The sequence below is a fragment of the Tachysurus fulvidraco genome, chromosome 9 (genome assembly GCF_022655615.1).
Source record: "Tachysurus fulvidraco isolate hzauxx_2018 chromosome 9, HZAU_PFXX_2.0, whole genome shotgun sequence".
NCBI lineage: Eukaryota > Metazoa > Chordata > Actinopteri > Siluriformes > Bagridae > Tachysurus > Tachysurus fulvidraco.
The window spans coordinates 1,310,875-1,382,963 of record NC_062526.1 but is presented as its reverse complement, the minus strand read 5'-3'; the positions used below and the strand labels follow the sequence as shown (position 1 = coordinate 1,382,963).

Sequence of the window (72,089 nt, the reverse complement as noted above, 5' to 3'; positions counted from 1 at the left end):
TATAGGAGATTTGTGCATGTATTATTATTATTATTATTATCTACACAACAGATTTGTGGTGATGATCAGGTTTATCAGGCGTTTAACTTTTGCCTCAGTGTAAAAGTGGAAAGAATAATACGCCGTCTAGAGATGGCTTCCTCAGTCACCATAGTTACGCTTCATGGTCATGTCCGGTGTGTTTGATTTAACTTTTTCAACTCTTGCGCAATGGAGGAAAAACACTACCGCTATGACCCCCAGTGTAATTGTTGTGAAATAACTTTACCCCTGAGCTCACCATGAGAGCCCACTGCAAACAGTCAGCACACTTAATAAGGATGTGGCTGATGACAGAGTCTGATTACTGTCAAAGTCGAGCGTTCAAATTAAACAGATTGTGATGTTTACTTGAGACAGATGTTCGTAGATCGAATGGAATTTTTTTCTTTGTTTCAAGATCTGTAAGAAATATCATTCAAAACAGATGTGCATCTGTTCAATGAATCCTGTATCACAGTTAGACATGTTCTTAAACCTTTATGTGGTTTTCAGGGTGAATGAATGAAAACAGACCCGAACCTCCTGAGAAGGTCCATCAAAGCCACTTGGCCTGAACAGAACAGCAAGGAGCTCATATAAACACCTCGGGTCCTAAAGCAAGGAATAAATTTCCACTGAAATAAAAGCAACATGTGCGCCATGTTTATAAGTACTTGGATGTGTCACGGTTACAACTTTCTACAAAACCTCACAAACCTTGAGGAGAAAGTTCCTGCTCGACAGGAAGACCATCACTGCACATCTACACATTTTTGAGATCAGATAGACAAGCAAGAAGGTTGCTGACAGCCAGAAGGTTGCTGGAAAAATGTTTTGCGGACGTACTGTAGGACGAAACAGAACTTTTTGGTTGAAAGGAGAAGTGTTATGTTTGGAGATTTGGAAAACACTAGAGAATAAGAAATGTATTGTATCTGTGAACATGGTGGTGGTAGTATCAAGGTTTGGCTTGCTGCATCTGGGCCATTGATGGAACATTCATTCATTTCACTCATTCATCTTCTACCGCTTATCCGAACTTCTCGGGTCACGGGGAGCCTGTGTCTATCTCAGGCGTCATCGGGCATCGAGGCAGGATACACCCTGGACGGAGTGCCAACCCATCACAGGGCACAAACACACACTGATTCACTCACACACTCACACACTACGGAAAATTTCCCAGAGATGCCAATGTCTTTGGACCGGGGGAGGAAACCGGAGTAATTTGTCTAATTTGTTTAACTGGGTCCTTGTTGTCTGCTTGACAACTTATTTATGCACATCTATTAAATATAACTTCCCTCAGATCCCCTGTAATTACATCACACACCACTAGGGGTCTACGGATGAGCAACACAGGTCTAGATGCTATTGAAGATCCGCGACTCAGGGGATTCCACTAAAGAACAATCTGGCAACCTCATAAGCTCAAAGTACATGCAGGTGGTTTTAATACCCTAAAGTGGCACTGATGTAAAAATGTAAGACAAGCTGTTATTTATCCAGTCAGAGCATCCAAAGTGCACACACACAGCAGTGAACACACACACACACACACAGCAGTGAACACACACACACCATGAACACACACCCGGAGCATTGGTCAGCCATTTATGCAGCGGCGCCCGGGGAGCAGTTGGGGAGGTTCGGTGCCTTGCTCAAGGGCACCTCAGTCGCAGTATTGCCGGCCCGAGACTCGAACCCACAACCTTAGGGTTAGGAGACAGACTCTCTAACCATTAGGCCACGTCTTCCACCAATATGCAAATATACAAATAAGAAGAAAGTTAAACCATGGTTTAGGAATGTAGAGAGTGAAAGGTAAGATAACGAAGATCAAGTGTTCAGTGTCCCGTGTAAGATAGGAGCAGTGTGAAACCTCACACCACAAAAACCCAGGATTCTGTTCACCCGGAAACCCACAAAGGCAGAAAGATACTCAGAGACACAGCAAACGAACAACAACACAATCCCTCCTACATGTCCTCAGAGTGAATCCTGTAGGAGAACTTACCCTAGGAAGATCAGCCCACATAAACAGTGTTCTCTCTCTCAACCGAGCAGCTCGTGTGGATCAGGGTTTAGACACGGCTCATATGGCCTTGACCGTCGTCTCTCTCTCTCTCTCTCTCTCTCTCTCTCTCTCTCTCTCTCTCTCTCTCTCTCTCTCTGTATCATAAACTATCGGCCTAAATGTCACCCAGGCGTGAATGTTTCTTCTCACTGACACACCATTTCAAGTTAAGCGATGTAATCAGAGCTTAGATCTCTCTTCTGTGCATGAAACTCAAGTCTCACACAAGACAGGTTTCTGTTTCAGGAGATTTGTATTTAAGGAATGTCTGAATACAAAGAGAATGTCACTGCAGGGTAACAGTGTCGTTGTTCACAGATGGCAGTGTGGATAATAAATAAAATCGAAATCAAACTGTGTGTGTGTGTGTGTGTGTGTGTGTGTGTGTGTGTGTGTGTGTGTGTGTGTGGATGATCATGAGTATCTGAAAGATGTTAAAGGTCTCCGCCTCAACACAGATGACCTCGCTGGAGAATTCGGCTTTATATAAGGAGTCAAGCTTCGTGTTTCCTTTAGAGTTTTATTATTATTTTTACCGTTTATTTAACAGTTCGCCAAAGTTTTTATGTTTAGTTTATAGTTACAGTCACTGCTCAATGGAGCGTCAGTGAAGTTTGTTACTGTCCATTTTTAACTTTAATAAGTTATTTTCATTTTCTTCTCTTTTTCTTAATTTCCATTAAGAACATTCATTCATTCATCTTCTACCGCTTATCCGAACTTCTCGGGTCACGGGGAGCCTGTGCCTATCTCAGGCGTCATCGGGCATCGAGGCAGGATACACCCTGGACGGAGTGCCAACCCATCACAGGGCACACACACTCTCATTCACTCACACACACACACACACACTACGGACAATTTTCCAGAGATGCCAATCAACCTACCATGCATGTCTTTGGACCGGGGGAGGAAACCGGAGTACCCGGAGGAAACCCCCGAGGCACGGGGAGAACATGCAAACTCCACACACACAAGGCGGAGGCGGGAATCGAACCCGCAACCCTGGAGGTGTGAGTCGAACGTGCTAACCACTAAGACACCGTGTCCCCCTAATAAAAACAGATCAAACTAATTGTAGGCATCAATGTGACTGAAAAAATGGTCCATAACAGACGATGAGATGAAGTGTTCAGTTCAGTATCAGTCCCTGATAGATATTTAAAATAATCTTCAGCCAGGTCGTTTTATAAAGTGTAATAAACACCGATGATGTCGCTAAAGGATATGGAAGCTCATTGGTTAAGATCAGAAGGTTGTGAGTTTGAAGCCCAGGTCCATCAATTACAAAACGTTTGTCACTCTGGATAATGGTGTCCGCCTAAACCTAAACCTAAACATGGACCTGACCTGAGACTCAGTACCTACTGATGTGTAGAACTGAACAACATAACACAGAGCTGCTGGAAGATGGATTCAGATGATGATTCTCCTGGATCTGACTCCACAATGAAAACTCCAGAACCGATAATGAAACAGAAAACATCTGCTGTGCTTTAACCTCAGCTCAAAAGTCACTTATAATGTGTAAAGCTCTTCATCGTGAAGGGAATAAATCAGACTTGTGATTAACAATGACCTCATCGTGTGATGGATTATTTCATGGTTTAACACATCGACCTAATTTCAGTAGAAAGATAAACATCTTCTACTCCTACAGGATTGATGGGTTCTGGTCCAGGAAGAACATATTTGTTACGAGGGTCTCCCCCAGAGAGAGGCTAAAAAAAAAATTTGGTTTTATATTTAGGAAATTTGTTTTCTTTGGCAAGGAACCATCTTGTCAATTTTTTCAGAGAACATTTAAACTACAAACTAGACAAACTAGTCTCATTAGCTTCAGTCGTTCCAACTCAAACACCTGGTTCCTCTGGGCTTCTGATGATAAATGAGAAGTTCTACTGAGATAACATTCATTTTTTTCTATAACGAGGTTCTACTCTGAATTCTTTTTCCAATGAATTGCTTCACAGTGTTTGTCAGCCCACATGTTTGAGCATTTCCTGCTCTGAAAGTGCATTAATACACTATAAAGACACGATGAGTGTTACAGTGAGTGAAAACATTCTCCAGCGTTTACTCATCCTGCTGACAAACTTCTGATTCAGCCATAATCTAGAAATACACTTCACTACACCAAGGAACTCCTTAACCATGAGTCTAAACAGAGCCTGCCCTATCTATCTATCTATCTATCTATCTATCTATCTATCTATCTATCTATCTATCTATCTATCTATCTATCTATCTATCTATCTAAAGCTACATTTGGCTAACTATTTTGATCGGCAGCCAATATTTTCATACTAACCCAGTGTGTAATGCCTCTTTTCCACCAGAAAGAACCGGGTGCTGGTTCAGAGCTAGCGCTGGTGCTGGTTCAGAGCTAGCGCTGGTGCTGGTTCAGAGTCGGTTCCACTGGCGAACCTTCTAAGAACCGGTTTGCCTTTCCACCGGCTAGAGAGCATCACAGCGCCGAGTGTGACGTCACTTTATACGTGTCACGTGTCCCAGCGACGTTAGCGCAGCAGCGACAAACACAAACACAACAACAATGGCGGATGTTACTTTACTGTTAATGCTCATGGCTTTGTGAACCTACATCGGCATCCAAACGCGGCGAATAAAACGTGTACGTGCGGCTCCGTGTAATCTGTATAAACGGAGGTTGTGATCGATAAAGTACATAACGTTATTTTATCGTTAACACAGAAAAAACTTTAGCCTTAGCATGTAGCTACCTACTATCATGTGTGCTGATAATGTATCATATTGCAGTAAAGTAAAAGTGTATTAAACATTAGTATACTTAAGGTACATTATCAAATGCGCTAACAGTAGCCCCGCCCACAGCCCCACCCCCAGCTCCTGATGCAAGCGGTTCTTAAGTCTAGACCAGCGACGTTTTGGTGCTACTTAAGAACCACTTTTCCTGGTTCGGAGCCGGTGCTTTGGCAGTCGAAACAGAAAGAACTGGTTCTAAATTAGGCTCCAAAACTGCACTCAAACTGCCTCGGTGGTAAAGGGGCATAAGTGTACCTCATTAACGGCCATGTTGTGATTTGTCCATCATACTGCTTCCACATTTCAATCAATGCTAAGTAGGTGAAGCTAGTTTACTCAAACCCTTAGAATTCATCAACCTAAAACTCTGTTCGTGTTTTTTTTTAATATATACATAAAACAAACAGGTAAAATAAAATGCTACTTCGAGTATTTCAGGAAGATGAAGGTCTTCAGCCATAATGTGACTCAGCTGTTCGGACATCTAAGGGAAGTTCATTCAACCACCTCGGTACAGAAGAGAGAAGAGTCTTGATGTGTACCTCCTTCTTACCCTGAGAGATGGTGGGACCAGTGGAGCAGTGCTGTAGATCTGATGGAGCGAGGTGCAGTGTGAGGGCTTTGAGGTAACAGGGAGCTGCTGGGAGCCTGCGGAGGAGAGCAGCAATAGGGACTGAACAAGTAACTGAGTAATCTGTGTGGATAAAAATGGTCCAATTCTTCTGATGTTGTGGAGAAGAAACTAACATAAGCGTGACACATTAGCAACATGCGAAGAAAAGGGCGGTTGATTGTCCAGGGTTAGTCCAAGGTTTGCGAGCTGTGACTGGATGTGAGACCAGATCCAGAGATAGATCTAGCACTGAACCTGTGAGCCCAATTCTTAATAATTATGTTCATGTGTGGTGTTTATTGTTCTTTACATGAACAAGCCACTAGGGGCAATAGTCCTGACGAGTGCTTGGACCCCACAGCTTGCTGCTTGTAGCGTGTCTCTGAAATTTTTTTTTTTTAAAAACCTTCGAAATCAGCTATATCTTAGTGCAGCGCTAAACTACAGAAAGAATAAAAAAAAATGACCTTTTTTTGTTCATCAAATTTACTTTATTTAGAGAAGATTTTTTCAGATCAAATGACTTTATTTTATTTCATACACACAGGTGATCCATCTACTGTTTAAAATAAGCAAATTATACAAAAATGTACGTTTTATTTCATAGTAAGTAATAAACAACATCTGAACAAACTTTTCATCTGAATAAATTTTCATATCGACGCGGCCGGCCGATCTCAGCCTTTCATTCACATCGGGATCGTTATCATTTTCTTTAATCACACTTCATGTCCTAAGATTTTAAATTTAACTCTCAAAAAAGTAAATGATGCATTATATTAGAAAACTACGTGTAAAAAGCTAAATAAAAAGCCTTCATCGATCTGACGTTTATGAAAAGCAGAACGCAGAGACGAACTAAAACGAAGTCACTGTCTCTAACAGGACGATGTTCACAGGATGTATCAGTAGTTTCAGGTAAACCTTTTAGGGAGGTTTTATAAGAAACCCAGCTGCCGAGAGATCTGGAGACTCCACATGTTTCCGATTGGTCAAATTTTGTGCATTTCCTGGCTCGGGTACGACAGGTTTCTATTAAGGTTCTCGTTCGGATATATTTTCATTCTCATTGCTGATACTTGTTACTGTTTATGGAATAAGTCTCCAGTTTCAGTATTTTGTAACTTCAGATTTTTATTTTGCGGTTTCTCTGTAACATGATGCGACGAGCTGCGATTATTTTTGTATTATTAAGATGTTCTAATGTCTGAGTGCACAAAGACTAACTCATCTCTGAGACGTTCCGACAATCAAGTGCTGTGCTGTTCGTTGATAGATAAACGATCTTTTAGCGAAAGATGTGATGTAATCAGAATAACATACTCCAGATAAAAAAATAAATAACCTCCATTGTGGTGCTACGGGCTTGTGTTCTTCGTTATATATGATACTTTCATATATTTAAATCTTTAAATTGCTCAGTATATATAACGCAATAGTGCATTAGGAAAGGGGGGCTAAGACTTTTGCACATTACTGTAATAAAATAAATTACTTCTGTAATTTACTCTTTATAAATCTGACCTTTAAAGCCCATTCATATTAAGAGCAAAACAATTTCCTTTTATGTGAAAACAGCACAATTGACTGCAATGAGCATGCCAGGCCAGCAGGTGGCAGTAGCACGTCATTAAATGTTACATAAATTGCAATAATATTAAGCTCTAGCGGGGTCATTTCCATTCAATCCACCGATTCAAATCATATTATACTGTTCACCATATAGATTCGTTTACTGATCGGATCATCAAACAATTAGGTGGCGCTCATGAGAGACACACTGACATGATCTCAGTGCAAGTCTTCAGCTCTTTCTAAAGCAAACATCCGCTCACGTGTTTATCTTTGTCCCAAATATGAGATCCCAGTGTGTGAAGTATGGTGCGTAATTCCCTGTAACACGCTGATGATGCGCCTGGTGGAACGGAGCCCCTCCGAAGCAGGGCAGAATCCTGTGTAGAGCCCAGGGGAAGTCGTAGCCACAGTGGTCCTCCACCGACAGCCAGATGTTGAGGAGGTGGAAGAGGATTTCACTGACTGGGTGGCAGCCCACCACCACGGTGCTCCACACGGCCAACACCTGCTGAGAGACGAGCTCCACGACGCTGGAGTCCAGAGCCATCAGGGCGAAAGGGTGCGTGTTCACATGGTGAGACTGATGGAAGATCCTGAAGAGCCAGGGGTTTCTGAGGAACAGAGCAGACGTGGGTTTCACAACAATCACAACAATGGAAGATTCTCAAATCTGATTGGTCAGAAATGGGTTTATTGACTCTCTCTGACTGCAGCAGTAGTTTACAGCCGTCTGAAGTTTATAACTTTATAACAGTCGAGAGTTTTCTAGAGCAGTTTAAAACCCTCTATAACAATTTAAAGTAGTCTGTAAAACTAGAGCAACAAAGGGAAATGAACCCCAGACACTTCACATAGACACTCACTCATTTCCTACCGCTTATCCGAACTTCTCGGGTCACGGGGAGCCTGTGCCTATCTCAGTCCCTTCATGGACGGAGTGCCAACCCATCACAGGGCACACACACACTCAATTTTCCAGAGATGCCAATCAACCTACCATGCATGTCTTTGGACCGGGGGAGGAAACCGGAGTACCCGGAGGAAACCCCTGAGTCACGGGGAGAACATGCAAACTCCACAACCACAAGGTGGAGGCGGGAATCGAACCCCCGACCCTGGAGGTGTGAGGCGAACGTGTTAACCACTAAACCACCGTGCCCCTTCACACAGAAGGATTTTTTTAAATGTTTAACGCAGATGTTTATTTAATTACCAGTGTCACAACTTTTAGTTTCCAATTTTCAGGATAAGAGTTTACACTTTTTCAAATTTCTGTGAATTTCTGTAAATTTCTACGAGAAGTTCTGTTTTTGTCTTAGAGGAAAAAAAAAGAAAGGCTGAGACACAGAGACACAGAAAAGACTGTTTATAGCTGCTATATTGTACATAAGAACCTCACTGTTTCTAGGACTTTGTACCTTAAATGTTACTAAAACTGGATAAAATATAAGCTGTGATGATTTTTAACACATAAATTAAAAGGAAAACACAAGTGTTGGTAAATGAGTGTCCTAGAAGAGGAATAAAGCATACAGTGATCCTGGAGTCCACTTTATCCACTTTATCACTGTTACTGATACCTATTAAGAGGATTATCTAATGTTGTGTAACAGCTGAAATGTGTTGACTTCCCCCACGCTTGCGTGTCAGGACTCGTGTCTGTATTCTGGTGAATAAAATGACTTTCTGGAACATAAATATCTGCTGTTGTAGTCACAGACTAATGAACATTACAAGTGAAAAGAATTCAAGGTTAAATATTTAGTCTGGAAGATCATACAGAGCAAAAGGCAAAGGGAGCTTTAAAATGTCCAGTTCTTATGTAATATTTATGATGTTTTCGTACACGCACGAGCTTGGATGTGAAATGTTATTATAATATATTAAGTATATTGTGAAATACTACTATTTTTAATCTTTTTTTTATTTATCATTTTTGTTTTTTCAGGGCCAGAAACTAAGAAGCCTAAAGAAAGTATTTTACTTTAGTTTCAAACACAAATTAAATCTTAATAAATTAAAAACATAATATTTTAAAAGGAGCCTAAATGTAACCTTTAAAAAGTTAATATATTTTGTACATTATAACTTTTTCCAGATAAAGTACAGCATGTACAGTCCTGAGCGTGGAGCTTTAAACTCACAGAAATAAAAGAATCTTCCCAGACGTGAACGTCTCACCTGTGCACCGTGTAATGCACCACGAAGAAGAAGGTGTCGAACACGAGCAGGCATGAAAAACACTCTGTGCACGCGACAAACAGCGACGGTGCAGCAGTCGCCGTCACCAGGCGCTCGTGCTGCGCGAACCCGAAGCGCGTCTCCGCGTACCCCATGCAGGCGCTCAGAGGCAGGACGCACAGCGCGTATTTCCACGAGATCCGCGCGAGGCAGCAAAACCAGACGCGCAGGCTGACCGGCTTTCCGTGGATCCTGTATCTAGTGATCCATGGCACGCGCGGTCCGAGCACATCGATCCCGAGGAAAAGTGCTGATAACAGCACGTGAAAGGAGAAAGCCACGCACGCGCCCAACAACGGCGCCGTGCGCACACAGGAGCGCTCGCGTATCCCGTCCCAGATGTTCTGCAGCAGAGGAGCGTCGCGCGCTGTCACCGAAACCGCACCGTCCAACATGTTCTTTTACTTAAGCGCTCATATGAACCGCATGCAGTCCGCAGGTGTAAGAGCTGAATCCTCTCCAGTACGGAGCGTCTGTGCCTTTATATGTCACGTGTGTTTCCGTTTCCCCCTACAATATCACGCAGCGGTTTACAGCACGAGCGCACACGACCGCAGCCACTATACTACAGCACCCCAGTCTGTTCGTGCTGCAAGAAAGTTACTGGAAGCCCACGAGTGACGTCAGCGTTGCATATTCACTCATCACATGCATACTAACATGTATTAGGCAAAGAAAGATGATCTTCTGAAGACGTCTTGAAGATGTCGGGGATGTGGTAGCCTAGTGGTTAAGGTGTTTTGCGTTTGATTCCTACGTCCACCAAGCTGCCACTGCTGGGCCCCTGAGCAAGGCCCTTAACCCTCAATTGTTCAGTTGTATAAAAATGAGATTAAATGTACGTCGCTCTGGATATAAGGGCGTCTAAATGATGTAAATGTCTTTATCTTCAGTCACGGCACCACTGTATATCACCGTATATCCTGCACTAAACTGTATTTCGTTGCCTTGTACTTGTACTAATCTAATCTAATCTAATCTAATCAAAGTAACAACTGACAGATTTAAAGAACTGTGTCATTTCTATCATGACTATCATGACAGTCACAGATGATGATCTGTGATTGGATGTCGGAAACAGTGATTAGTTTTCAGGAAAAACGGTGCTCGGTGATCGGCCACATGGTTGTATTACAGACTGAGCATTCATCATAGCTTCTACTGGACCATCGCGTATACCACCGCGTAGTGAAGAGTCAGCGGCAGCCATCCGATCGCTCATTCAACAGAAACGGAAACCGTATCGTGAATGTCCGACTGACAGGTGTGTATTGTTGCTCGGGTGTTGACTGATGGTTTGATTCATTCATTCATTCATCTTCTACCGCTTATCCGGACTTCTCGGGTCACGGGGAGCCTGTGCCTATCTCAGGCGTCATCATGCATCGAGGCAGGATACACCCTGGACAGAGTGCCAAACCATCACAGGGCACACACACACTCTCATTCACTCACACACTCACACACTACGGACAATTTTTCAGAGATGCCAATCAACCTTGTTTAAGGCATTATTAGGTGGGAACTGGGAGAGAACTCAGAAGGCCAGACTGGAACTCTACACAAGCTCTGGAACCAAGATGAATCTTTACCGAAGTGACGGAAAGACCAGAATGTAGAGAAAGAAAGGATCTGATACAAATGATCCCCAACATACGAGCTAATCCGTGAAGCACGGTGGTGGTAGTGTCATGGCTTGAGCTCGCGTAGCTGCTTCTGGAACGTTCTCACTAGTCTTTACTGATGACGGAGCTCATGACGGATCAGCAGAATGAATTCAGACGTCTACGGAAACGTTCTGTCCGAGCGTTCGTGGAGAAACGAGTCCAAATGAATCAGGAGGAACTTCATCACGTAGCAAAACGACAATCCGAAACACACTGACACTCGACACAGGAGTTCATCGAGGGAAAAGCGGAAGGTTTTAGACTGGACGAGTCAATCAGCAGAACTGAAGCTGACTGAGCAGCTGTTCAGCTCCTGAAGAAAAGAAACCCCTCGACTTTAAGCAATAAGACTCCCACTTTCAGATCAACTCGAGGCAGTCAGGACTGTAGAAGATCATTTGATTTAGAATTTCTTAGTGTGTTTCATTACTTTTTGGTCAGTTAAAAAGTGCTGAAATTCCTTCACTGTATACTGAGTATAGAGTCTGTAGTGTCTTCAGCCAGAAAGCAATCACACACATGATCGTTGGTGACAATGAACAAGGTCTCAACAAACAAAGCTGCATTCATTTTGTGTTCACGTTTGCGATGGCGAATGTGTGTTGTACAGATAAGACGACCGCGGAAGAAGTTTTTACGTCTGTTCGATTCGGCTGCGATGCTACGGTCAGAGATTTTCTGCTGCACTAAGAAAAAAAAAAATTAGCGGAAGTCTGGGCTCCGGACTCCAGTCTCTCAGTTAAGTCGCTTTAACGGAAAACTGTCATGTGCTTCTGGGAAATGAAAGTAACGCAACAGATTTTACACACAGACTCTAATGTTTAATGTTTTTTCCCATTCCACAGACTGCAGGATTTGTTTGCTGTTATTCAATGATCTCGTCCGTCTGGAAAGCCGGGGACTTTTTTGCCCGTCGTCGGTGCTTCCCACAAGAGCGTCTAATAAAGGATGAGTGTCCTTCATATCGGGGATCTAACGTATTTATTTAGCGCTTTTAACAATCGACAGCTTTAAAGAACATAAACATAGAACAAAAGGTTAATATAAAGAATAATATAAAGATTAATAGAATACAAAATTCAAAATTAATGTTAGATAGATTTAAATGTGTATGTATTTATCCCCAGTGATCGAGTCTGAGGTGACTCAGGTGACTGTGGGGAGGAAAAACTCCCTTAGATGGTAAAGGAAGGAACCTTGAGAGGAACCAGACACAAACGGGAACCTCATCCTCATCTGGGTGACACTGGGGGTGTGATTATATATATACAGTCTGATAAATGTTGTATTGAGGTAAAAGACCACATGGAGTTGGTGTCTTCTCTTTAGTATCGCAGAGTCTGACTGGAGCTGGAACATCTCTAGATGCCTCAGGAACCTCACAGAGTCGGCCTCGTCTCAGTTGGAGGTCCACAATCTTCTAGGCACGGAACACAACTAGAGCCGGTACAATTTCTTGATGCTTCGGGATGGTAGAAAGAGAGAAGCGGTGGAGAGGAATTAATGTAGCTGCTGTTCATAATATCAACAAGCACTAGATGATAACGTGCATTCGGTCTGATGTAATAGTGCACAATTTTATGGGATGTATTATGTGTACGCCTGACTAAAGAGATGAGTTTTTAATCTACATTTAAACTGGGAAAGTGTGTCTGAGCCCCGAACACTATCAGGAAGACTGTTATAAAGTTTAGGAGCTAAATAAGAAAATGCTCTACCACCTTTAGTAGACTTAGATATTCTGGGAACTAGCAGAAGTCCTGAGTTTTGTGATCTCAGAGAGCGTGAAGGATTGTAACGTGTTAGAAGACTAGTTAGATACATGGGAGCTAAACCATTAAGAGCCTTGTACGTAAGTAGCAGCAGTTTGTAGTCAGTTCTAAACTTAACAGGTAGCCAGTGTAGAGATGATAACATTGGGGTTATATGGTCATACTTTCTTGTCCTAGTGAGAACTCTCCCATAATATCATGCACCAGTACATCAGACCAGCACATTTCTATGAACAGCAGATATGTTAATCCCTTTCCACTGCTTCTCTCTTTGTACCCATCCCGAGGCATCCAGACACTTTACCATCTCCCAACGTCCTCTGTGGGACGAAGCCTTTGGACGTCCACTGAGCCGAGGCCGACTCTAAGAATCCTGAGACATCTCCAGTTAGACTCTGTGGTACTCAGGAGATCAGAAGTCCTTGAACCTCACACCAATACAACATTTAACTGACTGTATATTACAATCACACCCCCAGTGTCACCCATATGAGGATGGGTTCCCCCTTGAGTCCGGTTCCTCTCAAGGTTTCTTCCTTTACCAATTTAAGGGAGTTTTTCCTTGCCACTGCTGCCTGAGTCACCTCAGACTCGCTCATAGGGGAATAAATACATACACACTGTGAACTATATACATCTAATAATAATCTAGAATTTTTATTCTGTTAATTCTTATTTCTTTTATTATTCGTTATTTCCTTTATCATTAATTATGTTTACCTTCTGCTCTGTGTTTATGTTCTGTAAAGCTGCTTTGAGACAATGTCTATTGTAAAAAGCGCTATACAAATAAACTTGAATTGAATTGAATTGAACTCTGGCAGCTGCATTTTGGACTAACTGTAAGCTATTTATTAAAGATGCAGGACAACCACCTAGTAATGCATTACAATAGTCCAGTCTAGAGGTCATGAAGGCATGAACTAGCTTCTCAGCATCAGATACAGACAGGATGTTTCTCAGCTTGGTGATATTTCTAAGGTGGAAGAAGGCTGTGTTTGTAATATGGAGATATGATTTTAAAGACAAGTTACTGTCTAATAAACACCAGGTCTATCACTGTCAAGCTACTAGATACAGGACATCCCTCTAAAATAGAAGCATTTCTGTCTTATCAGAGTTTAACAATAGAAAGTTGCAGCTCATCCAGTTTTTTATCTCTCTAAGGCATTGAGTTAATTTGACACTGTGGCTATTTCATCTGGTTTTGATGAGATATATAACTGTGTCATCAGCATAACAATGGAAACTAATCCCATGTCTTCTAATAATGTTCCCTAATGGAAGCATGTAAATAGAGAAAAGCAGAGGTCCTAGAACTGATCCTTGAGGGACCCCATAATTAACTAGCAATAAACAAGAGGATTCACCATTTAAATCTACAAAATGGTATCGATCAGAGAGGTAGGATCTAAAACCAACTTAAAGCCTGACCATGAATACCTGTGTAATTTTGTCAGCGATCTAGGAGAATGTCATGATCTATAGTGTCGACCGCAGCACCAAGGTCAAGTAGATCTAGAACTTTAGCTGTAGGAATAAGCTTATCTAACTGTAACTCTTCCTGTCCTGTACTTGTAGTAGTGTGTCAGATCTCTATTTTTTTTTTGTTTTGTTTTGTTAATCTAGCCACTATGCTAAACAAAATCCTGGGATCTACACTGTTTGATAAGACATCATCAACATCACCATGGAGCTGTATATGAGCTCCAGGCCTGCAGGTGGTGCTGTTTATCAGTCCCTTCAGGATTACACTATTTTATGATTACAGAAATCGATACAAAATCGAGTAAACACAGAGGAACGTGTGTGAACATGAGCCTCGGAGGACGTCGTTAGAGAAGCTTGGGTTCGGGGGAACCTGACTGCCCTGCCGGAACGTTCGCAGCTGGCTATACGATGGACGCGTGGGAGAGGTGGCGGGTCGTGTGTCTGGCGAATCTTTCCGTGGAGGACATTGAAGATATTTACCTATTCGGAACCATGATAACAGGAGTTCTGCTGATTGGATTAGGCATTGCCCTGGAGTATCGACGAAATCAGAAAACGGTAACAGCTTTTCAAAATCTCCCAAGGCTGCCCGTCATGATCGATGCAGTGGGCAGAGCGGTCAGCACTGAGGCTGGGACTAATAACCGCAATATGGAGAACATCACGGTAAAGCTCACTGCTTTGGATACTGCTTTGGTTGACATCAGAGAGAAACTCACTGCTTTGGAAAGAAAAATGGAGACCAGAATGGACTAAGACAGTGTTTGTGTAAATTGGAATGCGTCTACTCGCCCCAAGACCAAACAATCCTAATCTTATCTGCTTTCAGGTCCCCTTAACCAGCACTGGCCTTGGCCAGGCACTGCAGCGGGACTCTCTTGCGTTCCTTCCCCCACTTCCACAGACACCTGCTGATTGTTGACTCTCTCTAGGACCTAATCAAGGTTGTCTCCATGGCAATTTGCTGTGTATCGCTATGACAACCTTGTGGACTGAGGCACCAAGATTGGATGCTGGAAGCGACGACTCTCCAGGTCTACACTTTTACTTACACACACACACACACACACACACACACACACGGGGCAAGGCCTAATGGTTAGAGAGTCTGACTCGTAATCCTAAGGTTGTGGGTTCGGGTCTCGGGCCGACCGTGACTGAGGTGCCCTTGAGCAAGGCACCGACCCCCCCAACTGCTCCCCGGGCGCCGCAGCATAAATGGCTGCCCACTGCTCCGGGTGTGTGTTCACGGTGTGTGTGTGTTCAATGCTGTGTGTGTGCACTTTGGATGGGTCAAATGCAGAGAACGAATTCTGGGTATGGGTCACCGTACTTAGCCATATGTCACGTCACACACACACACACATATAAAGATATGCACTCACCCCCCCCCACCCCCACCCCCACCCCATGCCTTCGCCGCTTCGTACCGCCAGCGCCGTAGATAAAGGCTGCAGGCCCTGATGGCTGCTTGCTTGTGCTGGATGACCTCCACCCCCCACTCCCCTCCCCTGTTGCAAGTCGTGTGTTTATGGCGTACTGTTTATGTGCTTATGTGTGCTTATGTGCTGAGGTGTTTTTCCTGTTCCCACACTGTACTTCCTCTGGAGTATAGTCTGGGGGTTGTTTTTTTTTCCTCCTCCCTTCCCTCATGTTATGCTGTATTTCTTTTCAAATTCCCTGTCTTCCTGTCCTGTCCCCCCCTTGTCATATTGTATGTTGGACAGGTTGATGGCTAATTTCACGGTACTTGTGACCAGTGACAATAAAGGCTACGACTACTACAAACCCTGGAGGTGTGAGGCGAACGTGCTAACCACTAAGCCACCGCACCCCTATTTCCCAGAGGATTAAATAATAATAATAAAAAAAAATCATCATCATCATCTCAGTAACAGATGACTTCCTGTTCCGCTCGTGTTTCTGAAGCTCACACACCAGTGCAATCTCCATCTTAACACCTCCTCAGGTTTATCTGCCAATATTTCATCGTCTAAACTCCAAACCAGGTCATTTTGACTCCTACAGGTAAAAAAAAAAAACACAGATTAAAGGTTATATGGGGTCGAGTCGTCTGTCTGAGAATGAGAACAAAGACAGCGTTTGATTACGATCAATGTTCAGGTTTCAGTGTTGGTGTGAAGTTCTGCTGTGAACAGGGAGTCTGTGTTGGAAACCTGACCCGCTGCAGGAAGCTGGTGTTCCTCTGTGTGTGTGTGTGTGTGTGTGTTTTTTTCCTTTAATAGAACATTTGGAACTCTGATACACCCTGAAGACTGAGGAAAAGAATCAGATCTTTTTTATTCTTCACTGAAAAACACGACAGAACCAAAAGTTTGTGCACCCTGACCATCACACCTGTGTGTGTTCTTCATCCCCAAACCGTACACTACAGAGGTAATCCACAACCACCATCATCATCATCATCATCCAATCAGATTAGCCTGTACTTCATTTAGTCAAATAAATAATAAATGCTATTAAGTAGTAAATAATACACTAAGATCACTCTCATATATTTAGCAGCCGGTCACCCGTGTGTATCGATGAATACAGTATACAGCCAAAAGTTTGTGCACCCCTGCACATCATCCACATCACCCAGATGTCCTTGTTGCTGAACATCATCTTCGTCCCCCTTTACCATTTCAACCATCTCCACTCTTCTCTTCTCCTCTGGATGTTAGATGACGGATGTGTGGATTAACGTTATCGCTAATGACCACTAAAAAAGACAGTTGTGGCTCTGTGTTGTTGATCAGAGGCTCAGGATTCACTGTTGGGCCCCTGATCAAGGCCCTTTACCCTCTCTGCGCCAGTGGTGCTGTATCGTGGCTGACCCTGTGCTCTGAGCACGAGTGAGATCAGAGACTGATGTTCATCCTAAAGGTGTTCAGCGAGGTCGAGTCAGAGTTGAGATCTTTGTGCACAGGTTTGTGTGTGTGTGTGTGTTAGATCTAGTGGAGTGAAACACAGAGACACACAAACATGGATGTGTATTAGTGATGGTATGAAGGTGTCGTGCAGGTGAACAGAAAGTTTCACTCAGAACGAAGCTAAACAAACAGATTAGTGTGACTGACCTCTGGGGTGTTAGATACAGAACAGTTTGGGATTTTCCTGATGCTCTCCACAGGATGAGATGAGTTCAGCCATCGCGTGTTAAAAGAGTCAATACAAAAAGCCCCACCCACTGCACACCCTCCACCTTTATTCATAAAATAATCACAGGAACATGAGATAAAGTTTTATTTAGTAGTTCAAGCACCTCATTAAAGCAGGACGAGTTTGTTCCTCTTCTCTCGAAAACCTAAACTCCTCTGTTTCAGAAAAAAAATCAACCGATTTTAATCGGCACGGCAGCCGAAGGCATGTTATATCGTTACGGTAGAAAGGGTAACGTACTAGAACGAGGGGATTAATAGATGAAAACAAAACTGTACTGGAGTCCAGAATTCAGCAGGACAACCCGGTTAGAAAAGACTGAATACAAACAGAGAGACAAAACATGATGAGAACCGAGACGCGTGTATCGATGGTCGGCCGAGCCGAGAACCACACGTCTGTACTAACGATTACACTAACGACTCGGAATCAATGACATCGTTTAACAGTGAGACTGGATGCGGATTCGTTTCTCTACACAGACGGAGCCGATTTCAATTTCTGTGTCTTAGACACTTTCTCAGGTTTGTTGTGTTCGAATGTCAATCGAGAACTAAGCGCTTTGTAAATATTCAAACATCTTTAGTCAGAGTGAGGAACAAAACAGGGTCTGATTTCAGGAACATGTCCGACTTACTGAGAAATAAGGTGTGTGTGTGTGTGTGTGTGTGTGTGTGTGGGTAATGGAACACTGAGCTCATGGCCAGATGTTGACTTGAAGGGTGGAAGAGGAGGAAGACTATTCTTAAAAATACAGCAAAAATGGAGAGGGATAATAACCTACTAACATTAAAGGCAAAACCTCTGTGTGAGAGTGCGCGTGATAGAGAGAGAGTGAGTGAGAGAGTGAGAGAGAGAGGAAGATAGAGGAAGTGAGCACAAGAACAAGAGCAAGAGAGAGAGAGCGTGCAAGAACAAGAGAGAGAGAAAAAGAGAGAGAGCGTGAGAGGAAGATAGAAGAAGTGAGCACAAGAGCATGAGAGAGAGAGAAAGCGCGAGAAAGAGAGAGAGAGAGAGAATGAGTGAGAGAAAGAGAGAGAGAGAGAGAGAATGAGCGAGATAAAGAGAGAGAGAGAGAGATTACCACTAAGAGAAAACCAACACTGGTTTATTTCCCTGTACCTTCCAGAAGAAACTAAAGATCCTGTTTACTTCATATAGACTTTATTCCTCCCTGTTGCCATGACAACCTGAGCAGGACTGTTCACAGGTAACCAGTTCACATGATGTGATGTGCTTTTGTTCCCTTTACGGTTTCTTTCTGATTTCTGTGTAAAAGTGACGAACAGATCAGACGCGGCTAAAACAAACACGTTAGTGAATTAGCGGAACCTCGTCGTGCTCTGACGGAATTCCTCCTGGGTCATGTGACACGATGAACACACTTAGCACCGGACACTTTAACGTATCAGTGTGTGTTACTGGAGTCTTGTGAACAAACCAGTACACCGTGATACCCCTAGTATAAGAGTGGTGATGATGTCATCCTCATCACTCAGGCCTGGTGTGTAACAGAACCGGATCACGTGGTTCTGACCCAGACCCGGCGTACACACACACGCCACGGGACTAATTTTATTCTTGCGCCCCAGTGTTGGAAAAGTAAATCTTTAAAGACTCGCTCAGGCTTTCTCGCACGTCCGTCTCATCCACAGAGGAGTTACGTGAGATTTTAGACTGTTGTATGTTTGGAGAATAAACAGGTTTCTCCACCTTGGGTGAAGGAACATGTGATGTCTTGTGAAATTCGTGTCTGTTCTTCAGAAAACCAACCGACAAACCAACAATCAAAACCTTTCTGTTTGGTCTGAAGTATTTACAGAAATCAGTGCATGTCTTTCTCGGAGTCTTCTGTCCGCTTTGAGGTTGTTTAGACGTCTGGAGAATATCTCTGAGCTCGTATCTAAACACGGTGTGTGTTCTGGGAGAAAAACGACCACGGAGACGCAGGACAACGGAGAGGCGCACGGTGAGAGCAGAAACTCTACAGCTGCCTCTTCTGCAGTTCTGCTCTGATTCCCAGCAAGAGAGTGGGTGAGGGAAGGGGAGGGATGGAGAGACGGACGTCTGTTCCTCTCTCTCTGCGCCGTCAGTCTGTGTTCAGGACGTCCTCGATCAGAAGCTCGGTGGGGTTGGACGGGCTTCTGGAGTCGAGGAACATGCGTGGGATCTCACTGCCAAAGTAGATCTTACTGTTAGCTGCTATGGCTTTGTACTTCATCACCTGCAGATACTCAGGAGTCAGCTTCATCTGAGAAAGAGAGAGAGAGAGAGAGAGAGAGAGAGAGAGAGAGAGAGAGGGAGGGACAGAGAGAGAGAGAGAGAGAGGGAGAGTGAGTAAGAGAGAGAGAGAGAGAGAGAGAGCGAGATATAGAGATATAGGGAGAGAGAGAGGAAGAGAAAGAGAGGGAGAGTGAGTAAGAGAGAGAGAGAGAAAGCGAGAAAGAGATATAGAGAGAGAAAGAGGGAGAGAGGGGAGAAAGAAAGAGAGAGAGAGAGAAAGAGAGAGAGTGAGTAAGAGAGATAGAGAGAGAGAGAAAGAGATATAGAGAGAGAAAGAGGGAGAGAGAGAGGAAGAGAAAGAGAGGGAGAGAGAGAGATAGGGAGAGAGGGAGAGACCACGAAAGGGTAAAATAATTTTCTAACACAGATTACAGACAGTAATATTTCAGTGAAATCTCCTCTGACTAAAGGAGGTTAGAAAGAGAGAGAGAGAGAGAGAGAGAACATGATAGAGGTTGTAAAGTAAAGAAACGTGAGAACGGAACCTGGAGTGAGAGACAGATGTGAAATGAAGACGTAACATGAGAAGGAGAGATTTAGGGTGATGTAGTGGATGTTCTTTAGGGAACATAAACTTTCTCTCACCTTATTCGCTTCAGCTACTCTCTGAGCCGTGTAGAACTGAGCGTCTGCTTTAGCTCTCTGACGGGCGACGAATGCACCATCTATAGGAGGAGGGGGGGGGCGGAGAGGGAGACAGAGAGAGAGACAAAGGGAGAGAGATGGAGGGAGAGAGAGAGAGAGAGAGAGGGAGAGAGAGAGACAGAGAGAGAGCACAATGCACGGGAGTGAGAAATTTTCTCAGAAGTTATAGAGGAAGCCATGCCATAGGCCCCGCCTCCTTCAGTTAGGCTCCGCCTCCAGCAACTCAGGATTGTTAATGAGCTCTTTATAGTAATACGGATATTGACATTTAAACATGCAGTAAATCACCATAATTAAAGTGACAGAGCAATAATACAATAATAATGTATTTTAAAAGCTAAATTTAAACTGATATATAAATGACATCAACTGATTAAATAACTTCTGTTCACAAAACAGCTCCACAATATGAACCCCAACAAATAAACAAACAAACAAATAAATAAATAAATCTGCGTTCATATCCAGCAAGATAAGGTGTAGCTCTTGTTTTTGCCTTCAGCGTCATACAAACACGAGTGGGAATATAAAACCCCAGAGGTTTGTAAAGTGACAAAAACTGAAGAAGAAAACTATAAGAAAAATATTTTTACATAATTATAAACAAGTTTTTTTTATTTTCCTTTTTCAAGTTATTTATAAAAAATTTCTCATACTGAAACTGGAAAAAATATGGCCTGATCTACTGGGGGCGTGGCCTGATCTACCGGGGCGTGGCCTGATCTACTGGGGGGCATGGCCCGAGTGTGAACCTCGCTGTGCCTGACTGGACCCCGGCCCAGACGTGCTCTCCTGCCAGACGCTGATGTGAGAATATTCCAGGAAGTGGATTTGGACGGCAGCGATGGAGCCAACCTCAGTCTCTTTTTTATTTTTCCTCGCAGCTTTTTATTTATCTATTTTATATGTTGGTTTCGTTTTGGAAAATTCCCCAGAGTCCAGCTATAACAGAGCTACAGCAATGAATCGTGCAGAGTCCGTGTCACACAGCTCCCACACACCGCTCCGAGTCAAACATCAGTGTGTGTGTGCAGAACTACAGCACATCCACAAACACAACTCATTATTTAGAACACACTTGTTTATTAATATCCCAGAGGCATGTGTGTGTTTATTTATGTAACACTGTATAACATATCCAGCTTCTGCCTTTTCCCGGATTCGCTATTTTTAGTAACTTTGGGAATGAAATGTTATGGGGTGTTTGGGTATTTAGGGTAAGTCACATGAGCACAGCCTGTAATTATGGAGCGCTACATACCCTCGATTTCAGAGATCTTCTTCTCCGTCTGCTTCTCCATCACCTTCTGTCCGAATTTGATCTCGGACACTTGAGCGATCTTCTCTGCCTCTATGCACACACACACACACACACACACACACACACACACACACACACACACACACACACACACACACACACCAATATGGGTGACCAACCACCCCTGCATATTATGTCAATAGCACCTGTATATGTGTCGATATAATATATAACAGTGTATATATTTCATGCCTGTAGCAGGTAACCTGTATAAATCTTGTATGTCCATACCTGTATGTCCACAGCATATTCATCTGTATGTTATAATGTTCACACTGTTGTGGGTTCGAGTCTCGGGCCAGCCACGACTGAGGTGCCGAACCCCCCAACTGCTCTCCGGGTGCCGCAGCATAAAAAATATGGCTGCCCACTGCTCCGGGTGTGTGTTCACTGCTGTGTGTGTGCACTTTGGATGGGTCAAATGCAGAGAACGAATTCTGAGTATGGGTCACCGTATGTGTATGGGTCACCGTATGTGTATGGGTCACCGTATGTGTATGGGTCACTGTAGTATGGGTCACCGTATGTGTATGGGTCACTCTAGTATGGGTCACTGTATGTGTATGGGTCACCGTATGTGTATGGGTCACCATATGTGTATGGGTCACTGTATGTGTATGGGTCACTGTATGTGTATGGGTCACTCTAGTATGGGTCACTGTATGTGTATGGGTCACTCTAGTATGGGTCACTGTATGTGTATGGGTCACTCTAGTATGGGTCACTGTATGTGTATGGGTCACCATATGTGTATGGGTCACCATATGTGTATGGGTCACCATATGTGTATGGGTCACCATATGTGTATGGGTCACCATATGTGTATGGGTCACTCTAGTATGGGTCACTGTATGTGTATGGGTCACCATATGTGTATGGGTCACTGTATGTGTATGGGTCACTGTATGTGTATGGGTCACTCTAGTATGGGTCACTGTATGTGTATGGGTCACTGTATGTGTATGGGTCACTGTAGTATGGGTCACTGTATGTGTATGGGTCACCATATGTGTATGGGTCACTCTAGTATGGGTCACTGTATGTGTATGGGTCACTCTAGTATGGGTCACTGTATGTGTATAGGTCACCATATGTGTATGGGTCACTCTAGTATGGGTCACTGTATGTGTATGGGTCACTCTAGTATGGGTCACTGTATGTGTATGGGTCACTCTAGTATGGGTCACTGTATGTGTATGGGTCACTGTATGTGTATGGGTCACTCTAGTATGGGTCACTGTATGTGTATGGGTCACCATATGTGTATGGGTCACTCTAGTATGGGTCACTGTATGTGTATGGGTCACTCTAGTATGGGTCACTGTATGTGTATGGGTCACCGTATGTGTATGGGTCACTCTAGTACGGGTCACTGTATGTGTATGGGTCACCATATGTGTATGGGTCACTCTAGTATGGGTCACTGTATGTGTATGGGTCACTGTATGTGTATGGGTCACCATATGTGTATGGGTCACTCTAGTATGGGTCACTGTATGTGTATGGGTCACTCTAGTATGGGTCACTGTATGTGTATGGGTCACCGTATGTGTATGGGTCACTCTAGTACGGGTCACTGTATGTGTATGGGTCACCATATGTGTATGGGTCACTCTAGTATGGGTCACTGTATGTGTATGGGTCACTCTAGTATGGGTCACTGTATGTGTATGGGTCACTCTAGTATGGGTCACTGTATGTGTATGGGTCACTGTATGTGTATGGGTCACTCTAGTATGGGTCACTGTATGTGTATGGGTCACCATATGTGTATGGGTCACTCTAGTATGGGTCACTGTATGTGTATGGGTCACTCTAGTATGGGTCACTGTATGTGTATGGGTCACTGTATGTGTATGGGTCACTCTAGTATGGGTCACTGTATGTGTATGGGTCACCATATGTGTATGGGTCACTCTAGTATGGGTCACTGTATGTGTATGGGTCACTCTAGTATGGGTCACTGTATGTGTATGGGTCACCGTATGTGTATGGGTCACTCTAGTACGGGTCACTGTATGTGTATGGGTCACCATATGTGTATGGGTCACTCTAGTATGGGTCACTGTATGTGTATGGGTCACTGTATGTGTATGGGTCACCATATGTGTATGGGTCACTCTAGTATGGGTCACTGTATGTGTATGGGTCACTCTAGTATGGGTCACTGTATGTGTATGGGTCACCGTATGTGTATGGGTCACTCTAGTACGGGTCACTGTATGTGTATGGGTCACCATATGTGTATGGGTCACTCTAGTATGGGTCACTGTATGTGTATGGGTCACTCTAGTATGGGTCACTGTATGTGTATGGGTCACCGTATGTGTATGGGTCACTCTAGTATGGGTCACCGTATGTGTATGGGTCACTCTAGTATGGGTCACCGTATGTGTATGGGTCACCGTATGTGTATGGGTCACTGTATGTGTATGGGTCACTCTAGTATGGGTCACCGTATGTGTATGGGTCACTCTAGTATGGGTCACCGTATGTGTATGGGTCACTGTATGTGTATGGGTCACTCTAGTATGGGTCACCGTATGTGTATGGGTCACTCTAGTATGGGTCACCGTATGTGTATGGGTCACTGTATGTGTATGGGTCACTCTAGTATGGGTCACCGTATGTCACTTCACTTCAAAGTGCACACACACAGCAGTGAACACACACCCAGAGCAGTCATTTATGCTGTGGCACCCGGTGAGCAGTTGGGGGAGTTTGGTGCCTTGCTCAAGGCCCGAGACTCGAACCCACAACCTTAGGGTTTTAGGAGTCAGACTCTCTAACCACTAGGCTACGACTTCCCCCCATCTTACACTTGCTGCAATGACAGTTAAATCTAATCTAATCTCTGAGTGACAACGCTGCTCACCAATCAAAGCACGTTTCCTCTCAGTCTCCGCCTCCTTCTCCACCACCTTCTGCGTCTGAGCAGCGACCAGCAGTTTGGTTCGCTCAGTTTCCCTGACAGACAGACAGACAGACACACACACACAGACGCTTTAAGTATCGACACACGTTCTTGAAAATCCCAAAAGGCAAAACCTGGCACAAAAATAACACACATTCTCACTCCAGGGCCAAAGTGTAAACAAATTCTCTGAGAACAAATCTGTTAAATCATACGGATGCTTAAAACACACACGCGTGCACACACACACACACACACACACACACACACACACACACACACACACACACACACAAAATAAATAAACTTTGTGTTTCTTTGGGGAACAGAACAATAGAATAGAACATACAACAGAACAGAACACGACCCCGTCGCCGCTCCACAGTGGTACATTCCGATTTGCCTTACATTGATTTAGCTGATGTGCGATAAATAAAACACTAAGATGTTTGGTTTTGGTGAAGCTGACTGACCTCTGTGTAGGTGATTACTTTTATAACTGTGCACCCTAAAGTGTTTTATTCCTCTGTTACCCCACAGCAACTGTCTGATGATTTACTGCTGTGGATCATCTCAGACAGCACCGGGTTACTGTTCTCACACATGTCCTCTCTTTTACTGTACAAGACAAAAGTGTGTTTCCAAGTAGCAGTGAACCAGCTGTTTTCCAACCGAGCAGAATCCAGAAGTGTGGTCAACATTAGACCAGCAGGTAGCAGAAAAAGAGTTAACTGGTTAATGTGCTTACATGAGCTCATAGTTCCTGCGGATGGTCTCAGGGATGTTGGGTTTAGTCAGACGCACAGCCTGTGAAACGCAAAAAAAATGGGGGGGTGGGGGAGGGGGAGAGAGAGAGAGAGAGAGAGAGAGAGAGAGAGAGAATGGTGAAGTACCATTCAGGACTCAGTACACAGACACACAGACTACTGAGAAGTGAGTGCATGAAGGAGCATCAGACAGAAAGCATGGCGATGTAAATCTGTAGGAAGACGACGGTCTCTGACTGAGTTCCTTCTAGTAAGAAAAGTAAAAAGTAAAAAAAAAATCCTAACAGATTATGTAACCATATAATAAAAGGCTGGCACAGTGGCCTCCATTTATAGGAAGACAACAAGGAACAGAGCAGAAGAGAGAAAGAACAGAGCTGTGAGGGGGGGGAGCAGCCTGGAGTACTGACAAAGAGCTTTATTATATAAAGCAACACACACACACACGCACACACACACGCCTGCACACACACACACACACACACACACACACACACACACACACACGCACACACACACGCCTGCACACACACACACACACACACACACACACACACACACACACGTGCAGGCACACGCACACACGTGCAGGCACACGCACACACGTGCAGGCACACGCACACACGTGCAGGCACACGCACACACGTGCAGGCACACGCACACACGTGCAGGCACACGCACACACTTTATCCAGATATAATAAAGACTGTCACTGACTCCATGCTGAGAAAATCCCAAATCATCATAAAAGTGTAGACAAACCCTACAGTAAAGTGTCGTGTCCACAGTTGGACTGGGGCTCGATGAGAAACTGTATAAAGACATCACACAGGTCTGAGTCTACATTAGTGTTGACCACCAACATGGAAACATGTAGGTCCATTTCCACTAGGGTAAATAAATAAATAATTAAATAAACAAACCACAAACTGCTCACTCCTGAAAAGTTCCTGCTTTCCCTCTAACTGTTACAAAGTGCTGACAATGGAGACTCCTTCCTTACACATTACGTAGTGTTGCCGTGGTAACAATGCCATAGTACATTATATCTAATAATCTGCAGAATCTTTCAGAACTGATCCTGTGTAAACGGCAGCATTGACGTGTTATAAATCGGATATTAAACGTGGAGCAGAAATCCGTTAAGTCTTTAAGTCCTGTTCAGACTGGAGAGTGAGATGGATTTCAGTTTGTTACTAATCCAAAAGACATGAAAGCACACGAAACACTGGTGTAGTTCTACAACCTGCACCGACAGCAGACACACACACACACACACGCTCACACAACAGACGTCTCTTACACACACGACACACACACGCGCGTCTACAACAGACATGTCTCTTAAACACACATCACACACATGTCTCACAGACACGTATGCGCGCCTCACGCCTCACACACGCGCGCCTCACGCCTCACACACGCGCGCCTCACGCCTCACACACGCGCGCCTCACGCCTCACACACGCGCGCCTCACGCCTCACACACGCGCGCCTCACGCCTCACACACGCGCGTCTCACGCCTCACACACGCGCGTCTCACGCCTCACACACGCGCGTCTCACGCCTCACACACGCGCGTCTCACGCCTCACTGCTCTCCCACTGATATTAGACTGCTATCAGTGACTTAAAGGAAACAATCTGCCAATAATCAGGAACTTACTGATATTACATCAAAATAACTCATGAATTTATTCTAACTTAAATATCTCATGATTTATTAACTCGCTAATCAATTTTTTCCAGATAACTTAAGATCAGTGGCCTGTAGTTACTAACTCATTATATCTAACTCCTGAGGATCATCTGACCAAGTTACACATATGAATGTGGTCATCATGGAGCAGCTCTTTGGGCACAGCTTGAGTTACTGAGCATGAAACCGAATGAGAGAAACACGTGGGCGTTCTATTAGAGTGACAAACCTATCTGCTCAAAGTAGAATTTTCGACCGCACAAAGATCTGAGATCATTTGCTTTCCTACTCCTTGGAACGTTATTAAAGGAACATCATCTTACCGACTGTAAATGAATAGTTTCACTTCATCGCATGTAAGCAGTAACTCTCACCAGCTTCAGCTTCCAAATGAATAGATTTTAATATTTGTTAGTAATTTAAATCCTGAAGCTGGCTAATGAACAGAAGAAGCAGGTCTGGTCCAGCCTCTGGCTTGTAGCCCTCGATATCCTGAGCCATTTGGACTGAAGGCTGTGAGAAAGTGTACAGAAGAACAAGTTTGTTCTGTCTGTGTTGCATTAAAAACTCATTAAACTCCGCAAACAGCAGCCAAGTTTGGTCCTGCATGTGTTTGTCTAGAACAGCCACGGCGGTCAGAGCTTAACAACTGAGACATTTCCTGAAACCACAGCTCAAATTTTATGAGAAGAAACGCACACACATTTATAATTAACATACCAAGAGGTTAAAAATAACTGTTTCGTTCTGACCAAGTGCTGAAGCAAGCGTTTCTGTAGTAGCGTCGGATTCTGTGACTACGGATTCTTATCTAAACTACGTGTTTACACGGCCGCGTTACTCGGGCTGTCGTCGAATCTAAAAAAGCCGGAGACTGACGGGTCTGAGAAGACACGAGGTCAGAAAGCACAGTGAACTGAACGGAACTAAGTGAAGTAAATCAGTAGGAATCCTAGTAGATCAAACAAGGAGCTGGATTGTTCAACCTTCAGAGAACCCTCGGGACTAATCATGGAGCTGCCCTGAAGAACATCTGTTTGTCATTATTCCGTCCCAGACTGAACAGGAAAGAAGATCTGTGTTGGAGTATCTGCATTCTGAGATCTTATATAAGCAAGAACGTCTCCCTCCTCAAGGGCCTGTTCCTTCCAGAGAGTCCTGAGCGAAGCTGAGCTCATTACTGCCGATAAACCTCCCGTATTAAGTTCTGTTACCTTCTACACAAGACGTCTGAGGAAGAAACGGGATCACGGCACAGAAACTTCATAATATTCCTTCCACACTAACAATCTCTGTCCAGGTCTTTCCTCTTTCCTCCTGATGTACATCAGGGTGTGTGTTACACAGCTGTATGCACCAGAGCTTCACGACACGCGTTCCGACGACCTGACGTTTCCTACACGTGACAAGTGAACCTGAAAGTGTAGAACTGAGTGAGGAGTTGGTGAGAATATCATGTAGAGAAGAACTAAATAGAATAGAGATCCGAGTCAATGTGGTGTAGAACTTGAAGGACCTGCTACTAAGAAACTGTTTATTCTAATGTTACTGCACACAATGTTGTTTGAACATTCAGTATTTATACACAGTATTTATACACAGTATGTGCACCGGTCGGTCGGCACGGTTTCTGTTTACTGTTTATTGTCTTGTGTATTGCATTTTTTGTACCTTTTGTATTGCCTTGTAACTTTGTGTCTACACTGTCTCTTGTCCCGCACTGTCACCAGGTTACACAGATACATTTTATGTGGCTAAGACTAACTTACTAAGTCCTTATAGCTCTGTCTTTGTTTTATGGAGCACCCTGATCCTGGACAAACGTGTCTCGTGTCACTGAGTACTGTAACAGCTATATATGTTTATAATGACAATAAAAGCTTCTTGACTCTTGGGGTGCTTTCACACCTATAGTTCGGTTCTTTTGGTCCGGACCAAAAGCAAAAAATGACCCATTGTAGCTTTTTATCAGTTTTGGTTCCTTTTCACACCACACCGATCGTTCTGTTCCGCACCAGTTGAAACGAACCAAAATGCGGTAATGTGATAACATCTACATCACTCATTGGCCACACGCCTTTGAGCGTATTTCCTAAACTGCTTCTCGATTGGTCAGAATAAACGTGCGGGAAATTTCAACAAAACTCCGGAAGTAAACAAATACAGGAGAATACAGCATACACACACCATGGAGAGACGACCGCGCCGCGATTACGTTCGTGGTTGTAATCTACTACATCGCTCGTATACAGCATTCTATGCAAAGTCTTCATTTTCAGAATGAAGCGCGCTTGAAAATATCATTTTAATGCACTGCAAACGGCGAAGACGCATCGCAAGACACTTCAGGAGGCGGCGAACGTTACTTTTGCGAAACCGTGACATGCTCATCTTCCGAAAATATTGCCAACGTCCCACTACGGCAGCTGGTTTAGTCCAAAATGCGCAATACTTTTTGCAGTCAGGTCTATTCGATCTCGGACCGTGTTCTCACCACAAACGAACTCTGGTACCTCTTCAAGGAGGTCTCGGTACGCTTGTTTGGTCTGCTTTTGGTGCGCACCAGAGTTCGATTGCTGCGTTCTCACCTGCCCAAACAAACCGCCCCAAACGAGCGTTCGAACTCAACGAGGCAGGTGTGAAAGCAGCCTTGATAAGATAATAGGACACAGATTCCTGACAATCTTATGTGAACGTGGAAAAGATTAGATGTTTGTGGAAATATAATGTGGAAAGACAATAGAAGAGAATTTATGGTGTGATGTGAACAGGAAACAGAACAGAGATTTATGATCATATATAAAAAAAAAAGAGAGAGAAAATGACAAAGGAAAGAAGAATAGACCGACCCTCTCGTGTCTTATTCTACTTTCCTCTTGTTCCTTTTTGGTCAAACGTATAAAACGAAGAATAATAATGTTAATATAACGTGCAAAGAAAAAAAAAATGGCGTCAAATAGTGTGGAAGAAATAAAACCAAAATATATGAACGCATAAAAAAAGTCTTTACAATCCAATAGAAAGCAGAACTAGGGCTGGGCGATACGACTGAAAACTGTATCGCGATATCAGTGCTTCATATCGGTCGATATCGATAATTATTGATATTTTTTAGGACCCATTTAAAATAAAGACCCAGGAAAAAATATATTACATTTAAACATTTTTATTTGAAACTTCACCTTCCTCTGATAAGAATCCCCTCAGTTATTAAGACAGAAATGTCAACAACCAGGAAACCTCAAATAATTATAATGTAAACATGAGTCTAAAGTCACAACGAACACTTAACTATTATCTCTTAACATTTAAGGTGAGAAATGACAGAAAACACAAATACTGTTACATGATTGGCTGTTATTGGCTGTGTCACTCCCTACGTTGCTAGGTTACCAGAGTGCGAGCGGCTTTGTTAATGCAACCAAACTTGCTTCACGACCTCTGTTTTCTTCTGACGAAGAATAAAAAATATCGAACGTTTTATCGAACACATTTTTTATTCATATCGATCACGTGTCTATCGCGATACATATCATTATCATTTTATCGCCCGGCCCTGATCAGAACGTACAAAAAGACGAGCCGTAGAATAGCCGTTTATGATACAATAGAATTAAAATAGAATACAGTTGTCAATTTAAATGAATATGATGTGAAAAGAATGGAACAGGAAGTACAGAAAAGGATAGAATCAGTGCATTAAGTCATAGGTTTGTAGAGTTGAATAGAAATGTGACGGCACCTGGATGATGAGACCAGGAGCCATGTTGGTCAGATCCGCCTGCAGGGTGAGCTTCAGATTCTCATCGATCTGAGCTTTAACACACAAATACGTAAACATTTACACCTTAGATATCTTATGTAATAAAATAAATATCATAGGATTAGATAAAGAAGTATTATTCTACACGACCTACGTGCATGATTCTAAAACGTCGTTAAATAATAAAACACCGAGTCTTGCTAATTCATTTAAAATAATGAACGAGAAAATAGTGTTGAATAAAATAATAATGTTGAATAAAATTGGCCACGCCCCCCGAAATCACCAGGTAATGTGACCGGTCGATTGAGCATGGCCACGCCCCCTGAAATCACCAGGTCATGTGACCGGTCATCGAGCATGGCCACGCCCCCTGAAATCACTACAGTCCTGCGGTAATGTAAACACCGGTCTGAAAATCTTATTCCACATTCAATCAATTAAATTCAGATTATTTCCGTTCACACTGTCCTCGTGCTCTACTGTATATATAGTTTGTGTTCCGTCTGTATTGGTTTAGGGTGTGAGGCCTGGGAGGCCTGGTGGTGCGGTTCGTACCGAACAGGCCGATGTAAACCTCCTGAAGTGAGTGTACGCTGCAGAACTGGTTCAGCTCATGGTGCACCTTGTTGAAGATCAGAGCTTTGTCGTAGTCCACCGTGTAGTTTCTTACGATGCCGTACACTGCATGGAGAATATAGGACACACACACACACACAGAGTTTGGGATCATTTGGGAACGTCCTTGCTTTTAAAGAAAGACCTACATTGTCTCCCAGAGGCCCATCATCAGGAACCATCCGTCCTCTGTTTCAAATCTCAAGTGAATCATTTAATAAAGCTGATGGTTTATTAGGAAACCCTTTGTGTTAGTGTTCGCACAGCTGAAAACTGTTGTACTGATTAAGAGAGCAAACAAAGTGTCATTCTTTAGGACAATTAATTGCCTTTTTACACCCGGTCACTTCGTGTGTTGTCTCTGATCCGATGTCTGTCTGATCTGTTAAAACTGTCCCATTTACATCAGGCCACATAAATGCATCTCAGCGAATCGGATCTCGATCCGATCTTTCTGCTCCCGCCCAAAATGCTAATATATTTGCCCTCATTTCCGGGGTAATTGTAACAGAACACACACTTTGGTGTACGCGGTTTTCAGAACTTGATCGAAAAGAAGACGTAAAAACTGGTTACGACGTTTATGCTACAAAAAACAGCGTTTACTGTTTGCTGCGTTTTCGCCGGCGGCAGCAGCGCGTTTTAAGCCCAGACGAGACGCTTGGGTGAAAGATCACCTGCGAGTGACGTAGTTCCGTTTGGGAGGAGTTTAGCGCTGACGTATGTGGCTCGAACAACCACATTCATTTACACCTGTCCAGTTTCATCTGAAACGCGTCCCAGACCACCTCCTGAAGGGGTTTGTACCATCGGGTTTATATCCGTCTCCAAAACGTTCCAGAGGGCATTTAGACCTGGTCTTTTTACCGTCGGATAGATATCCGATCACAGAAAACGCAGGAAGTGACCGGGTGTAAAAAGCCCCTCAGTATCTGGAGCATCAGGATCTGTGGGTTTGTTTTTCACTGTAAGACCTTATTTTATCATACTGTAAACGTCTCCCTTCGTAGAAGAGCACTCGAACCAGAAGAGAATAATGAGCGAAATGAATACAAAGAATTTCCCATGTTTACACACACACACACACATTCCTCAACAAATGTTTAAAAAAAAACGTCAAACGTGTGTCAACAGGTTACTCGTTAAGTGTTTTAAAAAAAAAAAAAAAAAAAAAAAAAAAAAAAAAAAAGGGATCAAATCAAACCCAACAGACCAACCACAATAATTCTTCCTACTTACATGTGGGGGAAGGGGGGGAAAAAAAAAAAAAAAAAAAGCAGAAAATGACAAAATAGTAACTAGGGTGCCATTACTTTTACACTAATCAAATATCTAGTCTTCTCCAAGTATCTGTCTTCATTTGTTTTAGAGTCTCCCTCTCTCGTGTCTTTAATATATACGTATATAAATCTTTTTCCCCTCTGACTAACTAGTTACAAATGAATCTGATTGATAAACAAACCTCGTGTGATTAGACTTTATATCAGAACAAAAATAAAGATGAAATATAAAATAAAAATAAAATAATGTAGATATTTCTCTAGCCGTAACAGAACTGAAAGGCTTTAAGTGAACGTTACCAGCAGAAGGTATGAGATAGTTCACCACTTCTATCCTGTCGAAATAGATCATCACTCCACCGCTGACCGAGAGACAAAAATAAAAGCAGAAGAAATCGTCTCACTTTGTGCTGTCGTGATCCCTGATAACGTGTAAAACAGATTCCGCCTTCAAGAATGAACGTCTGCTCGTGTCTTTACTGCACAGATGTTTCCTTACCTCGTGCCGCATGGGACGTTTTTCACTTCATCTGTCTGCAGTGTGGTCTGTGAAGAAGCAAAACGAATACGAGCTTTTAAAGCTGTTAAAGGTGCGGTGCACGATGTCGGAAAGCCAATGTTGACATTTTGAAATCACCAAAACAAACACGCCCCTAACCCAAATGGGCTGTTTTGATAGCTCCGCCCCGCACATACATAGGTAACCCAGGCAACTGTTATGGCGGATACAGAGTATACACCCTACCTAGTGCACTACATGTCCACTACAGAGTATACACCCTACCTTGTGCACTACATGTCCACTACAGAGTATACACCCTACCTAGTGCACTACGTGTCCACTACAGAGTATACACCCTACCTAGTGCACTACGTGTCCACTACAGAGTATACACCCTACCTAGTGCACTACGTGTCCACTACAGAGTCAAATACGGAGTATACACCCTACCTAGTACACTACATGTCCACTACAGAGTCAAATACGGAGTATACACCCTTAATAGTGCACTACATGTCCACTACAGAGTCAGATACGGAGTATACACCCTACCTAATACACTACATGTCCACTACAGAGTCAGACACGGAGTATACACCCTTAATAGTGCACTACATGTCCACTACAGTGTCAAACACGGAGTATACACCCTTAATAGTGCACTACATGTCCACTACAGAGTCAGACACGGCGTATACACCCTTAATAGTGCACTACATGTCCATTAGTGAGAATGAGAAGCAAAGAAGAGCTACAACAGAAGAGAATGCACCATACGTCATGGGGTATGTGTTTTTCTTCTTTTACCCTCAGGTCAAGAATCTCTTTTATGGTAATAGATACCAGAAGGCATAAATCCATCTCCTCAAGCTTTTGGATGAACCTGAAAGTGTGTGGGGTGTGTAAAGGTGTGTGTGTCTCACCTGTACAGACTTGTAGGTGGTGATGAAGGGCAGCATGAGGTGAAAGCCTGGGCCGCTGGTGGCTGTCAGCAGAGCTCCACCTCTGAGAGCCGACACACACACACACACACACACACACACACACACACACACATTAACTACACACTTTAACACACTAATGCTGCACCAGACATGGAGGAAGATGTTTTTTTTTTCTACCAGCACGTTTTACAAGCAACACTAAAGAATGCGAGTGCCTTTAAAAAACCTTAATTACAGTGGAGCCTCCAAGTGGGGGTCCTTTTTACTAATACATACAAAATAAAACCTATTTAATCTACTGAGAGAGACTAAGTTAGGCTGGTTAGTTACTCCATATTAGCTAGGACTGTTGGAGCGTCGTTATGGTTACAGCATGAACATCATATCACATTTAGGTGCCTCATCGTAATAATCTCGCATGTTTAGAAAATGGACTTTCAAAGCAGAGATAATATTCATCACAAGTAGAACTGAGATGGGAGAATTTAATTTTAAGAAATTAGTGATTTATTACTTCCATGTTTTTTTGTGTTTTTTTTTTTTTTTTTACAACAAACATACCACATGAGGAAACGTTCACGTTGCACACGAGCGGCTCAGATAAAAAAGAAAACTAAGGTAGAGTGTGTTGATATTAGCTGAAAGAGTAAAACCTACAGCGCCACCTGCTGGTCAAATCAGTGTTGCACACAAATTAAACTTGATTTATTGCCATCTATTCTTCTATAATTAATTATATTTTGTTAATTATATAGTTTACATATGTATGCAACTTCACTGTGATGCATTTTACATGATATCTGCTTCGTACAATCTACTAAACCGACCCAACTAACATTAACTGCGAATTAAGAACTTAAGAATAACCTAGAAGTCCTCAGAAATTACTATTAACTTGAATTAAAAGTGAAAAACCCTAAACATTAACATTAATAAAAATACTCTAACGAGTTTGGGCCGAGCCGTTCATATTTACGAGCCCCGGTGGAGTTGTAGTATTGTAGTGGAGTGAGAACCTGTAGTAAACAGCAGTGTGTCCTTCATCGATCTTGTGAACGGAGGAAAACATGGCAGCTCCTCCGATGGCCAGGATCACCGACACCACGGCTCCTGCAGTCATCCTGACCCCAGAGGACACGGACACACAACAGCACAGACGTTACGCTCTGTATAATATGGCACATAAACCCTAATATAAACCCTGATATGAATTATACACATTATATAACACACTACAAACCCTAATATAAACCCTGATATGAATTATACACATTATATAACACTACAAACCCTAATATAAACCCTGATATGAATTATACACATTATATAACACACTATAAACCCTAATATAAACCCTGATATGAATTATACACATTATAACACACTATAAACCCCTAATATAAACCCTGATATGAATTATACACATTATATAACACACTATAAACCCTAATATAAACCCTGATATGAATTATAAACATTATATAACACACTATAAACCCCTAATATAAACCCTGATATGAATTATACACATTATATAACACACTATAAACCCCTAATATAATCCCTGATATGAATTATACACATTATATAACACACTATAAACCCCTAATATAAACCCTGATATGAATTATACACATTATATAACACACTATAAACCCCTAATATAAACCCTGATATGAATTATACACATTATATAACACACTATACACCCTAATATAAACCCTGATATGAATTATACACATTATATAACACACTATAAACCCTAATATAAACCCTGATATGAATTATACACATTATATAACACACTATAAACCCCTAATATAAACCCTGACATGAATTATACACATTATATAACACACTATAAACCCCTAATATAAACCCTGATATGAATTATACACATTATATAACACACTATACACCCTAATATAAACCCTGATATGAATTATACACATTATATAACACACTACAAACCCCTAATATAAACCCTGATATGAATTATACACATTATATAACACACTATACACCCTAATATAAACCCTGATATGAATTATACACATTATAACACACTATAAACCCCTAATATAAACCCTGATATGAATTATACACATTATATAACACTACAAACCCCTAATATAAACCCTGATATGAATTATACACATTATATAACACATTACAAACCCCTAATATGAATTATACACATTATATAACACTATAAACCCCTAATATAAACCCTGATATGAATTATACACATTATATAACACTATAAACCCCTAATATAAACCCTGATATGAATTATACACATTATATAACACACTATACACCCTAATATAAACCCTGATATGAATTATACACATTATATAACACACTATACACCCTAATATAAACCCTGATATGAATTATACACATTATAACACACTATACACCCTAATATAAACCCTGATATGAATTATACACATTATATAACACTACAAACCCCTAATATAAACCCTGATATGAATTATACACATTATATAACACTACAAACCCCTAATATAAACCCTGATATGAATTATACACATTATATAACACATTACAAACCCCTAATATGAATTATACACATTATATAACACTATAAACCCCTAATATAAACCCTGATATGAATTATACACATTATATAACACTATAAACCCCTAATATAAACCCTGATATGAATTATACACATTATATAACACTATAAACCCCTAATATAAACCCTGATATGAATTATACACATTATATAACACTATAAACCCCTAATATAAACCCTGATATGAATTATACACATTATATAACACACTATACACCCTAATATAAACCCTGATATGAATTATACACATTATAACACACTATACACCCTAATATAAACCCTGATATGAATTATACACATTATATAACACTACAAACCCCTAATATAAACCCTGATATGAATTATACACATTATATAACACTACAAACCCCTAATATAAACCCTGATATGAATTATACACATTATATAACACATTACAAACCCCTAATATGAATTATACACATTATATAACACTATAAACCCCTAATATAAACCCTGATATGAATTATACACATTATATAACACTATAAACCCCTAATATAAACCCTGATATGAATTATACACATTATATAACACACTATACACCCTAATATAAACCCTGATATGAATTATACACATTATATAACACACTATACACCCTAATATAAACCCTGATATGAATTATACACATTATAACACACTATAAACCCCTAATATAAACCCTGATATGAATTATACACATTATATAACACTACAAACCCCTAATATAAACCCTGATATGAATTATACACATTATATAACACATTACAAACCCCTAATATGAATTATACACATTATATAACACTATAAACCCCTAACATAAACCCTGATATGAATTATACACATTATATAACACTATAAACCCCTAATATAAACCCTGATATGAATTATACACATTATATAACACACTATACACCCTAATATAAACCCTGATATGAATTATACACATTATATAACACTACAAACCCCTAATATAAACCCTGATATGAATTATACACATTATATAACACATTACAAACCCCTAATATGAATTATACACATTATATAACACTATAAACCCCTAATATAAACCCTGATATGAATTATACACATTATATAACACTATAAACCCCTAATATAAACCCTGATATGAATTATACACATTATATAACACACTATACACCCTAATATAAACCCTGATATGAATTATACACATTATATAACACACTATACACCCTAATATAAACCCTGATATGAATTATACACATTATAACACACTATAAACCCCTAATATAAACCCTGATATGAATTATACACATTATATAACACTATAAACCCCTAATATAAACCCTGATATGAATTATACACATTATAACACACTATAAACCCCTAATATAAACCCTGATATGAATTATACACATTATAACACACTATAAACCCCTAATATAAACCCTGATATGAATTATACACATTATATAACACACTACAAACCCTAATATAAACCCTGATATGAATTATACACATTATATAACACTACAAACCCTAATATAAACCCTGATATGAATTATACACATTATAACACACTATAAACCCCTAATATAAACCCTGATATGAATTATACACATTATATAACACACTATAAACCCCTAATATAAACCCTGATATGAATTATACACATTATATAACACACTATAAACCCTAATATAAACCCTGATATGAATTATACACATTATATAACACACTATATGCCCAATAAGTTGTTTTAAAAGTGCCCCGTCATTAACACTAGCACTGAGGTGTTTGCGTTGATAACTAGCATAACTAGCATACACAACTTTTACTATATACATATAGTCCATTTCGTGTCCCGCTCATGTAGCGTGTCATACAGATTAAACACAGTTTGTGTCATTAACATTATAATCAGGAGACCGGGAACAAAATGTCGCTTTACCTGTCAGAGTTAATTCAGATAATCCTGTTTTAGACACCTGAACGTCTCAAAGTCTCAATGGCGTCATGACGCACTTTTACGTCCTTCGTCACAGGAAGTTTCCCGTTCGTTCCCGGTTCTTCATAAACCTTTTGTCGACAAGATGGCGCCAAAGCCAAAGCTAGTTTATTTATATATTTATTTATTTATTTATATTCAGTGCACTAAGGACGTGCCTGAATTACAGTAATTACACGTAAAAGTGCCAAAGTCAATATTTTTCTACTAGTAGAAATAATGTAGGAAATGAAGTACAAACGATAATAAGTAATAACTAAAGCACCGTGTCAGAACGTGTGTCGTTATGACGATGACAAATAAAATCTGGAAATCTGGGTTTGGGTCCAGAATGAATAAAAAAAACTGGCTTGTAGTAAGTCATTTTATAGCCAAAACCACAGCACATCTTCACATCATCGTAAATCGTTAACGTTAATCGAGTCGTAACTCGGCTTTCGAGCAGTCGGAACGTCAGAGCGTGTTTAAAAAACAATCATGACTTTTGTTTGCTAATGCTAACTCTCTAGCTGAGCCACACATAGGTTTCACACGCAGGGATTTGTCTACACGGTTGAAAATGAAAGTTGGCTCAAAAATTTGTTCAAATCTTTTTCAGCTCCATCCGTTTATATTTTAGAGGCTCGTTTTTCCCCCGGGAAATCTTACATTTACATTTACATTTAAATTTACAACATTTGGCAGACGCCCTTATCCAGAGCGACGTACATAAGTGCTTAAATCTCTAACATTGAATACATTAATGCTGGTTCACTAGGGTACATACTTAAGATACCATGAGTTTAAAACATTTGTTCAAAGTTCCAATGAAAAAGTGTCAAAGGTTTTTTTAATGCAAAAGATAAGGAAAGAAGTGCTAGTTGAAGTTTTTCCTGAATAAGTAGGTCTTCAATCTTAACTAACACACCATTAAGGCAAACATGTGTTGGTTTCTCAAGCTGTTAAGGCTCTGGGTTGTTGATCAGAGGCTCAGGGTTCAAGCCCCAGCACTGCGAATCTGCCACTGTCGGGCCCTTGAGCAAGGCCCTTAACCCTCTCTGCTCCAGGTGCTGTATATTAGCTGACTCCAAAGTTGGAATACGTAAAGAAAGAATTTCACTGTGCTGTTAAGTAGATGTGACAAAATAAAGGCTTCTTCTTCTACTGTCACTTCATACTAAATTAATTCACACTTAAACATTATATTTGACAGGAGAAAACTTTCACTTTGCTCCAAATCCCCAAAAGCGTTTATGATGCACAACTGGAATTTAACTGACACAAATAATCGTATACATATATAAACATTTTAATACTTTTCTGGGGCTCAATATGGCTTCAGTAATGTTCTAAAACCCTGCAGTTCAACACAAAGTCCACACAATATCAGACTTTTAATATACAAAACCAAAAACATTTAAGGGTTCTACTACCACATGTGAGCAAAGAAATGTAAACGTTTGCAGAAAACACCCCAATCAAATCCTGAGACATAAAAGTCCTAACTCAATTTATTACCCTTCCAAATATGTAAAAAAAAAAAAAATCCAAGATTCCAAAACAGAATTCCATCAAAATCTGGAATATCTACTCAATGTTCATTATATATACAGAAATGATATTAAATTCTAATTAATATCATAAGCATGTCTTTCCAGGAGTGTCATAAAAGGGTATTTTGGTGACTAAATCTAAATCTAGTCACCCTGAAACAGTGAGAAAACTGTATTATGTGGAACCTCCACATCACAACTGGCCTACATTCCTACCAACCTGGAATCAGTTGAACTGCCTACAGCGTTGGCTGTGTTTCCATCGTAAAGTTTAACCTCCCTCAACCTGACTACGGGGGAAACATGAGAACCTTGCATGACCTGCTCTTTGGCGCCGTGGTGGTAAATTTATGTTGAGCACCTTTAAACAAAGCGAGAAAGAGAGAAGAAGAGAGGGAGGGAGAGAGAAGACTTGGCGGAACACAATGAGAGAAAAGAAGTTTGTCAGAGTTCATTAAGTATCAGGGGAAGATCTGCAGGGCTGGCAAGGCGAGGCGCGCCGGGGGCCGGGCGCCATTAATCACGTCTGACAGCGGAGCGGGCACGCAGAGACGCTGCTCCTGATTACAGAGAAGGGTCCTGACCGAATTGGTCGGTTTGCCGAACAGAAACCCGAGACGAAGAGGCAAGAAAGCGGAACCAAAGAGCTCTCGACCTGCATTACTCTCATTGGCCCCTGTTTTTCACGGCGAGACCCCTTTCCTGTTTCGAAACAATCATAGCCACGTGGGAGTGAATGAGCTGAGGTGATGAGTTGCCAAAGCAAGGTCACTCTGCGCTCGAGCATTCGCCTTTATGTTTAAGGTTTTCTAACTGGCACAGTCATGTCAAATCAGTTCAGACGAATGCTAGAGAAACGAAAAATAAGAAAAATAGAAAGCAGGTTAAAATACGATCCCGTGTTCCTCGCGTATGTGATTTGACTTGACAGAAGTCAAATATATGAAAACATTATGATTCGATGTTGACATTTCTCAATACAAAGAAACCCAAATGCGGATAAAGGTCAATGCTAAGCGTCCAGTCCAAGATGTGTGAGGAAAATGTTAGCAACCAGCCAACTTTAACTGGTTTCCATGGTTTCTCTGCCTGTACATTGTCTTTGACTAGTGACTATGTTCTATCATACTGAACTGTTAGCCAGTTAACATCCACTTAAATTACAGCAGTTATTTTTTTGTTAATTAGCAATAAAATAAGGTAAAAGTCACTATTCCTAATTGTTTCATCTCTTTTTCAGTGTCTTTGTGTCTTTATCCTCTCTGTTAACATTTACAGCATTTAGCAGACGTCCTTATCCACAGCGACTTACATTTTATCTCATTTTTTATACAACTGAGCAATTGAGGGTTAAGGGCCTTGCTCAGGGGCCCAGCCGGTGGACATAGGAATCGAACACACAACCTTCCGATTGGTATCTCAACACCTTAACCACTAGGCTACCACATCCCTCTAATGTTAAGCATTAGCAGTGAAGTGTTAGCCGCTTAATCGATTATTAGTCCTTCATCATCTGTTTGAAAGCACTGGAAATTTCCACACAGTTCAGAGTTTATGATTTGTAATGTGACACTGACATTCCTCAAAACAGAGGTAAATGTTGATTTTCCTGATGGTTTAGTCTTGTTTCTGACATGACTGTGTCTTCACATTGTCTGTAATTCAAGACATAAAGCTTGCCTTTACATTTTTGATGCATGTGTTCACTGCGTTGCATGTGTTAGAATCAAGTAAGACATCCTTTATAGTTACATGTCGGTACTAGGTAGCCAGCTACATTGAGCTAATTTGATTGCAATCACAAAAGTACTTTTGGGTTACACGTTCATGTCTAAAGCTGTCTGAGAGAGACAGATCTCTCACAGGGAACCACGGCAGCCATGAAAGTCTGTCAGGCCAGTGGGCGTGTCTGTGTGAGACAGATGGGCGTGTCTCTGAGCCCATATATGAACTCAAAAGCACGCCCATCTGTCTCACACAGACACGCCCACTGGCCTGACAGACTTTCATGGTTGCTGTGGTTCCCTGTGAGAGATCTGTCTCTCTCAGACAGCTCATGTGGAGAATAAATAGGACTGAGAGCGACAGGCGAAAGGGGGACGAGAGAGCTTTAGCAACACTGATGTGAGTATGTTTGTGTGTGTGTGTGTGAGAGAGAGAGAGAGAGAGAGAGAGAGAGAGAGAGAGAGAGAGAGAGAGAGAGAGAGAGAGAGAAAGAAGAAGAGGCGGGGCTGAGTGACGGCCGGAGATGGAAGCCTGTGTTAAGTGCCGCTCTTGAAGGCACGTCGGGCCTCATTAGATGTCAGATGTAACAATACTGAACTGGCAGTGAGGACTGCTGCGAGTCTCACAGCCATAAATCACACACTGACAGCAGCCTGACACACACACACACATACACACACACACACACACACACACACACACACACACACACATACACACACACACGCCTCTGTGTTTTGGCTTTCACAGCATCCACAGATTCCCAAATTAAAAGACCGCCAGCATGATGACATTCTTCGTAATCTCTTTTGTGTGTCTTTGTGTGTGTGTGTGTTTGTGTGTGTGTTTGTCAATGACTGACAGGATTCCCTGGCTCTATAAGGGTGGAGATTAAGTTAGATTTAATCAGCCAATCATAAACCTGATCGTACAATAGTGCCAGTGAATTATTTACTTAATTATTACGCAAGATACACAATCTAACATCTTAGCTAACCAAGATAAGCATGTTATGATGAGGGACTGTTATTTGTGTACATTATCTAAAAATAAATGGCAAGCTAGCTGGATGTACTCTGAGCCGCAACTATACACATACAGCTAAATAGTTAGAAAGTCATTGATGCAATAGAAAGTATTTTATTTACACTCAATGGTGAACCGATGCTAGTTTTCTGGCGTTCGCTTGAGGTGTAATAGCCCTAAGCGCCTGTGTGTGAGAGAGGATGATTGAGAGGGTGTATTTGTGTGTGTGTGAGAGAGAGTATGATTAAGTGTGTGTGTGTGTAAGAGAGAATGATTGAGGGTGTGTGTGTGTGTGTGTGTGTGTGTGTGTGATACCAGACAGGCCGATAGGAGCTGTCCTTGGACAGCATTAGATAAACACTCCGTCCTCTCCTCCTTAACTCTCGGCCCATCTAACATCCTCCATATGGGACAACATCCTCCTGCTTTGTGCGTCATGTGTGGGAGTGTGTGTGTGTGTGTGTGTGTGTGTGTGTGTGTGTGTGTGTGTGTGTGTGTGTGTGTGTGTGTGTGTGTGTGTGTGTGCGCGTGTGTGTGTGTGTGTGTGTGCATGTGCGTGCTTGAAGGAGTGTGTGTGACAGAGAATGGGAGTATGTGGTATGGGCTGTTCCTCCGTAATGCCATTAGAGAAGTGTGTTTGAAAAGCTCTGAAAAATATCTGCCTATTTGACAGAACGTGTGTGTGTGTGTGTGTGTGTGTGTGTAGGAACAGATGATGATGGTAATGATGAGGAGGCAGAGGAAAAATTTTAGACCCCCTACGCTCACAGAGCCAAGAAAAGAAACAGATCCAGTCGCTGGAGGGAGGACGAGAGACATAGAGATAGAGTGCGAGAGAAAGAGAGAGAGAAGTCTGTTAAACTTATCAAGTTATTAATCACACAGTAGAATGTGTGTGTGGGGGGGGGGTGGTTTTTATGTCTAGGAATCATGTTTTTTTTTTCTTTACAAATAAAAAAAAAGCCAACATATTTGAAACATACATATTTGACCATTTATGTATCACTAGTAAGCTAGCAAATTAATATAACATGTGCCCAAAACAACAACACTGATTGCTAACCAGCTCACTTAAACTGCTAAACAATTACTATATAACTACATAATGAATGATAAAAAGCAAACATGCTAACTGAAGCTATCTCTCAAATATATACTCAAAGTTTACTTGAAAGCTAGCTAAGATAAGGCTAATGACTATAATCAATGTTAACATCCAAATCTGCTAGCTAACGTTAGCCTAACAATTGTGTTGTTTGAACATAAAGCTAGTTGTGAGTTTATGTAGTGAACTAGCTCTCATTAGGTGTACTTCTGTCCTGAGGTATTGTATTGTTTTGCTTAATTTGTAAACATGGGTGCTAACTTAAGCTAACACATAAGAGAGCCATCATATTGCATACTAACTTTACACTAACTACTATAATCCATATGCCAAATTTGCTAACAAACTAACAAACAAAGTTTTTGTAATAGATAACTAGCTAATGTTAGGCTAACTACTAATGATTAACCAAAACTTGTTCTATAGTTTGCTAGCAAGCTAATCAAAATAACATCTTGTAAGCTAGGTAATATTAGGATAACGATATAATGTATAATGAAAAAACTTTGCTAACAAGTCAACTAATGTTAAAATGTTCATCTTGTTTAGCTGAGATCTCCACATGCTAGCTAACATGAGTGTAGCTACCATAATGTGTAATCAAAATAATTAGCCGTGCTTGCTAGCTATATTTTTCAGTCAGAAATCCCTTTTTAAAGCTAACATTATGTTAACGATAATTAAAAAAACATCAATAGACAACATTATTGTGTATATTTAGTGAAAATAAAAGCAGGAGCAAGTTTATTAATGAGCTAGCTAACATTAGCAGAGCTAGCAGAGACTTTTATTTTCTCTTTAAACCCGCTGCATTCCTTTAGCAAAGAGACGCTTAATGATTCTGCACATTTTGCCAAGCTAATAGATCTTACCAGCTACAGTGTGTGTATGTGTGTGTGTGTGTGTGTGTGTGTGTGTGTGTGTGTGTGTGTGTGTGTGTGTGTGTGTGTGTGTGTGTGTGTGTGTGTGTGTGTGTGTGTGTGTGTGTGTGTGTGTGTTTGAGATGGTGCTCTTTAAGTAAAGGTCAGCAGTAGTAAGAAAGCGACATATCAGCACTTTAGTGGTGGCTGGAGGACAATCAATCACAACAGAGGTCAGCCTTGCCTTATTGGTGCGCAAACACACACACACACACACACACACACACACACACACACACACTCTCTCTCTCTCTCTCTCTCTCTCTCTCTCTCTCTCTCTCACTCTGTAATTTCTCTCTCTATCTGTTTTTTTTAACTTTTCTCCTGTGATTTTTCTCTCTGTGTAACTTACTTTCTCTTTTCCTGTCTTCTCCCTTTATCTGTCCAACTCTATCAATCTGTCTCTGTCTCCATGTCTCTTTCCCCCCTTAATCTGTCTGTCTTTATGTGTATTTCTCTCTCTCTCTCTCTCTCTCTCTCTCTCTCTCTCTCTCTCTCTCTCTCTCTCTCTCTCTCTCTCTGTAATTTTTACTTTATTTTATTCTTATTTCTTTTTCTTTTTTCACTTTGTCTCTTTTGTGTTTATGTTACTTTCTCTTTTTTCTGTCAAATTTCTTTAGCTGACTTCTTACCTCCGGCTCTCTCTCTCTTACTTTCACTCTTTCATCATCCTTTTTTGTCTTTTCTCAAACCTTTTCTTTCCCTTTGTGACTTTTGTACACTCATAATGTCTCTTTTTTTTTAACTCTCTTTCTTGTTCTGTCTTGTCTTTTTCTTCTCTCTCTCTCTCTCTCTCTCTCTCTCTCTCTCTCTCTCTCTCTCTCTCTCTCTCTCTCTCTCTCTCTCTCTCTCTCTCTCTCTCTCTCAGTTTCGGCCATGCTCTGTTTTTTCTCCCCCTCCTTCCCGTAACCTCTGCGTGGCCTCCGAGCAGCTCTGCCATAAATCAGTCCTAAGATCATGTCTGCCAGTTAGACTAAACAGGAGCATTTGTGAGGATTTGCTCGCGCTCATTAATCATCCTGACAGTTTGAAAAACACATTTCTCCTTTAATGACTGTATTTGGATAATCAGGCCTCCTTCCCCTCCCTCCCCCTCTCCCTCCCTCCTTCCTTCTCTCCCTCCTTCCTCTTTTCCCTCTCTGCAGCAGTTTTCAGTGACAGCTGGCTTTGGTTTATGGCTGAGTCGGAGGAGAGAGAGAGAGAGAGAGAGAGAGAGAGAGAGAGAGAGAGAGAGAGAGAGTGTGTGTTTAAGAGAGAGAGAGATTACGATATTTCTCTCTCCTCTCTCTCTCTCTCTTTCTCTCTCTCTACTCTTCTCTTTTTAATTTTGTTATTTCGCGTCCTGTTTGCGCTCCCTCTTCTTTATCTCTCTTCTGCTCTTGCTTTTTTTTTTTCCCCAATGTCTCCTACGGTACGGGGGTCTCTCTCTCTCTCTTCTCTCTCTCCTCGGTCTCTCTCTCTTTTCCTCTCTCTCTCTTTTGTTTTTTTTTTTTTTTGTCCTCTCTCCCTCTCTCCTCTACTCCTTTCGTCTCTCGTTTCTCTCTACTCTTTTCTCTCTCGTCTGTTCTCCTCTCTCTCTTTCTCTCTCTGCTCTCTCCTTCTCTTCTTTTTCCCTCTCTTTAGAGAGAGAGTGTGTGTCTTAGAGGAAAGAAGTGTGAATGTGTGTGTGTGTGTGTGTGTGTGTGGTGTGTGTGTGTGTGTGTGTGTGTGTGGGTGGTGTGTGTGTGTTGTGTGTGAGAGAGAGAGAGAGAGAAGAGAGAGAGATTAATATAAGCGAGTGTTTTATAAAAAGTGAGAGAGTTTTAAAGAGAAAGATAAGTTTGTGTTGATATATATAGTGTGTTTGTGTGATATATTTAGACAACAATCTATATATATATATATATATATATTTTTTTTTTTTTTTTATCTATATATATAGAGAAGTATATTCTGTTGTGTAAGAGATAGCGGAGAGGAGTGTTGGTTTGTGAGAGAGAGAAAGATTGTGTGTATGTGTGTGGTGTTGTGTGTTTGTTGTGTTTGTAGAGATAAGAGATAGCGATATTTTTATAAAAATTTGATAGTTATACCTTGCCTCTATTTTTTTTTTTTTTTTCTCTATCTCTTTTATTTATTCCTATCTTTCTCCCCCCTCTCCTCATCTCCCGTTCTTCCCTCTACTGCTCTCTCTCTACTGTTTTTTTTCCTGTCCTCATCCTTCTGCTACTTCTCTCGGCATACATCGACTCACTCTCTCTCTCTCTCTCTCCTCTCTCTCTCTCTCTCCTTGTAAAGAATGCGAGTTTCGACTCTTCTGGAAAGATCACATGACTGAGAACCTTCTGAGTTCTCTCGGTTCTCTCCCTCCCCATGTGACTTGGTCTCGTGTCTTTCTCATACAGAGATTCGGCGCAGGGTCACAGGAGGAGACGGAAGGACACTCAGGGGTTTTTTTGAGGTTTAAGGGAAATATAGCTCGGTGTTGACAGGAGCACTTTCATCACTGAGCCTTTCATTAGAGGAGACGTGACAGATTTCTGCACGGCGTCTCACACCGGTGTGTGTTCTGACATCCACCTTCGACCCGTCGCAGGACTCTCATACAGCCTGAAACACTTCATAAGTTATAGAGAAATCACACGGAAACTGATTCATATTTCTTACTTTATAAAATAAAACTTTATTAGATCATGAAGACTGCACTTTATACTGGAATTTACTTGAATACATTCCAGCTTTACATCTGACTGTTACAAAGCACTGGCACTGGAGACTCCTTCCTTAAGTCCTCAATAAACATATTTCTTCATTATAGAAATCTTCACCGTATCGACGCAACAAATTCCATGCGCGTGAGCCGTTGCTATAGAAACCGTCTAAGGTATTATGTAGTACGAGCACGTGAATAGAAATCTCTCTGAAAATGAATCGCCTTCTGACCGATCGGAATTGTTATTATTATTATTTATAATATTGTTGAAGGCAGATGATCAGCATGTGTCAGGTTCCTGTCCCGGTCCTGGTTTAGTGAGTGTGAGGTTGTGATAGCGTTCCAGTGAGGATGTTGTGACGAGACTCCATCAGCAGGTCCTCTGACCCAAAGAGCTCGGCTCTGCTGCGGCTCAGCGACGGGCAGCTTTTTGGTCTTGACACATTATTGTGTCATTACGGAACAGTGTGCCATGCTGGCTGTCACGAGTTTATGCCGGTTGTCATGATGCTGACGCTAACCCAAAGTGTGTGTGACAGGAGGCTTAAACCTGCTCACACTGTTGTGCCAAGTTTCTGACGAAGTGCCTCGGGAAAGTTAAACAGCCACAAATCTGACTGTGTGACTAACACTGACACCTACACTTAAGTGCAACTGTGTGTGTGTGTGTGTGTGTGTGTGTGTGTGTGTGTGTGTGTGTGTGTGTGTGTGTGTGTGTGTGAGAATGTGTTTTTATGTGTGTGTGCGTTAGTGTGTGTGTGTTTGTGAGTGTGTGTGTGTGTGTGTGTGTGTGTGTGTGTGTGTGTGTGTGTGTGCGTGTGTGTGTGCATATGTGTGTGTGAATGTGTTTGTGAGTGTGCATGTGTGTGAGTGTGTTTGTGTATGAGAGTGTATGAGAGTGTGTGAGTGTGTGTGAGTGTGTGTGAGTGTGTGTGAGTGTGTGTGTGGGTGTGTGTGGGTGTGTGTGGGGGTTCTCACACAGTTCGGAGCTTTATGACATCTTTAACCCTCCAACATCCTCCAGCAGATCTGTTCTCTGTCCTGAACGTGTACAGAACGATCCAGTCCATGTGAGGAAGTTCGTCAACAGCACAGTGATGAAGAGGAGGAGTTACTCTTCAGCACAGTGATGAAGAGGAGGAGTTACTCTTCAGCACAGTGATGAAGAGGAGGAGTTACTCTTCAGCACAGTGATGAAGAGGAGGAGTTACTCTCACCTCACTGATAAATGAATCAACATCTTCTGACCAATCAGCATCCAGATCTGAGCGCGATATCGATACCGCAGACGTAAAGAGAACGTTTTTTGTTCTTTTTTTTTTGTAGAAATTTTATTCAATCTTTTTTAAGTGTAAAAATGTCATTAAAATAAATGGAAACTTTTGTCTTTATTTATTTTCTCCCTCAGCTGCAGTCTGAATCGTTTTATTATGAAAACCAGACATCAGCTTATGTTTCTGTTCAGTAATAAAATGTATATATACTTCAGTGGAAAAACTTATAAATAACTTCCTTCGGTTGCGTTGAGGCTAACACACCTACAGCGAAGCCGCCCAGAGGCATGTGGCTTAGGAATCAAACGAACCCCCTCCCCATTACCCCCACCCCCACCCCCCTTCAGTCCTGAGCCCCCAAATGAACGTCATGTGTGCTGTCATTTGGAGCACGGCTCTGGCGCGACTCGATTCCCCACGTTCCCGTGCCAAGGCACGTTTTTCCACGAGCACAGTGTTCCCCCGGAGCGTTCCTAAATGGAGTCCAGCTGGTGGTGCGGCGTGAAGAGTATTAGCGGTACGCCATCGTTACTGCGCCTTCATCACGCTCCGCCGCTGTTGAGCTCGTCCACGGGCCTGCTGTGATGGATCGCGTGGACGTGGAACCGTGACGCACCATCAGGCTCTGCTGCTAGTGCTGTAGATGTTTACGGTTTACATCTTTTATAAAAAGCCAGCGTTGTCTGAGAGCGGACAGGAGGCAGGGTTACTGTTTTGTTTTGTTTTGTTTTGTTTTGTTTTGTTTTGTTTTGTTTTGTTTTGTTTTGTTTTGTTTTGTTTTGTTTTGTTGGATGAAAAGACGCTGCTTCGGGATCTGGCGTGTTTGAGGCGTGATGGTGTTGCGCTGAATGTTCATCAAGGCGTTTAGTCAATCAGGACAACGGAGAGACAGAAAGATGGAGCCGGTGTGCTGAGAGACAAAGCGCCAGACGGAACGAGGGAGAGAGAATGAGAGAGGGAGGAAGGAAAAATAGGAGGAAAGGAAGATAAAGTGCGTCTCACTCTGCTTCTCGCTCTGGCTAATTGGAGAGCAACTCCACACGCTGTCATCATTAATCACCGGCGCTGTCGGCTGCCTGCCCAGGACACTGCTGAGGCCGAATAAAGCTCTCTCTCTCTCACACACACACACACACACACACACACACACACACACACACACACACACACACACACACACACACACACACTCTCTCTCTCTCTCTCTCTTTGCTGAGTGAGCAGTGGGGGACGTCTGTAACCTCACATCCTCCACCTCCATTTCAAACCCTAAGAGACTGAATCCTCAGAGAAGAGAGAGATCAATCAAACAGGTGTAGTCCTGCTGAGGAGAAACTTGTCATGGCCTGGAATTGTCCACACACACACACACACACACACACACACACACACACACACACACACACACACACTCACAGGTGACAGAAACTGAGCGTCGACTTGCATATTGACTCAGCTGAAGCCATAAAGGAGAAAGAGGGAGCGGGAGTGAGTGAGAGAGAGAGAGAGACAGAGAGAGACAGAGAGAGAGAGACAAATGGGACATTGAGATGGATGAGGGATGTGATGAACGAGTGAGAATGAGATGAATCACTCAAGATGGAGTGCGTTCCCCTCTGTTTCACCTCTCTTCTCTTCTCTTCTCTTCTCTTCTCTTCTCTTCTCTTCTCTTCTCTCAGTCATTAAGGATCTCATCTACACCTTTCTTTTAGTTCATTTTTTAGAATCCGATTTATTTTCCATTTTCATGTTTTCAGATTTTTGAGTGAACTGTTTTTCAAATATTTATTCCACTTTTACCAACGATTCTAATCTTTCTTTCTTTTTAAAGAATTCTATCGTCCTGTTTTTAAAGAACACAAATCGTTGAATTGCGGTAGTAATACATTTATAAAAGATTAATAAAATATTACATTTCAAATATATTGGACCGATTGTTCCATTTTTTTTATTTTTAGAAAAACCTTTCACGGATGTTTTGTATCCACGAGTAAAATTTTATTATTATTATTATAAATTCTTTTCTTTTCTTTTCTTTCTTTCAGTAAATCTTAGATTTTAAATGTCGAGTGTTTGTTCCTGTTTGTTGATTGGTAGCTGATTGGATATTTAAACTCGATCGATAATCTCTGTGTCTTTTCGCCGGCACTTTATTATTAAACCTGAGCAGAAATAAATTGTTTTGTTGTTCATGTATCAAACTATTGCACAATTTTTGATGTAAACTGTAAAAGTTAAACAATTGTGTAGTTGCTCTTCTTATCCACAAGGGGCAGCAGAGACCACGATGATGTGAGATCTGTTGAAGGGTTAAAACACTGAAACACTAAATAAACTTCCTGTCTATCGTCACCGTGAGAATTCGGAGGAACTGATAAGAAACTATAGGAATGTTTGCACAGTTATTGCAAGTCATGAATGCTAGGAGTAAAATTTTTTTTTAATCTTTTTATCTATTACTGTGTTTTTGTGCTTTTTTTGGAACCTCTTTAATCAGGTGAAGGTGGCAGCCAAAGTGTGTGCTGTGACAAAACTTATTATAATATTGATTCTGAGGAACCGATATTTCCATCAGAACAACGTGAACGTTCACCCGAGTGCTAGCTTAATAGAGCTAATCGATCTTACCGCCGTCTCTTTTGCCCGGTCTCCTATGAAGAGAGAAGAACATCATCTTGGTCATCATCATCATCATCATCATCACTGAAAGCATCTTTAAAACCTTTAGTAAGAAGCTTTAGTGGGCAGTGACCTTGCTGGACAAGCTGAACTAACTGAGATCTCTGTTGTGATCAATTCAGTTAATGGTCCTGTCAGGTGACACCTGTGCAGTGTCCTTTTCTGTCTGAAGTGCTAATGAACTCAGTGTGTGTGTGTGTGTGTGTGTGTTTGTGTGTAAAAGAACCCAGTTCTCACTTTAACCTGCTTTTAACAACCTTCAAGACACATTACTGTGAAATTACTCCCACTACCAAAGCGAGTACCTATAAATATAAAAATATTATACTAGTCATTGGAGCTAAAGTACAGCACCAGCTCGGTATCCGAGCGACCTTCATTAAAAGGCCCTGCAGACCTCATACAGAGCTCCGACAATAAGGACCATCCTCCTGAGGGTCGTGTCAGGGGCGCTTGATAAATATTTCTCCGCTAACAGACTCCCGATGTCATCTTTTGGCCTTTGTGTGGCAGGAGCGATCCATCAGAGTTTGCATGGGAGCGAGGTCAGGCCCTCAGCAGGGATATCACTGGCCTCCAACGGAGCTGTGGTTAAGAGTCACTGGATTGTCCGATGCTAAGTAAGCGTTTTACACGACAACAGCACCGTGGAGCTACAAACGGTGTGTATTAATGTAGGTTCCACTGCAAGTTTAACACCTACAGACCGTCCATAATAGAACAATTGAGAATTACAAACCTGGCAACCACAAAAAGGAACAGTTTTCCCTCCAATAATCACGTATCTAAAGTAGAAAATAGAGTAAAAGTAAATGCGGTGGTTTTATGGTAACCAACAAGCATCTGAGGGGAAATAATCTATCTGATAATCTTAAGATCGATTGTCACGTTTGACCTAAAAACCGAAACAATCTCCGTAATAAATAGCGCTAACTCTAATTTTCTAATTTTCTAATGTTAGCTCACGTGTTTTTTTTCTAAGTCAAATATAGATTTGAATTTTACGATAATGGACGCAACGATTTCCTTCGGCTGATCTGAAGTTTTTACAGGTTACAGTTTTTGCAAAATGTGTAAAAGATTAGCAGGTTTGCTATTAGCACGGTGATCTACGCTACGACACAGCGTAACGCTACGCCGCTACTGAACATCTACTCTGGATGATGAAAAGACAAGGACTAAAACATGTAACACATGTAAATCAAGTTATTATTTATTTCACAAAATAAGACATTCTGTTAAGCGTATAGCGCCACCATCTATACATAGGATTCTTAATCGTTTGGATTTATTTCACGCCGTTTCCCTTCGACCCTCGGGTAAACCCTCTCCAGCTTGCCGAATCGTTCACCATAGAAAATAGATCACATCTGTCTGTTTGTTTTATTTTTTTGAACTGTACATGTACAAAAAAAAAAACAGAAATAAAAAATGGCAAATTTCCAAGAACAAACCGGCTGTCGGGCGAGTCACGCTCGCCGAAGCGCTCGAGAAAACAAAAGGAGAAAAAAAAACAATCAAAGTGACTGAAAGATAAATGAGTGTTTGTTATAAAAATGTATTGTGGAAAGAGCGATATTGATCTCTGAAAATATTGTATTCCTGTACCAAAGTGACAACGAATGCATTTAGATGGTAAATGTTTCCCGAGTAAAAAGCCAAGCGCTCAAGAGAAAAATAAATATACTTTTTTTTTATTAATAAACTGAAATAAAACTTTGATCATCAAATAATATTAAAGTTATCAGTCAGTTCCATTATTCTCAGGTATCAAGCACACGTTTCATGGTTCTCTCTACAGATCTGACAGTGTTCATGTCTCAGGGTTCCTATGCTTTCCGCCGCCACGGTTTACATAGGCAACTCCATCAAAGGCTCCTTTTTGACTCAGAGACTCTTCTTCTTTTTTTTTTCCCCCGGATGGTCTTTGTCCTTGTCTTGACCGTTTGCTCGTTCTCATCAGCTGTGCGACCATCAAGGGTAACCGAGTGCCGATGCTGAGCCCAGTCTCTGGCTGTAGAGAGCGTAGGGTGAGTAGTATGGTGCCGTAGCAGGGAGAGAGTGCATAGGTAAGGAAGGTGCTCCTGGCAAATGGGGTTTGCTGTATGGATGGTAGCGAGCCAGACCAAGTCCAGGTGAACCTCGAAGTGAGAAGGAGCTCGGAAGAGCCCCGGGGCTGCTGGGAGGGGGCAAGTGTAGGTGGCAAGAAGCAGCTGAAGAAGAGGCAGAGGAAGGATAGGCAGACAAGAGCTTTCCGTCAACACCAGGAAGGGAGGTATGAGTGCGCAAGTGCACCAACAGTTCCTCTGAAGAGGCAAAGCGCTTGTCGCAGGGCCCACTGACGGAGACCCAGTTGCAGGCATGAGGAAGGGAGTCACTAGGAAGCATGAATCCATAGGTGTAGAGCGGGTGGGAGAGAGAGACGGAAGCACCGGATGTGGACAGAGACCCTGGATGGAGCGCGTGGAGGTGTGGAGAAGGATACATCAATGGGAATCCTGACTTGAGAGTAGAGGATGGGTCATGGACACAAGTATTGCAGTTGCTACCCCCTAAGTGGGGCGTGTTGGGGTAAGTGAGGCAATATGGGTCCCGACACAAGCCTTGCATAAAGGATGGAGGAGATGTGCCTGTTAAAGGACTGGAGCTTGGGTGTTTTGCGATCCCAGAACCCACTAAACCAGTCTTGGTATGGTCCAACCCAGAGACAAACTGTGATGGATACCCAGCATAGGCACCAACGATGGAGCCATGGTATCCCAGGGTGGAAGCAGGCAAGGGGAACACAGAGTGTCCTGGTTTAAAAGGTGAAATTGGGGCAACATGGCTGGAATTAGCTAAGGATGTCTGTGGTGGTTGGGAATCATTCTTGCTTTCTGGTCGAGGGCTACTAGAGGCACTACCACTGCTGGAGTTGACACTTGCACGTGCTTGGCTAGAGTTAGCTATCTGGGCATTGTCAAGTCTGCTGTTATCCAAGTCTTTTTTCCCGACACGATCGCTGCCACTGCTACTCTCCGTGCTTGAGTCAGAACTTGCGGTTTTGGAATCCACACTAAGGGGTTTCTGTGTGGACGGAGACTGTGTCTGACGATGTACATGTGCCTGACCTGGGGCATGCTGGGATGGTGAGCAGGTCCTTGGAGAAGAGTTATGAGGAGGGAACGATGGACATGTCGTTGTAGCTGAACTCCCACCAGAAGTCCTGAACCCGGATTTGTCGCCCGATCCGCTCAGCGCGACTCCATCCTTCCGGCATTCCGAGCTGTTTTTGGAATAAGGCTTGAAGCTGGACTTGTCCTCCAGGCCATGCTGTTGCTGTTGCTCTGCTGATTTAAGACCCGAACCGGTCGACCGGCCATCTTTGTCTCCCAAGTTGCCTGAGGAGAGCGAGCTTAACTTGGAGGACGACGGCGAATCCTGCTTGCCAATCTGGGAGCAGGTCTGAGCCAGAAGAGCCAGTGGACTCTTTTTAGCATCCAGCTGAAAGGAAGAAATCAAGAAAAAAATATGCTCAGGTTCAATTCATAAAAAATATTGATTTGAAAAAAAAAACAGAGGTTGGAAATGATCTCTAGCACTCGGGGGACATCCACAATACTTTAAAAGGGAAGGAGGGAGCTAGTGATTCTTCATAAAGCCTTCATTTATAGACCCCTCGTTAAAAACGATTTGCCAACGAGCTCAGAATGCCTGATGACATAGCGTAGGTTTCTGGAGCTTACGGTATGTCCAAACTGTGCTGTTTTTCACGGGTCATATATATTTCTAAAAAAAATAAAACTTCTTTAAACACGAATAGGTCAAGTGTTTTAACACAGATGGCACAGTCTTCTGGTGTCTAGTTTGAGATCCGACGCGTTTCACAGCTGCCTTTTTATAACTCGGTCTGTTTTTAAACAATAATCACAGTGTTAGAATTGTGAAATATTTACTCCTGTGGTTTTACTCACCGCCCGGCCCTGACACGCCACCTGTTCACAAACCTCTCTGTTCAACGAGTTTATATCCTAGTATTGATCTTATGTAAATATAGCATGACATTTAGTTTTATGACCATGTTTACTAGATCAAAGGAAAGTGCAATGTTTGGTGAATTCTATATCGACTAGATAAATACTAATGCTAACAAAAGTGATGTGTAACTTCTGTAAACGATGATCGTGTGTTTGTAAAACGCTCTGGGGAAATAACAGGAGGGAAATAATGGGAAAACTCACACAAAGAACTGTTTTGTGTGGTTTTAGTTTTTTTTAATCCTTTTTATTTCCTTTTTTAAAATCTATATTTATTCTTTAAAAATATGTAGTTTTTAATGCTGTACTTGTTTTTTCTTACTTTCTTTTTTTTTTGCATTTTTGAATGCGTACAATGTAAACATTTTAGTTCTAAAATTCAAATCCTTCTACACATAAAATCCGAAAATCACGTTTCAAAATTTATTATTATTATTATTACAACTATTATTATTATTATTATTATTATTATTATTATTATTATTACTATTATTATTATTAAGAATTTTTTTTCTGAAATCTTGAGTTCTCTCCCAAAGACAGTAAATAAATATTGTTAATTAGAATTTAACAGTAGATGATGGTACGAGGTGCGAGTGCATTTTTTTAATGTAAATACGCAATAAAGTAGAATATTTATCGTGTAAAAATAGTTTCATTTTCTTTAGATCTAAGTGAATAGTGAAATAAATGATTAAACCAGGTACAAGTACAATTATAAACGAAATTTTTATTATTATTATTATTATTAATGATGATGAATATTATTAGTAGTAGTAGGATGATGATGATTATTATTGTTGTTGTTGTTGTTGTTATTTTTTTTTATTATTATTATTATTAGTAGTAGTAGTAGTGGTACTAGTAGTGGTAGTAGTAGTAGTAGTAGTATGATGATGATGATGATGATGATTATACCTCGATAGGGAGCGGCGCGGAGCTGAGCGGCTGCAGGTAGTCCGCGTGGAGCATGTGAGCCGCGCGTGCGCTCAGCATTTGGAGAATCCGTACGGGAAGCCGCTTCGCGTGACGCACCGGATCCTCGAGGGGCAGCGATGCGAACGCGAGCCTTGAAGCTCGATCCTGTGCTCTCGATTCGCCGCTCTGACCGACAGCGAGGTTGCGGTCGGTGTACGAGGTGCTGGCGGGGCGGCTGCTCTCCGGTGTGGGGGGTCTCGGTGTCCGCGCGTCTCCAGGCGGCACGTCGCTCATGTGGCGCGAGCGCGTCGTCCGTTTCTCATTTGCAGCGCGCGAGTATCCGCATGGCACCGACTTCCAAAGAGACGTGAAAATATCCAAACTGGGATGTGGGGAGAAAAAAAATCCGAATAAACAGCAAAACGCGTCTCTCTGGAAACGATACACTCCAAAAAAAATACCCCACTTGTAAACTTCTAAAAATCACCCAAAAAAAAAAGACTTTGGAGATCCTTCAAACTGAGGAGACAATCCCGGTGTACGTCCGGTGCTCTGCTCGGTGCTGTGCTCGGTCCGGTGCTCGGTCCGGTGCTCGTCTCCGTCCGCGCTCACGATGTCCTCACTTCTGTGTCTGCGTGTCGCGCGCGCGCTGCTCTCACCGAGCTCTCAAGCGGTGCTTCAAAGCTACAAGTCGCCGACCAATCACAGACAGAGAAGGAGGTGACTGTGTGAAAGAGGGCGGAACAACATCGCCCACGCCCCTCCTACTCTCCAGGATGACTGACAGCATGGCTGTGCTAGAGGAGGTGGCATGTGGGTGGATTAGAATGACCCAAATACTCCACAGAAATGGAGCTAAACCTATAAAAGCAGCAGTGCTGTGTGCCAATAAATATGACCAGATCGTCAGATTGTAGATCAACATTGTTGTGAAATAAATGACAAACAGGTTCAGTATCAATAATATAACACTACAATTCCATTTAGCATCATTTTCACCTCCACATTAATTAAAACATCAACATCGAGGCACAACCGAGTGAAAACGAGATGTCCGAATATTACAAGATGAGAGCAGAGGAAACGCTCATCGCGTAAAACATCCCATTTTTACACAAAGTTTCAAACACCTTTAACATTTTAAATATCGTTTGGAGTCGTTTCCGTCGTTTATTGAAGAGATTTGCTTTCAAACAATTAGAAATAAAAATTAGTGAATATTTTTTAAAAAGTCTTGTTCGTTCAACCGAAAATTATTTCCCAAAAATTCGCCTGATCAGAAATGAGACATCAGACTTCTTTTAAAACACTTTGACCCCCAAATTAGAAAGATAAATGTAAAGTTCAGCTCAGTCTATTACGGGTGACACAGAGCTAAAGCTAGTTTTTTGCCCCAAATAAAATGAAAAACAGTTTTTAAAAAAGTAAATCAAAAATGTGAAAAAACGTACTGTTAAAAAAAAAAAACAATAACAACGTAACATGTCTCACGGTCGCAGGAGTCGCTATTCGTGTTTTTATTATTTGGACACGATTTCTTTCCCTTTTCCGGTTCATATCATCACCGATTTCTGTTTTTTCGAACACAAGCTTCTCGTTTTCATGTTTCTAATGACACGGAATGATTTATCCAACACACAACAACTGCTTGTGTCAAAATGGTGTCGGTTTCCAAAGCTGGAATGTTAATAACTTTATTCCATTACCGCAGGCTGCTTTGCTAACGGAGTAATTTAGCTAACTTAATTATGCAATGAATTGGCTTCATTACTTAAAAGCGAAGGCTGGCAGAGCGGCTGTTAGAGCAGGCAGGCCTGTAATAGTTTAGCGTCTGAATGCCTTTGAAGCTCAGGAGTAATTTATGGCCTATAATTGTTCGCGAGTTGAAACCGCCTGCATTATTTCATCCTTTGTGTGCGCTGGATACACAAAGGCGAGGCTTGTTTTACAGGACACTCTTTGACTCATTTTTTTTTTTTTACCAGACTGGAAGAATAATCCAGGCTAAGAATAGTCAATGTTCCTACAAACAAAACGACTGCTCACACCACGCCCTATTACTTAAAGAAGTCAGAAGTGAAATCCCATAATGCATTGTGTTATTGTAAAGCTACCCTCGTATTACACAGATCATGTGCGACCACTCGACGTATAACCGACAGACATATATTAAAGACGGGGTCTCCGATTTTTGAGAAATGCTTCAGAAAACTGAGTCGGGCCGAATAATAAACAGAAATCAAAACAAAAATCTAAACAAACGTGTAGCCAATGAGCAGAAAGGGGCGGGGCTTGTCGATATGGGCGGAGAGAGCGTTCAGTGTGCATGTGTGACGTTAGCAGAAAGCGGTTTTAACATCGACATGGAGGATAAAAACAAAGAAAGGAAGAGAAGAAAGACTTACGATAAGGCAAGAAGTAGGACGTGTTAATATAGGATCAGCTTTCCAGCGCTGGAGAGAACTGAAGGAGCAGGAAGTTGGCCACATATTCACAGGTTGGAGATTCCCGAGTCAATAACTCCTGAGCTAAACGCTGTTACTACACAAATAACACCTCTTTTCTATCGTAGTAATGTAGAGAGGCAGCTACAACCGCGTTTTGTGTAGTAACAGCGTTTAGCTCAGGAGTTATCGACTCGGGAAACTCCGGCCTGTGAATATGTGGCCGACTTTACTTAAGACGCCGAGGCGCTTTTTTCCTTCTCGATAGGTGAGTAACGTTGGTTTTGCTTTGTTACACAGAACTAATATATGCCTTTGTCCTTTACATCATTATGCTTGTGTGGCATTTTTGCTTGTTTGTTTATCTACAATCGTATTGTTCTTCCCTTCAGCTATGATAAAGACACGTTTCTTTCTGTTAGTCGCCTGGGTTACGTATGTATGTGTGGGCGGAGCTATCGATACAGGGGTGGGACCCATTTGGGTTAGGGGTGTGTTTGTTTTGGTGATTTCAAATGTCGACATCGGCTTTCAAAAATCGGACCCATCATTTCTATAATAATATTTTACGCATATTGTAAAAAGCTGTGCTGTCAAATATTTTGAATTACGGTGGATTTGTCTGCTAGACGACGTTTCTGTAACGTTTATGGAAGGAGTCTCCGGTGTCAGTGCTTTGTAACTTTTTGTTTTCTTAAAGGATTTTACGCTCTGCGGTTTCTCGGTAACATGACAGGCTGGTATTAAGAAAATAGTCGTAGGTTAGCCTTAAGTGTTGGTACAAGACATGAAAGGGAGTTTAAACTGAGCCTATATGAGTAATTTTGCAAAACAAATACCTTTAAAACCAAGAACAACGCTGTCCATCATTTTAATTTGTTAGTTAAATATGAACAGTATGCACATGTATGTTTGCTAATCCTCACCCACCACATGTACATGTAAATTAGTGCCTAACAACAAACGCTAACAAATATAAACACAAACACACACAACCAGGACACAGGTTTAAGGGAGCAAGCTAAAAGAAATACAGGATAGCTAGCGAAATGTCTTTATAAAGGAACACAAGAAAGAGCAATGTTTAATTTGATCTCTTTGGAAAATTAACAACAAATGATAACATTAGCTAAGCTAGTGCTAAGCAGGCTAGTTCACTACGTACTCACCATCCCGTAAGGATGTATTTGTTATACAGTGAAAAATAAGATGCTAAATCCTAAAATCTTTAAATGTTAAATAATTAATGTTGAAGATGATGAATAAATGTAGATGTGTTGTTTGAAGCCAGCTAAAAAGTTTTTTGTTTTGTTTTTTAAATAAAAATATTCTTAAATGTTGAACTTAAGTTAAGACAAATATTAAAAAATGACATTTTTACTATGATAAAATCTATGATTCTGTTCCAGATAAATATTTACTTGTAGCAGTAATTTTAGCTAACTTTGACTAATATAACGAATGTACGGAGTGTAGCAGACGTACTGTAGACTTGGGCATTTGTCCTTCAGTGTTATTCATTTTATTTAGCCATTATATAAATCTTTTGAAGTCGTCCTTCAGAATCTGGTCACAATTTAAAGTCTTCTATACTTCAGAAAATTGTACATAATGTTTCTTGATCCACTAAAACAAATTAAACCTTTAAACTTGTTTCACTTCGGTATTTTTTTAAGCGGATCGTACGTTTATCCGTAGCTTTCTAGAAGATTTTTCTTTTGTTATTCGATTTGTTTTTGTTATCTGAGGTGATAAACTGAAACCTGTAGCCAGCTGTGCTCTTTTTTCCTCCCAGCCCGGATTTGCCTTCTCACGTGGCTTTGCATGCGTTTTGCATTGTCAGACCTGTAGCCGTGAAAAGCGCACGAGCGCCCCGATTTGCATACGGAGAACGAAACAGGATATTGACCATAAATGTGAGCAACAGCAAATGTTTTTTTAGCTATTTTATTTTTTTTTCTAAATAAAATTGGTATTCAAATCACGAGAGAAACCGGGAACCGAGTGTAGCTACGCCGCCAAAGTGCGGAGGTGGAAAAAAGAAACAAAATCAAATTAGGATGTAAATAATAGACAAAAAGTTAATTTTAGATTTGCACATTGACACATAGACTTTAACAGATCTAAAATATTCAAAATAGTTTCTAACCTATATTCCAGAGTAGCTATGTGTGTGCTTTAAACATCCTACTTTCGAATGTTGATTAAATCAAGTATCTGATGCACCTATTATTTTTCTAGAAAGCTAAACGTTATTAGCTAATCATCGACGTGATCGTATGTCAACGCTAGGCTTTATTTTTACTTCCTTAGCTCTTCCTTAGTGTTTCATACATTTTAGCTCTTCGTTATTGTTCAACATCAACGTTTTACTGCTTCATACTGCTACATTTAGCACTATGCTAACATTAGCACTGACGTATTACTTTATCTTTCCCCCAGGAGGTCGTTGATGTTTCATGGTAGATATCTATGTCTGCTAGCCAGAACAATGACATTGATAACTAGTGTAGGCTAACTGTAGTCATCTGGTCATATTGCAGAGTAGAATGTGAGATAATTGATATAAAAATAAAAAAAAAGGTGTCAGAAAACCTTCTTAGCCTTTCTTTTCACTAGTTTTCTTGTAAAAGTAAACTCTTGTAAAAGCATCCTCAGAGGAGAAAACATTTGCATCTATGTAAAGAAAGGCTTAACAAATCAACGAAGGACGGACAGCATCGCCGCAGTCCTTCACTTGGCATTGACTCACCTGGAAAATAGCATGTAGATGCTACTGGTGGTGTGTTGGTCAGAAAGTCCACAGTCTCTGCATTCAGCTGCTGTCATTCCCTCTAAACTGAACTTCAAACTCTCAAACTTGGTATCAACAACTAGACTGTGAACTTTATGACCAATGGATCACAGTGTTTAGACTTGACAGCAGCACCTCCTCCACCACCATCTTTAATACCCTTCACCTTCTTCACCTCAGGGTGCGTACCTGCGTACCTCCAACTCTATAATCAAGTTAGCACATTGCACGTGAGAGATTCAGGATCTGCTATCTTTAACACCCAGAAACCCAAAGAACTGTTTGTGGACTGTGGGAAGTCATTGAGGAGCCACAGACACACCCCTGCCTTCATGAATAACTGAGTAATACCATGTCTCCAGCTTCTGGATTTCCAGGTGTTTCCTGAAACCTCAAAACCTCCTCTGACCTCAAGAAGTCTGAATAGCACCTGTCTTCTCTGAGAAGACTGAAGAAAGCTAGCCTTGCTCCTCAGATCATGGTGAATGTCTACCGCTGTAACACTGTATTCTATCTATTAGACCAGAATTATTATTTATTTCATTTTTAACTAGTTCACACTCTCACTCACACACACACACACACACTACGGACAATTTTCCAGAGATGCCAATCAACCTACCATGCATGTCTTTGGACCGGGGGAGGAAACCGGAGTACCCGGAAGAAACCCCCGAGGCACGGGGAGAACATGCAAACTCCACACACACAAGGTGGAGGTGGGAATCGAACCCCGACCCTGGAGGTGTGAGATAAACGTGCTAACCGCTAAGCCACCGTGACCCCCTCTCATTTATCATACAGTATTTGATTATTTGCATACTGTTTGATGCTAATTGATAATTTTTTACTGTGGCAATGACAGTTGTACCTAAACAAGCCTAGCCAAACCTAACCTAGAGAATCCTAACCTAGCCTAGGCTAACCTATCTTATTTAAATAAGCTAGCTTTACTCATCTTACTATTGATACTTATCTTCGCTAGTTCTCAATGTGATTGTTAGCATGCTAGCTAAACATGTTCAGCTACTTCATAGTAGCTGAGAAAGTTGTCAAGCTAGTGGTTGTCAAGCTAGTGATAAACTATCAACAATTATTAAGCAATTTCCCTGAGAAATAAATAATGTACTCTATCTATCTATCTATCTATCTATCTATCTATCTATCTATCTATCTATCTATCTATCTATCTATCTATCTATCTATCTTTAAGAAAACAGATGTGAATGTTGACATTATACAGAAGTCCAGATAACTGCAATGCTTTCAAGAAACACCGTCTTTGATTTACTGAGACGTGATTGTTGGTGTCGTTGAGGTCACATGACTCGTCACACGTCTCCTCGGCTTCCCGCAGGACAGGAATTCGAGAGATCGCAGCAGCACAACGTTCGCTGCTGAACCCGGTGTGTAAAAACATGTAGGACCCGAGATCTTTAGAGCCGCTCTGATGCTAAAAAACAAAGCACACCTGCAGACACGGATGAAAGCACATGCCTGCTCGACTCGCCGTAATAAAAATGACAATAAGACAGAAAGCTTAAACTGTTGACCCAGGTAGAGGCGGAGCCTCGAGAGCTAGCCTGGATTTTTTTTTCCTTCTGTATCCCAGATAAAGTTATGCTAGCCGAAGGTTTGAACTTGTCAACATCCTGTCGTTTTTAAAGGCAACAAAAAGCACACACAAACACACACACACACACACACACACATACGTTGACACACCCTGAAACACTCTGCCTGACAGGCTGATAGATGATCAAAGGCAGGTGATGTGTCACAGGTATTATTATAGTGTGTCTTTCAGGACAATTGATGACCCCCAGCGTGATGAATCCACCACACTCATCTGTTCCACATCTCAAACTGTCATGTTGCGGTTGATGACGTGGCGAAGAGGGTAATAAACTGTATATTTTGTTTCTGGCTTTACCTGTTTGAGGTCGCTACAGCGGATCGTCTGGTCCACATATTTTTGATTTACTGCCGGTTTTACAATAGATGCCCTTCGTGATGAGACCCTCACACTTTATCCGGGCTTTGGAGCAGCACTGAGAGTTAACTGCCCAGCAGCTGGGTTACTTCCCTGGCTGGTAATCGAACCCGGGCCCCGGTGACGAAAGTGCAGGGATCCTGCCGCTGGACCACCAGAAGGCTTCGTCCCATTTTGAAAATAAATGACATAAATTACGCGCATAAATGAGAACGCAGGAGATTTAGTGACGCCGAAGGTCTGATCGGCAGCTCGTCCGGAAGACGGCAAAGTAACAAGACCTTTAAACAGAAATGTAACATGCTAACGGACAGAAACAAATCTCTTTATCGGCCATGAAGAACATTAGTTTACATGATCTGTATTTCTTCATGGCACCGGTGGAAGATGTAAATTACGCATGGGAGATTATGTGTAGAGAATCTTCTTTGTGTACACAACACTACACAACATCATGACACGGTCTGTCTGAGAATCCCAGTGCAGTGTGACGTGTAAAACATCGTGTGAGGACATCGAAGTGCTGCATGTGAAACCAGCGCCAGACAGTTTTATGTAACTAAGAAGAGAAAAGGTCTGATTCCGCATCACTTAACACCACCGCCGTTCGGCTTGTCGTTATTAACGCCAAGCATCAATCTTCACACAACAGCTTCGATGTTGAAAGTGGAAAGTGATGTGATCATTGCTGGGATTCGCCTGTCAGACCGCCCTTTACCTTCTCCTCAGACCCCAGGGTGAATTTTCACATCGACTCGCAAGCGCTAAAGAAACCAAAAGTCACCATGAGTCATGTGATGTTTTTTTTTTTGTGTTGTTTTGTTTTCTACAGAATACTTATAGGTCTGAGTGCTAGAGCTGCTTCTAAAAATAATAATTTTATTAAATAGTGTTTTGAAAAAAAATTACATTTTTCATTTTCACACCTTTATAATTTTTCAGTCTGGATTTTTATTTTTTGCCTGTATGCTAACAATTGTAGGTTGGTAGAAAATATTTCCCAATCCACTGTCTGTCAGGTTTTTCCAGAAAGTTCTAGCAGCGTTTTTTTTTTTTTAACTTATTCAAAAACTCCAAAGAATTAAAACAACTATTAGTTCAAACTGAATTATGTGATTTGTTGCTTTTCAGGGCTCTCAGGTTTCGAAGACAGGCAAGTGTGACGTCTCCAACACCCCAAAATATAATAATAATAATAATAATAATAATAATAATAATAATAATAATAATAATAATAATAATAATAATAATGGGGAAGTTCTTATGTTTGGTAATGATCACTGACTGCAGTTTAACCAAATACAAAGTATTTGTTTAATTTCCATTTATTAATTCGTGTGTGTGTGTTTGAGAGAGAGAGAGAGAGAGAGAGAGAGAGAGAGAGAGAGAGAGATACACAAAGAGAGAGAGAGAGAGAGAGAGAGAGAGAGAGAGAGAGAGAGAGAGAGAGAGATTATGACTGGTGGTGTTTATTGTAAGTGTTTGTTCCCTTTTTGGACCCCTTTATCATGTGTAATGTTGCTCCCATATAAAACAGTTCAGCACAAGCCCAGACATGTTTAGGGACATGATTGAGGACAATGTCCCGTCCAGAGACATGATAGAGGACGATGTCCCGTCCAGAGACGAGCTGTTTCCTGTTGAGGTTTTGTTCAAACCGACCATCGAAAATTCCCTCTCTAATGAATATGTGTTTTCATTGGTTGTTGCGTTAAATCTTACCCAGATACAACAGTGCTATTTTCTGATTGGCTGTTGTGTAGCCTCTTTATTTTGATTGGCTGATAAGTGTCAGGCTCGACTAAGAACTCCAGAGGAGACGCGCTCGATTCCTGCCCGTTTCCATAGAGACAGCGGTGCGGACTGTCACTCTCACTGCGTCACACCTGACAGCCCTGGATTTTTAATGCAATGTTAGAAACTTTATATTAGAGCGGATAACATTTTTTAGTTCGGAAGAAAGTCGTATGTATGTTAGCAGAAATTGTCTTTGTTTTTTTTTAAATTGAAACAATTTTTTGGAATCTGAAGAATGCTTTTATGCTAATTGTTTGGTGCAACTGTTCCCAATTAAAGCATTCATTTTTTTAAATGTAACTTTTAGAACATTCCCTTTTTTTTGGTCAATCATGTTTACAAAGTCACATTACACGTCGCAGACTTTTTTCCACAGGGTGATGTTCTGCTAATCTGTTAGCTAGCTAACTAGCTTTTTATTTACGTAGAGCTTGCTTGCTATTAAAGAAAAACGTTTTTGCTGCAACATTTTTTTAAGTAGGAAACATAACGCTAACATTAACGCTAACGTTAACGCATTAACATTACCATATTAATGCTAACATTTTAATGATGTCGGTTTCAACTCATTTTAAAGTTTAAACGTTTGAACCGATATCAGATGCTGAATTTAAAAGGACGTAACGTTAACCTTTCCGATACCGTCCGCCGTTAGCTAGTTAGCTAGCTATTTACTAATCTAGCTTGCAAAATAGCTAGCACGATAAACGCTGAGGTAAAAATGAGAGAGTGACAAAGATGGAGGAGGTGAGGAGGAGAGACGGGATTAAGGTAGGCGATTTAAAAGAAGCTGAGATGAAGAATAAGGAAGAAGGAAGAACAGATGGAGGAGGAGGAATAGAAAATAACTGTAAAGAAAAAAAACAGAGAATGAGAGAAGAATGAAGGGAGGGCTGAAAGAACAGAGGAACAGAGGAACAGAAGAACAGCTCCTTTCATCTCTGGCCTTGAAGTAGGATCCTAACAGCTGCTCTGGCCTGCACATGACTGATGGCCACTTCCTGTCACAAATATTTAAAGAGCGAGAAAGAGAGAGAGAGAGAGAGAGAGAGAGAGAGAGAGAGAGAGAGAGAGAGAGAGAGAGATGGGTTTCTTTAATGCCAGAAGTGTTTTGCTAATTCGAGGTGGTATCACAGCACACGGTGCTTTAACAATACAGGAACCAAACAAAAGGCTGAAAGGAAGAACACCTACACATCCGGAGACAAGAGCTCTGATCCTGACAGTCACAATAAACACCACAGCTCACAGCAGGAGTGCACTTACCCCCGGGGCAGATGGGGAAGGGAGGGGGGTGGAATTGTGGAGCATTTGACTGGGACTGCGGTAGCTAAAGAGTAGCTAAAGACTGTAAGTAACTAAAGAAAAATGCTAAAAAATCGAATAATGACTAAATAAAAAAACAAAGTTTCTCTAGAAGCTGTTTGTTCCTGAACTGCTGATTCTGTCCATAAAACACCTAGAAATGTCCGAATAACTATGAGAATGTCAGCTGAATTTTCTTCGGCTAACTGACGACGTTACGGACGCTCGTGTAACTTTTTTCCCCTAACTATATATAGACCTAAAGCAGCTGGAAGAACAGGAAGTTCATAAGAAAAAATTTTCTGCTGAAACTGAAGACTCCTTCGTTAGATGTGAAATAAACAACAATCTGTTTATGTGGGGTGTGTCGTATGTACGAGTCCCAGTGAGCGAGCGGTCGCTATAGAAACCGTAACGTATCAGAAGAGTAATCAGGAATGAGGTGGTTTCTTTATCCTGCTATATTTTAGCTATAAAGCGCTTCCTACGATCGGCGACGCTCCGGTGCTCCATCTGCTATCTCCTCGTGTTCTTGTTCTATGTCCTAATGCGTGTGTTATTCGCGTGACCGTGCTTGGCCGAGCTCCGGCCGTAACGCGACGGCGCCGTGGGACGGGAGCCGAACTGCCGCTCGTGATTTAGGCGCAGAGAAAGAGATTAAAGAAGAGAGACAGAGCGAGGGAATCGTAAGGAGATCTGAGCTGGAGAGGCAGCATGCAAATCACTCCCATTTAATTAGGTGCGTCTGAAGGATGAGGTGCGTTTGGCGTGAAGCGTCCAGAGGCCGCAGGCGGGGCCGTGTCGTCTCCAGGAACACCACCGGTTTGAAGGAAGAGAAAGAAAGGTGACAGGTTTACGGAGTGTGAGTGACGTGCGAAAGCAGGCCTGAGGGATGAGGAAAAACAGAACTCACAAGAAAAATCTCCCAGAGAAACTCGGATATAATCATGAAGAGTGGAACGACTTCACGGATCAGGAGACAGCATGTGTGTGTGTGTGTGTGTGTGTGTGTGTGTGTGTGTGTGTTTGAAGGAGTCGTGTTATAGCAAAACCAGCTGTAATAAAACGCTATGGAAACGAACAGACAGGAAAAACAGACACGTCAGATTTAGCTACATGACAGACGATTAGCGTGATAAAGTGATGCTGCGTTTACAGAAAGATTCCAGACCAACAGCCAACATAACGCGCACTACAGCTGGATATTTCCTGACAGCTAGGCGCTAGTTCAACTGACTCGCTAGTTCAATTCAATTCAAACGTATTTATTTAGCGCTTTTAACAATTGACGGCTTTAAAGAACATAAACATAGAACAAAAGGTTCATATAAAGAATAATATAAAGATTAAAATAATACAAAAAAAATCAAGATTAATGTTAAATATATTTAAATGTGTTTGTATTTATCCCCAATGAGCGAGTCTGAGGTGACTCAGGTGACTGTGGGGAGGAAAAACTCGCTTATGTCCCTTTACCACCGAGGCAGTTCGAGTGCAGGTTCGGAGCCTAATTTAGAACCAGTTCTTTCTGTTTCGACCGCCAAAGCACCGGCTCCGAACCAGGAAAAGTGGTTCTTAAGTAGCACCAAAACGTCGCTGGTCTAGACTTAAGAACCGCTTGTGTCAGGAGCTGGGGGCGGGGCTAATGTTAGCGCATTTGAAAATGTACCTTAAGTATACTAATGTTTAATACACTTTTACTTTACCGCGATATGATACATTATCAGCACACATGATAGTAGGTAGCTACATGCTAAGGCTAAATTTTTCTGTGTTAACGATAAAATAACGTTATGTACTTTATCGATTACAACCTCCGTTTATACAGATTACACGGAGCCGCACGTACACGTTTTATTCGCCGCGTTTGGATGCCGATGTAGGTTCACAAAGCCATGAGCATTAACAGTAAAGTAACATCCGCCATTGTTGTTGTGTTTGTGTTTGTCGCTGCTGCGCTAACGTCTCTGTGTAACGTGAGACGTATACAGTGACGTCACACTCGGCGCCGTGATGCTCTCTAACTGATGGAAAGGCAAACCGGTTCTTAGAAGGTTCACCAGTGGAACCGACTTTGAACCAGCACCAGCGCTAGCTCTGAACCAGCACCCGGTTCTTTCTGTTGGAAAAGAGGCATTAGATGGTAAAGGAAGGAACCTTGAGAGGAACCAGACTCAAAGGGGAACCTCATCCTCATCTGGGTGACACTGGGGGTGTGATTATATATATATAGCCTGATAAATGTTGTATTGAGGTAAAAGACCACATGGAGTTCACGTCTCCTCTTTAGTATCGCAGAGTCTGACTGGAGCTGGAACATCTCTAGATGCCTCAGGAACCTCACAGAGTCAGCCTCGTCTCAGTGGAGGTCCACAATCTTCTTGGCACGTAAGATTTAGCGGTTGATGCTACATATGATTAGCATTTCTCTGTCACACACCTGAGGGAAACCTTGATGTTATCAGCGATTCTGTCACATTAAATATGAAAGCTGTCAGTTTCCCCGTGTGCAGGTTGTTCGATGGTGAGAGCAGATAAGCCTCCTGTTTGTCATCTGTAAATTACTTTCCTGTCAGTTTGGAAACTTTTCTACTGACTCAAAAAAACAACAAAAGAGATCAAATAACAATTAATGATGTTAACATGAAGACTTTTTACTTCCTGGATGGGAGAAAATCACACGAACGAAACGGAGGATGAAATCAAATCTGAGTGAAAACAAATCTGGATGGTGTGTGTGTGTGTGTGTGTGTGTGTGTGTGTGTGTGTGTGTGTGTGTGTGTGTGTGTGTGTGTGTGTGTGTGTGTGTGTGAGAGAGAGAGATTGTGTGTGTGTGTGTGTGTGTGTGTGTGTGTGTGTGTGTGTGTGTGTGTGTGTGTGTGTGTGTGTGTGTGAGAGAGAGAGAGAGAGAGAGAGAGAGATTGTGTCTGAGTGTGTGTGTGTGTGTGTGTGTGTGTGTGTGTGTGTGTGTGTGTGTGTGTGTGTGTGTGTGTGTGTGTGTGTGTGTGAGAGAGTGATTGTGTGTGAGTGTGTGTGTGTGTGTGTGTGTGTGTGTGTGTGTGTGTGTGTGTGTGTGTGTGTGTGTGTGTGTGTGAGAGAGAGAGAGAGAGAGAGAGAGAGAGAGAGTGTATCTGAGTGTGTGTCTGAGTGTGTGTGTGTCTGAGTATGTGTGAGTCTGTGTGTGTGTGTGTGTGTGTGTGTGTGTGTGTGTGTGTGTGTGTGTGTGTGTGTGTGTGTGTGTGTGTGAGAGAGAGTGTGTCTGAGTGTGTGTGTGTGTCTGAGTGTGTGTGTGTGTGTGTGTGTGTGTATGTGTATGTGTGAGAGAGAGAGAGTGTATCTGAGTGTGTGTCTGAGTGTGTGTGTGTCTGAGTATGTGTGAGTCTGTGTATGTGAGTGTGTGTGTGTCTGTGTATGTGTGTATGTGAGAGTGTGTGTGTATGTGTGTATGTGAGAGTGTGTGTGTCTGTGTATGTGTGTATGTGAGAGTGTGTGTGTCTGTGTATGTGTGTATGTGAGTGTGTGTGTGTCTGTGTATGTGTGTGTTTCATTTTACAGACAAAAAAACAAGCAGAAGTATAGAGGTTGATGTTCAGTCGTTCCGTTGCGCTCCTTTTGAACACCTTCTCAGGTCTGATTGGATTTTTATGTTTGTACGATTTCTAACCTCGCGCTCAGATCAGGACGTGTGTGTGTTTGTCCTCACTCACCGCTGATAACTTCTCCATGTGGAGGACAATGGCTGCCTTTGTTTCAGCTGGAGCAGTGTATTTAAGTTCACGAGTGTGTGTGTGTGTGTGTGTGTGTGTGTGTGTGTGTGTGTGTGTGTGTGTGTGTGTGTGTGTGTGTGTGAGGCATTTATGGTCTAAATAAAATTCCCTCATTAACTTGAAGGCACGCTGGTGATTTCAGGCAGACAGAAAGCAAACACACACACACACTCAGACACACTCTCTCTCACACACACATACACACACACACAGACACACACACACACACACACACACATATACACACACTCACATACACACACACTCAGACACACTCTCTCTCACACACACATACACACACACACATACACACACACACACACACATATACACACACTCACATACACACAGACACAAACACACACACACACACACACACACACACACACACACACACACACACACACACACACACACACACACACACACACACACACACACAGACAAACACACACACACACACACACACACACACACACACACACAGACAAACACACACACAAACACACACACACACATATACACACACAGACACACACACACACACACACACACACATATACACACACTCACAGACACACACTTTTTTCTCATGTCGGATGTGTCTCATGTGGTTCTTTGTTCCTTACGTCACTACACTTCTACGTCCTATAACTATCACAGTGCCGAAGGTTTTATCGTTATTTTATTTTTATTTTATTATTATTTTATTATTTCTAAATCAACATTTGAACCACAATTGAAATGTGAAATTTGTTTATTCAGCACTATGTACTGGTTTATCGAGTAGCTGGATGGAGGATAGCGCTAGCGTGAGTCACTAGCTGCTAGCCAGGCCGCTAAACAAAGCTAACTAGCTTGCTAGTCATAAAAACTAATTACATAACTAATTGTTTTTTTTTTAAACAGATTTTATCTTGTAAGATGAATAAATAAACAGAACGAAGCAACCGATTAAAGCAAGAATGAAATCATTTCTGTGTCTTTTTTAAAAGACCGCTAACGTCCTAGCCACCCGAGCTAATGTCTCTCCAAAGGCAGCGCTAAGTAAGCGCTGATGGTTTGACAGTTTTTGCCCACATTAGCATAAATAAACCGTTCAGTATCGTAACATTACATAAGCGATTATCAGCTCAAACGTCTCAAACCCTGACAACTCAGCAGCTCTGAGAATTTCCTCTCAGCTCATAAACCTGCTGTTAAAAAACACCAGATGTTTTCATTCCCTCGCACTAACCAGCGTTACGCTCCACCGCGCGGCTCCTGTCCGCTTTGTAGAAAATTAAAGGACGGATAACCGAACGTCACCATGACGACAGCAGCATCCGTGGAAACAAACCTGTCGAGATTTACTCACAGAGATCG

The 72,089-nt window shown here is 41.7% G+C and overlaps 3 protein-coding genes and 1 long non-coding RNA gene across 6 annotated transcripts; 1 reads left to right on the top strand and 3 right to left on the bottom strand.

Annotated features, from left to right (window-relative positions):
- Positions 1-5,967: 5,967 nt before the first annotated feature.
- Positions 5,968-9,896, bottom strand: ch25hl3 (cholesterol 25-hydroxylase like 3). The gene is made up of 2 exons (XM_027168722.2): positions 9,252-9,896; positions 5,968-7,681 (listed from the first exon to the last, which is right to left on the bottom strand). Exons 1-2 carry the CDS (start codon positions 9,704-9,706, stop codon positions 7,327-7,329), a joined length of 810 nt encoding a protein of 269 aa, XP_027024523.1. The 5' UTR covers positions 9,707-9,896; the 3' UTR covers positions 5,968-7,326.
- A 7,577-nt stretch (positions 9,897-17,473) lies between these two features.
- On the bottom strand, positions 17,474-38,835 carry erlin2 (ER lipid raft associated 2). 3 transcript variants are annotated; one of them, XR_003444144.2, is made up of 13 exons: positions 38,681-38,835; positions 35,162-35,266; positions 34,125-34,206; positions 33,199-33,245; positions 33,000-33,061; positions 31,360-31,485; positions 30,781-30,854; positions 25,318-25,376; positions 24,531-24,622; positions 21,596-21,685; positions 20,275-20,354; positions 19,296-19,657; positions 17,474-19,254 (listed from the first exon to the last, which is right to left on the bottom strand). XR_003444144.2 is itself a non-coding variant. In XM_027168975.2 (12 exons), exons 2-12 carry the CDS (start codon positions 35,263-35,265, stop codon positions 19,496-19,498), a joined length of 978 nt encoding a protein of 325 aa, XP_027024776.1. In that variant the 5' UTR covers position 35,266; positions 38,681-38,835; the 3' UTR covers positions 17,474-19,495. The 3 variants fall into 3 exon arrangements, 2 of the variants coding, with proteins under 2 accessions (XP_027024776.1, XP_027024780.1); XM_027168975.2 differs by having other exon boundaries at positions 17,474-19,657; XM_027168979.2 differs by having other exon boundaries at positions 17,474-19,657; positions 35,162-35,311; positions 38,681-38,789.
- A 3,418-nt stretch (positions 38,836-42,253) lies between these two features.
- On the top strand, positions 42,254-50,936 carry LOC125145415. The gene is made up of 2 exons (XR_007143787.1): positions 42,254-42,393; positions 48,765-50,936. It is a non-coding gene; the product is annotated as an uncharacterized LOC125145415 (long non-coding RNA).
- Positions 50,937-52,887: 1,951 nt separating this feature from the next.
- On the bottom strand, positions 52,888-57,287 carry znf703 (zinc finger protein 703). The gene is made up of 2 exons (XM_027169436.2): positions 56,625-57,287; positions 52,888-55,173 (listed from the first exon to the last, which is right to left on the bottom strand). The coding sequence occupies exons 1-2, from the start codon at positions 56,916-56,918 to the stop codon at positions 53,665-53,667; spliced, it is 1,803 nt and encodes a 600-aa protein (XP_027025237.2). The 5' UTR covers positions 56,919-57,287; the 3' UTR covers positions 52,888-53,664.
- Positions 57,288-72,089: the final 14,802 nt, after the last annotated feature.

What these genes read in the sequence shown, in the direction of transcription:
- ch25hl3 (XM_027168722.2), bottom strand. Translation starts at nt 9,706, where the DNA reads ATGTTGGACGGTGCGGTTTCGGTGACAGCGCGCGACGCTCCTCTGCTG. An exon ending in GTGCATTACACGGTGCACAG is followed by an intron (nt 7,682 to 9,251) that starts GTGAGACGTTCA and finishes TCTGTTCCTCAG; the next exon opens with AAACCCCTGGCTCTTCAGGA.
- erlin2 (XM_027168975.2), bottom strand. Translation starts at nt 35,265, where the DNA reads ATGACTGCAGGAGCCGTGGTGTCGGTGATCCTGGCCATCGGAGGAGCT. An exon ending in GGTTTACATCGGCCTGTTCG is followed by an intron (nt 30,855 to 31,359) that starts GTACGAACCGCA and finishes TGTGTGTTAAAG; the next exon opens with CTCAGATCGATGAGAATCTG. An exon ending in CGCAGGAACTATGAGCTCAT is followed by an intron (nt 24,623 to 25,317) that starts GTAAGCACATTA and finishes TCTGTCTGTCAG; the next exon opens with GGAAACTGAGCGAACCAAAC.
- znf703 (XM_027169436.2), bottom strand. Translation starts at nt 56,918, where the DNA reads ATGAGCGACGTGCCGCCTGGAGACGCGCGGACACCGAGACCCCCCACA. An exon ending in CCGCGCCGCTCCCTATCGAG is followed by an intron (nt 55,174 to 56,624) that starts GTATAATCATCA and finishes TCTTCCTTTCAG; the next exon opens with CTGGATGCTAAAAAGAGTCC.